Below are 72,089 nucleotides of genomic sequence, written 5' to 3'. Positions count from 1 at the left end.
CTCTCCCAGGTGAGGTCCGTAAGCCTTCCTACTCACGCTAACATGAGAGCTGCCTGTAGCTTTCCGGCAAGTCCTCTCACTCCTGTCCTAGAACAGGTACCCATATGATGGGCAGCTTGAGCCATTTTACAGGGTGTCTACCATAGTTACATAGTTACATAGTTATTAAGGTTGAAGGAAGACTTTAAGTCCATCTAGTTCAACCCATAGCCTAACCTAACATGCCCTAGCAAAAAAGACCCATGTGGTAAGAGTAAGCTCCACCTTGGGGAAAAAAATTCCTTCCCGACTCCACATACGGCAATCAGACTAGATCCCTGGATCAACGCCTTATCAAGGAATCTAGTGTATATACCCTGTAACATTATACTTTTCCAGAAAGGTATCCAGTCCCCTCTTAAATTTAAGTAATGAATCACTCATTACAACATCATACGGCAGAGAGTTCCATAGTCTCACTGCTCTTACAGTAAAGTACCCGCGTCTGTTATTATGCTTAAACCTTCTTTCCTTCAGACGTAGAGGATGCCCCCTTGTCCCTGTCTCAGGTCTATGATTAAAAAGATCATCAGAAAGGTCTTTGTACTGTCCCCTCATATATTTATACATTAAAATAAGATCACCCCTTAGTCTTCGTTTTTCCAAACTAAATAGCCCCAAGTGTAATAACCTATCTTGGTATTGCAGACCCCCCAGTCCTCTAATAACCTTGGTCGCTCTTCTCTGCACCCGCTCCAGTTCAGCTATGTCTTTCTTATACACCGGAGACCAGAACTGTGCACAGTATTCTAAGTGTGGTCGCACTAGTGACTTGTATAGAGGTAAAATTATGTTCTCCTCATGTGCATCTATGCCTCTTTTAATGCATCCCATTATTTTATTTGCCTTTGTAGCAGCTGCCTGACACTGGCCACTGAATATGAGTTTGTCATCCACCCATCCACCCAGGTCTTTTTCATTGATGATTTTGCCCAGAGTTTTAGAATTAAGCACATAGTTATTCATCTTATTTCTTCTACCCAAGTGCATGACCTTACATTTATCCCCATTAAAGCTCATTTGCCATTTATCAGCCCAAGCTTCTAGTTTACATAAATCATCCTGTAATATAAAATTGTCCTCCCCTGTATTGATTACCCTGCAGAGTTTAGTGTCATCTGCAAATATTGAAATTCTACTCTGAATGCCCCCTACAAGGTCATTAATAAATATGTAAAAAAGAAGAGGGCCCAGTACTGACCCCTGTGGTACCCCACTGCTAACCGCGACCCAGTCCGAGTGTGCTCCATTAATAACCACCCTTTGTTTCCAATCCCTGAGCCAGCTCTCAATCCACTTACATATATTTTCCCCTATCCCCATTATTCTCATTTTATGTAACAACCTTTTGTGTGGCACCGTATCAAAAGCTTTAGAAAAGTCCATATACACTACATCTACTGGGCTTCCTTGGTCCAGTCCGGAACTTACCTCTTCATAGAAGCTGATCAGATTAGTCTGACAGGATCGGTCCCTAGTAAACCCGTGCTGATACTGGGTCATGAGGTTATTCCTCCTCAGATACTCCAGTATAGCATCCCTTAGAATGCCCTCCAGGATTTTACCCACAGTAGAGGTGAAGCTTACTGGCCTATAATTTCCGAGTTCAGTTTTTGTCCCCTTTTTGAATATTGGCACCGCATTTGCTATACGCCAGTCCTGTGGTACAGACCCTGTTACTATGGAGTCTTTAAAGATTAAAAATAATGGTCTATCAATGACTGTACTTAATTCCTGCAGTACTCGGGGGGTGGATCCCATCCGGGCCCAGAGATTTGTCCATTTTAGTGATTTTTAGACGCCGCCGTACTTTCTGCTGGGTTAAGCAGGTGACACTTAATGGGGAATTTTTGTTATCACTGATCATATTGTCGCCAATGGATTTTCTTTTGTAAATACTGATGAAAAAAAGTCATTTAGCATATTGGCTTTTTCCTCATCCTCATCCACCATTTCCCCCAGACTATTTTTAAGGCGGCCAACACTGTCATTTTTTAGTTTCTTACTATTTATGTAGTTAAAGAATATTTTGGGATTATTTTTACTCTCTCTGGCAATGAGTCTCTCTGTCTCAATCTTTGCTGCCTTGATTTGCTTTTTACAGAATTTATTTAATTTTCTGTATTTATTTAATGCCTCCTCACTACCTACTTCCTTTAATTCTCTAAATGCTTTCTTTTTGTCACTTATTGCGCCCCTTACAGCTCTATTTAGCCATATTGGTTTCCTCCTATTTCTAGTATGTTTATTCCCATACGGTATATACTGTGCACAGGTCCTATCCAGGATGCTAATAAACGTCTCCCATTTTCTTTGTGTATTTTTATGTCTCAGGATATCGTCCCAATTAATTGCACCAAGATCCTCTCTCATCCTTTGGAAATTTGCCCTCCTGAAGTTTAGTGTCCTTGTCACCCCTCTACTACACATCTTATTAAAGGAGACTTGAAAACTTATTATTTTGTGATCACTATTCCCCCAGTGACCCCCAACCCTTATATTTGCTATGCGGTCTGGCCTGTTGGTTAATATTAGGTCTAGCAGTGCCCCCCTTCTTGTTGGGTCCTGAACCAGTTGTGAAAGGTAATTGTCTCTCATAGTTGTCAAAAACTGATTACCTTTGCTGGAACTGCAGGTTTCTGTTCCCCAATCTATTTCAGGGTAGTTGAAGTCCCCCATAATAAGGACTTCTCCTTGAGTTGCAGCTTCATCTATTTGCTTTACGAGGATATTCTCCATTGCTTCCATTATTTTGGGAGATTTATAACAAACCCCTATCAGTAATTTATTATTTTTTCCCCCTCCCTTTATCTCCACCCACAGGGACTCTACATTTTCATTAGATTCACCTATATTATCACGCAGGATGGGTTTTAAGGTCGATTTTACATACAGACACACCCCACCCCCTCGCTTATCTGTACGGTCATTTCTGAACAGGCTATAGCCCTGCAAGTTAACAGCCCAGTCATGGCTCTCATCCAGCCACGTCTCAGATATCCCCACCATGTCATAATTATGCTCCAACAACATTAGTTCTAATTCATCCATTTTGTTGGCGAGGCTTCTGGCATTAGTATACATGCACTTGATGTTCCTCTCTGTACCTCTATTCTTTCCTAAATTAGTAACTGTTCTACCCCGCTTTCTGAATGTCACCCAGCTACCTACTTCACTGTCCTGCAGCTCCATCCTACCATCCCCCTCCTCATCTATCCCATTGAGCATCTGCTCAGTGAGCAGAAGACTTCTCTCCATATTGTCTATGGATCTCAGTGTTGCCAGCTGCACATTTAGATCCAGAATCTGGGATTCCAAATGCTCAACGTGCTCACATCTCGCACAGCAGTATGCACCCTCGACCGGCTGATCAAGGACTGCATACATGTGGCAAGATGTGCACTGGATGGCATTAACAATAGTGGAGCAAGCACATTTCCTAATAGAGATTGCACCACACAGAACGTTAAATAAAAAATAAATACAAAGTATTAATAAAAAACAGACAGCAATTCCTCCCTTGGAAACTCCCTGATTCCAAAGTCACTGAATCACAAGTCACACTTACCGCCGTTCACACTTACATTCAGGTCACACTCAGCTCGCTCACACTCGCTAAGCTGAAGATTTATAGATTTTTTTTCTTCTCTATTTCCCCTCAACAGCAATCCTCCTTGCTGTTCAAATGCACTTCCAAAAAGGACCTGAGCCCCAAAAAGCTGCCCCTTATAAACCCTTAATTTTGAGCCCCCACCCTAAGTTAACCCCTTGTGAATATAGCTGCTCCCAATTCAGCAACTCACACCAATTCACACAGGTATTTGTTAAAGGCTTTCCAAATACCTCTTCACTGAATCACAAGTCACACTTACCGCCGTTCACACTTACGCTCAGGTCACACTCAGCTCGCTCACACTCGCTATGCTGAAGATTTATAGATTTTTTTTCTCTATTTCCCCTCAACAGCAAACCACCTTGCTGTTCAATGCACTTCCAAAAAACATGACCCGGGCTCTTCAGATGCTGGTTCACCTCCAGGTGTGGTGTGGGCAAATCACATACAGTTCTAAGCCCTCCAGTTCTGCTAAGTGTCCTACTAAAGACTCGGGTTCACGGTGCCCGGTTTCTGTGCTTCGGCAGAGGGTGCCCGGTCACAGTTCCTCTCTGAACTCTTTTTCACTCCTGTGCTTCTTCCCTCAATTGCTCCATTACTGTTATGATCACCTGGTGGTTAGGAGCACTAGGAATGACCTGATGAGCAAACTAGTAATACAGGACAAGCTCTGGGAAGTGGGAGCTCTGCTGACCGCAACCCCTAATCCTATCACAACAACTAGAAATAGCCGTGGAGCGTACCTGACTCTGCCTAGACGCCTCTTCACAGCCTAAGCGCTAACTACCCCTAAAGATAGAAAATAAGGCCTAACTTCCCTCAGAGAAATTCCCCCAAAGAGAAAGGCAGCCCCCCACATATATTGACTGTGAGTTAAGATGGAAGTCACAAACACAGGAATGAAATAGGTTTCAGCAAAGGAGGCCAGACTTAACTAAACAGACTTGAGGATAGAAAAGGTATCTTTGCGGTCAGCATAAAAAACTACCAAAAAACCACGCAGAGTGTGCAAAAGAGACCCCACACCGACTCATGGCGTGGAGGTGCCACTCTGCATCCCAGAGCTTCCAGCTAGAAAGGCAGAATCATGATAGCAAGCTGGACAAGAAAACAGTGGTAAACAAATAAGCTAACAGGGACTTAGCTTTTGCTGGAGTAGACAGGTCATCTGAAAGATCCAAGAGAGAACTGAACCAGTACTAGAACATTGACAGCTGGCATCAAGTAACGATCTAAGTGGAGTTAAATAGAGCAGCCAGCCTAGGACTAAATGAGATCAGCTGAGGAAGGAACCTCAGAACCAGCAGCTCCACTCACAGCCACCAGAGGGAGTCCATGGACAGAACTCGCCGAAGTACCATTCATAGCCACCGGAAGGAGTTCGAGAACAGAATTCACAACACATTACATACAACCCCTCGGGTTTTCGTCCTTCCTGGAGCCGCAGCTCAGTCTTGGCTGCACGGCTCCGTAGTCTGCTCTCTGCTCCAGACTTCCTTTCTCCTCAGTGTCTCTCTCCAACTGAACTCCTTGGTCTCCCTGGACCAACTAACTAACTCCTCCTCCAGGCCAGAACACTTAAAGCTTAGGGAATCTCCCCTGAATCCGGGTCCTGAGCTCCCCCTTATGGCCTGGATTCAGAATATGTTGTGTGTAGGTGCTTAACTGGTAAAGAGAATCCTCCTTGCCTCCAAGCATATCGCCCTCCCCGAAAGGAAGGCAACATCATTGTAACAACCGGTTACCTGGGGTGTTACACGGGCATGGCAGGTGGTGCAAATTGCCCGTTTGGGGTTATTGGCAGAGTATTTATAAAACAACCAGACTCGGGAAGACCTAACAGTTGTACTTCCAACTTCTGTACTGTTGATGTTACGAGTAACAGTTGCCCACCTTCTGTCTGCGGCCACCACATTGCTTCTTCCTGCCTGTTGGGGTGCTACGCCTCCCTCCCCCTGTGTGCTGCTGTCTTCACTCTGCATGTCCTCCTGCCAGGTTGGTTCAGTCACTATGTCATCCACCACCTCGTCTTCCACATCCGCACCCTGCTCCTCCTCCTGACTTTCTGGCAATTGTTTCTCATCACCTTCCACCTCTTGTGACACATTTCCACCGTTGCCTTTGTGTGACTGTGGCTGTTCAAATATTTGGACATCACTACATGCTATCTCCTCTTACCCCACTTCAAGTGGACTGGGAGAGAGGCCAGAAGCTCTAAATGGAAAATGTGAACTCTTCGACGTGTCCAAGTGTGAGATCAGTTGTCTCAGAGCACTTGGCATTGTGGGAGAAAGGAGGATCAAATTCTGGGGTCCATTTTCTCCTGTTACCCTTGTAAAAATAAATAATTTGGGTAAAAACCAACAACTTTATGAAATAAAAATAAAATGTTAATTTTTTTCCTTCTACATTTCTTTAATTCCTGTAAAGCACCTGCAGAGTTAATAAACTTCTTGAACGTGATTTTGAGCACTTTGAGTGGTGCAGTTATATTGAATGTTGTCACTTTGGGGTATTTTCTATCATCTAGGCCCCTCAAAGTCATTTCAAATATGATGTGGTCAAAGAAAAATTGCTTTTCTACATTTTGTTGGAAATATGAGATATCGCTGATCAACCCCTTCTAACTTCCTAACAAAAAAATATGTTTCATAAATGATGCAGATGTAAAATAGACATGTGGGAAATGTTAGTTATTAACTATTTTGTGTGACATATCTCTATGGCTTAAGGGAATAAGATTGTAAAACTTGAAAATTGCGAAAAGCTTAGAAACAAATAAAACCTTATACTTTCACAAAAAATGTATGCTAAACCTAAACAAAATATAGGGGATGGCCATGGCAGGGAGATAGAAAAAATAACAATATCAAGGACAGCAGATGTTCTCACACCACTGGCAGTGCTGTTAGAAACCTTCAGTATTACCAAACACTAGTCACATTTGGCCTCTTTTGCAAATTCTGGCAGTCAGATCAGCGAGGAGAACGTGAAGGATGTGATGGCGTATGTGTGCTATTGCTCATCTTAAGCACAGCAGGATAATGTAGCCTCTGACAGCGACATCATCAGCTGGAGTCAGCGTTTCTGCCGGGTTTACCTCCTCAGCCATCACATCATTTAATGTTGTGCAGAGCAAAATGTCCAATCTGTTAATGACACCTGTTTCTATTCTGCCCCAAAGTCCAAACGCCAACAGCTCCCTGGAGGTTAAGGAACATATTACACCAAAAACATCTTCTTCTAGTTGAGATTTTGGAAGACATGACCAGTCAGCCTTTATTGTCATAAAATGATATGGAGGAGATGGGCATGACAATTTTAATGCCAATCTGTGGTGAAGTGGTAGGGACACTGTCAGTGGTAGTCACACATGGACTCAGGGAGCACCTCCTAGTAGGAACGAGTTGGGAGGGGGGACGCTGGCCATTTCACACACACATATCCATCCTCTCCTCTTGATCATCTTCCTCGTAACCAGTCTGCTCCACGCACTCCCTCCTCTATCACCAGTGCATTGTCAGTTCTCATTTTATGTGTCCAAGAAACATGCGCTCAATCGTTCAGTTACATGGAAATGGTACTCCCATATGTCCAAGTTCACTACAGTTGGTGCCAGGCCTCCTTTTGAGAAAGAATTGTGTGAACTCAGGCTCTATGGAAGATACATAGCCGCCATTATTTATTGTACCAAAAAGCCTTCCCCACCAGGTTTGAGCACAAACAATTTTTTAACCCAAATTTATTGTATTTCGTGGAGATAATTTTTTGATACTGCAAACTCACATTTAAAAATTTTTTGGGGGGTGAAATTAAATGTTATGTGCAAAAAGAAAAAAAAAAAGAAAAAAAAAGAGCATGAACCGCACATCCCAAAATCATACGTTGATCTAAAGCCGCTAGGCAAAAATTTAAATACTGAACATGAGGTTTTCAGTTTAACATTCTGATCAGACTGTATGAAGCCCACTGCCCCTTCACGGCAAACCTCGTAGTGGGTCCTAACGCCCTAACGGAGCGGAGCCGTGCGGCGACCACCGCAGCGGCCATGCACCAGCAGGGCGGACGGCCTGTTGCCCCACAGCACCCATGCTGCGAGACTGAGTCCCCAAGACTCCAGACCGCGCCGCCCCACCAGCACAAAGCCACAGCAACAATGGCCGCCACACAGCACCAGCACCAAAATGCTGGTGCATGGCCGCTGCGGCGGTGGTCGCCGCACGGCTCCGCTCCGTTAGGGCATTAGGACCCACTACGAGGTTTGCCGTGAAGGGGCAGTGGGCTTCATACAGTCTGATCAGAATGTTAAACTGAAAACCTCATGTTCAGTATTTAAATTTTTGCCTAGCGGCTTTAGATCAACATATGATTTTGGGATGTGCGGTTCATGCTCTCTTTTTTTTCTTTTTGCACATAGCATGTACTTGTCTCTTTTTTTGGACCAGCACTCCTCCCATTTAGCTCAGGTGATTTTAATTAGCAGGAGACTGCAAAGTAAGGGGTCTAGCCAGAGGCGTAGCTAGGGTTTCAACTTAGGGGGTGCGAAACATCTGAGTGGGCCCCTAACCAGTTAACCCTGATTACAGTTACGGTTGCACACTGTAATTGTGAATATAGTGAAACCTCAGAATATGACCGCTCTGTTATTGAAAATAAATCTATATACAAACACGAACATTGATTTTACCGCCATATTGTGATGATATGCAACTTTGATGGTTGCAATACTCTGAGTGCCCCTATAACAATATAATGCTTAAGCGCCCACTTTACATTTAATAATGTCCCCTGAGTTCCCTCATGTACTGCTCCATTATACACACTATGGTGAGCTCAAAGCTTCCATATACATAGTATAAGTCCCCCACAGCTCCCCTATACACAGTATGATGGGCCCGCACCTCTCTTATACACAGTATGATGGGTCCGCAGCTCCCTTATACACAGTGTGATGGGTCCGCAGCTCCCTTATACACAGTGTGATGGGTCCGCAGCTCCCTTATACACAGTGTGATGGGCCCGCAGCTCCCGTATACACAGTATGATGGGCCCGCAGCTCCCTTATACACAGTATGATGGGCCCGCAGCTCCCTTATACACAGTATGATGGGTCCGCAGCTCCCTTATACACAGTGTGATGGGCCCGCAGCTCCCGTATACACAGTATGATGGGCCCGCAGCTCCCGTATACACAGTATGATGGACCCGCAGCTCCCTTATACACAGTATGAGCCCGCAGCTCCCTTATACACAGTATGATGGACCCGCAGCTCCCCTATACACAGTATGATGGGCCCGCACCTCTCTTATACACAGTATGATGGGTCCGCAGCTCCCTTATACACAGTATGATGGGCCCGCAGCTCCCTTCTACACAGTATGGTGAGCTCAAAGCTTCCATATACATAGTATAAGTCCCCCACAGCTCCCCTATACACAGTATGATGGGTCCGCAGCTCCCTTATACACAGTATGATGGGCCCACAGCTCCCTTATACACAGTATGATGGGCCCGCAGCTCCCTTATACACAGTATGATGGGCCCGCAGCTCCCTTATACACAGTATGATGGGCCCGCAGCTCCCTTCTACACAGTATGATGGGCCCGCAGCTCCCTTATACACAGTATGATTGGCCCACAGCTCCCTTATACACAGTATGATGAGCCCGCAGCTCCCTTATACACAGTATGATGGGCCCGCAGCTCCCTTATACACAGTATGATGGGCCCACAGCTCCCTTATACACAGTATGATGGGCCCGCAGCTCCTGTATACACAGTATGATGGGCCCGCAGCTCCCTTATACACAGTATGATGGACCCGCAGCTCCCTTATACACAGTATGATTGGCCCACAGCTCCCTTATACACAGTATGATGAGCCCGCAGCTCCCTTATACACAGTATGATGGGCCCGCAGCTCCCTTATACACAGTATGATGGGCCCGCAGCTCCCTTATACACAGTATTATGGGCCAGCAGCTCCCTTATACACAGTATGATGGACCCGCAGCTCCCTTATACACAGTATGATGGGCCCGCAGCTCCCTTATACACAGTATGATGGGCCCGCAGCTCCCTTATACACAGTATGATGAGCCCGCAGCTCCCTTATACACAGTATGATGGGCCCGCAGCTCCCTTATACACAGTATGATGGGCCCGCAGCTCCCTTATACACAGTATGATGGGCCCGCAGCTCCCTTATACACAGTATGATGGGCCCGCAGCTCCCTTATACACAGTACGATGAGCCCGCAGCTCCCTTATACACAGTACGATGGGCCCGCAGCTCCCTTATACACAGTATGATGAGCCCGCAGCTCCCTTATACACAGTATGATGGGCCCGCAGCTCCCTTATACACAGTATGATGGACCCGCAGCTCCCTTATACACAGTATGATGAGCCCGCAGCTCCCTTATACACAGTATGATGAGCCCGCAGCTCCCTTATACACAGTATGATGGGCCCGCAGCTCCCTTATACACAGTATGATGGGCCCGCAGCTCCCTGTCATGATTTGGCAGTCTGCAGTCACATAAAGTGACTGCAGACATTTATTCCAAGCCTTTATCAACTTTATAGTAATAAATTGCTTATTATTAAATTATTAAAGCACCACTCTAGCAGGGTTTTTTTTTCCACCGCTGGAGTGGTGTTTTAAGTGCAAGTCCCCGTCCCCGGTCATTTACTCATCCTCCGGCGTAGTCACTATTTTGGGGCACTGCTGCAGTCCCACGGCTCAAACTTGTGAGCGCAGCTTCTGACAGGCCAGAAGTTAGCAGCTATGTCACAAGCGCTCAATGTAAGACTATGAGGCTATGTGCACATGCTGCGGATTCGTGTGCGGATTTTTTCGCACCGTTTTTGCAAAATCCACAGGTAAAACGTGCTGCGTTTTACCTGTGGATTTACCGGGGATTTCCTGCGTTTTTTGTGAGGATTTTGCCTGCGTTTTTACACCTGCGGATTCCTATACAGGAGCAGGTGTAAAATGCTGTGGAATCCGCACAAAGAATTGACATGCTGCGGAAAATACAATGCAGCGTTTCCGCGCGGTATTTTCCGCACCATGGGCACTGCGGATTTGGTTTTCCATAGGTTCACATGGTGCTGTACACCGCATGGAAAACTGCTGCAGATCCGCAGCGGCCAATCCGCACCGTGTGCACATAGCCTGAGAGTGAGGAAGAGGCCAGAACGAGGCTCCCACAGACTCACACTGATTAGTGACCTCTGCGCTGCTCCATGAAACACTGGAGCCGCGGACAGGTCACAAACTGCAGGAGACGGAGCCGAGTGGAGACAAAAACAGATGAAAAAGCCAGAAGGTGAGTATCAGACGGGGCAGGGGACGGGGATTGTCAGCACCGCTCCAGCAGTGAAATAAAAAAAATAATGCTGGAGTGGTGCTGTAAATGTGATGCAGCTCTTGGTTACTGTATGCGGCTCCTTATACTAATACTCATAAAAGACCCAGGTGGTACATATCAATAGCCCCCTACCCCCCATCTCCAGCCTCCCCAGACAGCAAATATTACGTGATGGAGTACATATATCATAACAAAACATTATAATATTCAGCCCCCAGTGCCCTGCCCCTCCTCCCCCACTTCAGCCCCAATACCCCCCATCATCTCACATCCACCCCTCAGTGCCCTGTCCCCCCTCACCCACCTTCAGCCCCCACAACACCCCCATGGTCTCACATTTACCCCCCAGTGCCCTGTCTCCCCTCCCCCACAATACCCCCATGGTCTCACATTCACCCCCTCAGTACCCTGTCACCCCTCACCCACTTTCAGCCACCATAACACCCCCATGGTCTCACATTCACATCTCAGTGACATACCTGAATTTAATAAACCTAAAATCTTCCATCCCCAGAACTTACTGATAAAGTTTGCAGGCAGGACCAGGAAGTGTCTAGGTGAAATTCATGCAAGATGTGGGCACTAGGACCCAGCGTGCCTGAGCCAATCCCAGCGTGCACAGAGTGAAGAAAAACTGCAGTCGGGGAAAAGCTTCATGATCTCAGGTCAGACGGGCGAAACCATTCACTGCAGGGGGGAGACTGTGCAGCCGGCCACTGTGCTAATAGCCAGCGTGCAGAGTCTCGGTCAGATAAGAGCAGACATTACAGTATACTGCTCTGCTCCTATGCGGTGTTCTGCCTCGTCATTGAAGTGGCCCTGGCTCCCGGTGGGCCCCTTCATGTGACAGGGCCCGGGGCGATGGCCCCCTCTGCCCCCCCAGTAGCTACGCTACTGGGTCTAGCCCATTTTGGCTCTCACTGAAGAGCTGGAGGAAGGTGAGTTTAAATGCTCCCTTCATTTTGGTGCTGGTGCTGTGTGGCGGCCATTGTTGCTGTGGCTTTGTGCTGGTGGGGCGGCGCGGTCTGGAGTCTTGGGGACTCAGTCTCGCAGCATGGGTGCTGTGGGGCAACAGGCCGTCCGCCCTGCTGGTGCATGACCGCTGCGGCGGTGGTCGCCGCACGGCTCCGCTCCGTTAGGGCATTAGGACCCACTACGAGGTTTGCCGTGAAGGGGCAGTGGGCTTCATACAGTCTGATCAGAATGTTAAACTGAAAACCTCATGTTCAGTATTTAAATTTTTGCCTAGCGGCTTTAGATCAACATATGATTTTGGGATGTGCGGTTCATGCTCTCTTTTTTTTCTTTTTGCACATAGAAATTAAATGTTATGATGACTGTGTCCGAGTTGAATTTTCTCGCCACTTGGCGCAACCTGACACTGTTGGACTTGGAGTTCTCCTCTAATCTCTTTCAAAGTTGTTCTGGGTTTTGTGGTTCCCCTTTGTATTATCCATCTCTTCAATTTGTGACCTATTTCCTCGTGTGGCTGCCTCCAGGGAAGACGGCTACAGCCCCATAGACCTTACACTTCTGGATATGTGCAACAGTAACAACAGGAACATACGGCTGTAGGAAACGTCTTATTCTTATAGCCTTTATCTGGAACATGTTTGTATATACTATTCTTCCTAATCACCTGAGACCACTCTCTTCTTAGCTTTCTTTGCCCCATGTTCTGTGTGGTAAACGCCATGACAACAAACAGCACAGTGACTACTTTGTACCCTGTAAATAGGCGACTGACTGATTACAAGTCTGCAGACACTTGCGATAACTACAGGATGCTCTGTAGTTTCACTTCTCCACATGGTAAAATTAATTTTAATCTTTTCTAGGGTAACCCATCATTTTATTCCAGGGCATTTTTAATAGTTTTGTTTTCTAAAGAGGCCTTTCATCAGTTTTTTTCATGTTGAATTAGACAAAGCATGTAATATGGGATGCAGAGCATATTTCTTTATAATTTTTATTTCGTCTCTCTATTGTTTAGATACGAGCAATCAAATATCTAACACCTAATGAGTTAACTTTAGTTAAATCCAAGTGAGTGTTATCAGACAGTTTTCACTAGCCGCAGTTACTTCTTCTCCCTGTGTAACGCTGACCAATCATATGCAGTTAGTAACATAGAACTGCAGGACGCGTGATGATGCCTGCATATGATTGGTCAGCGTCATACTGGGAAAAGACGTACACTCCCCCACTGAAAACTATCTGAAAAAAAAACATTTGGTTAAACTAAAGTTAACTCATTAGTTGCCAAATATTTGATTGCTAATATCTTTACAACAGAGGCAAAAAAACCCAGTTTTTTTTCAACTCTGCAGCCACTATTACACGGAGAGTCCAGTTCAACATGAAAAATTTTGTGAACAGCCCTCTTTAAAATGTTCCTGTAGGACCAGAATTCTGCCACAAAGTCTGATTATAATTATTATTATTTACTAAAATTAAATAGAAAATTACTGTTGTCAGTTTCAAATGATTTCAGTGACCATTGGGAGTTTTTCTTACTTTAAAAAAGGTGCCAACGATTTTGTCCTCGTCTATTTGCTACATTGTTTCATTTTTTTGGAACTTATAATATTTTTATTACACACATATTTGGGTACATTATTTTTTTTTCAGGAAGGGGTTGCTGGAGATATTAACATGACAAAAAAAACAGCATTAACAACAAAAGGCGGGTTTTTTAGTTGTTTATTGTGCGATTTAAATAACACGTGCAGCTATACTATAAACATTTTTGTATTCTTGAAATATAAAATTACCTATGATAAATATATATTTTTATTTTATTTTTTATTTACAGTGAATTTTTAAATTCTTTAATTCTTTATTTCCCTCTAGGGCAGCACCCAGTGTGATCACTTGATCACTTCTAAAATGCTTTGATGTACCATGTACGAGAAAGTATTATTGTCAGTCACTAATAAACTGACAGGCAATATTTGGGTTCAGTTTTGCACATCTGTGAAACATTCGACCCAAAAGATTTGACCCAAATCCGGGTTTCCTGACCTGAGCTAATTGAGTCATAGATCTATATAAAACAGTTCACTCAGATTGAGGGGTGAGACGAGGTCTTCAGATGCAAGAACAGTTCATGTTTCATGGATGCGTGAAAACGGCCTTACTCTTTGCCTTTCTTAGACTGATAGCCAGCCATGGCAAGACTTGGCAAGTGAAATCACCACAAAAATCTCTTGATGTTAAGCAGTGATGATTTTCTATATTTTAGCCAAGCATTTGCCCCATCTCTAACAAACATTAAAGGTGTTTCTCTTCCATGTGTCTTCTCTGATGTCTAATGAGATTGCATTTGTAGGTAAAACGATTTCCACATTCTGAGCAAGAAAATGGCTTCACCCCTGTGTGAGTTCTCTGATGTAAGACTAAACCTTTTCTATAAGTGAAAGATTTCTTACATTGTAGACATGAGAATGGCTTCTCCCCTGTGTGAGTTCTTAGATGCTTTACAAGACTTGATTTGTGCCTAAAATATTTATCACATTCTGTACATGTATATGGTTTCTCCCCTGTGTGAATTTTTACATGTTCCAAAAGACTTGATTTCTGAGTAAAAATTTTCTCACATTCTGAGCACGGGAATGGCCTCTCCGGTGTTTCATTTATCAGATGTTCCACTAAACCGGAGTTATGTCTAAAATCTTTGCCGCGTTCAGGACATAAATATGGCTTCTCCCCAGTGTGAAGTCTTTGATGTAGGGTAAGAGATGTTTTCTGGCTAAAACATTTTCCACATACTGAACATGAAAATGGCTTCTCCCCTGTGTGAGTTCTTACATGATCAACCAAATATGATTTCTGGGTGAAACTTTTTTCACATTCTGAGCATGAAAATGGCTTCTCCCCTGTGTGCGTTCTTAAATGATCAACTAATTTTGATTTACGAGTAAATAGTTTTCCACACTGTAAGCAAGAAAACTGCTTCACCCCTGCATGAGTTCTCTAATGCATACTAAGACTTGCCTTCTGCGTAAAACGTTTCCCACATTCCAAGAATGAAAATGGCTTCTCTCCTGTGTGAACTCTCTCATGTATAGCAAGAAGAGATTGATAGGCAAAACATTTCCCACATTCTGAACATGAGAATGTCTTTATATCTTTGTAAATGCACTTGTGCTTGGAAAGATGAGACTTCTTTTTAAAATGTTGTCCACATTCAGAACATGCAAAAGATTTATCCAGTCCATGTTCAGTTCCTTTTTTTTCAATCGGTGATTCCTTATCTTCCACTTCATCGCGGAGAGGTAAAAGGACATTTATTTGTGAATCTTTCCTACTGTCTTCATCTGAAAATAGAAAACAATTCCATAAATTATTTCACACTCTACTAATTTCTATATAAAACATCCAGAAAGGGAACAAAGCATGTATCAGTGATCAACAAATCAAGATGGCTTTTCTTTTTTTTAGTTACACACAAAAGTATCAAATAAACCAGTAGTCAATGAAATCTAATCAAATTTGTATCTATACATACCTAAACAAATGTCCTCAAATCAATTGTATTTACCTCTAAGAAGTTGTCCACTACTTGGACAACTTCTTCTCATACTCCACGCTTGGCCCCCTTAAAATAATAATGCTTATACTCACCTCCTGTGATGGCGCCGCTCCAATGGTACCAGCACTCGCTCTCCCATGCTGTTTCTGTGACATGTGACGCCGGCGTTCAATCGGTGCTGGCGTCACTGTCCCCGCCTCCTGTCGAATCTAGCAGGAAAAGGAAGTTCGAGATCAGCTGCAGCCCAGACTTCCTCTTCATGTTCGAATTTGTCCGAAGGCGGGTTCAGTAATGCCAGAGCTGATTGGGCACCAGCATCACGTTACAACACCGCACGAGAGCCCAGGGGAGAATGAGTGCTGACACTTCGGGAATATTGCTGACACAATAGGCGAGTACATGCGTTAGTTTATGGTGGCCAAACATTTTGATCAAGAAGTGGGTTGTCCTGGTAGTGCATAACCCCTTTATTTACTAACAAAAACATCTGCCAAGATGTGGAGCCCGAGCAAAAGTCTATGATGTAATTACCCTTAAGAGCCGCATGGATTTAGGCCATCTTCATGAGAAAATGAGCGGCATGCTCATTTTATGTGCCACAGTATCCAACGCCCATGATAAATCCAGATACACAACATTGACAGTTTTACCCCAGGCTAATCTGGGACATACCTCCTCCCTGAAAAGAAATCTGAAACTTTTGACACATTAGCTATTGTAAAACGATGACTCCCTGCATTCTCTGGCTGTCACACAGCTGTCCAGGCAAGTTGGGAGTTGTAGTTTGAAAGCAGCTGCAGTGCAGGAAGTTGCTGATCATAGAAGCTAACCAGATTAGTTTTGGTCACTGTTGAGCCTAAGCGGACACTGGGTGAGAAGGTTATCATCAGGGACTATCAAGGAGAACGTCTTGCACACCACACATTTCCCCAATGATGTATGGAAAGTTGCAGGGCCTGTAGTTTTTTCGTCTCACTTTTTGTCTCCATATTTATTATGGGTCAGTCTTGTTGAACAGATCTTGGTATAATATAATGCCTAAATATTACAGAATCTGTTTGTCACGGGGTCCTTCTCCGATACCACACAATCAACAGAGCGAGGGAAGTGTGAACAATCCCAAGACCTTTATTATAGGTAAAACTAAAAGATCCATAAACAATCCACCACACTGAGGATACAATATTCCAGAACACGAATGCAGTTCAGTTACAGGATAAAATGTCCAAGGAGATGAGAGTCCAATAATCCAGCAGAGGATAAAAAATCCATGAGCTTCCCTTTCTCTATTTACATGCTGTGTTCACACCATCCTCACCACATGAGAACTGACTTCCCAGCTCCTGTCCTCCCCAGCCCCCTCCTTATGTCCAGGGGTAGTCAAACAGGTTGGGGTGGTTTTCAGGCCTCCCAGACCTGACAAAGGTGCCTCGGGGATTAAGGCACTACAGGGGGTCATCAAGAGGCATAGATACAGTCAGGCTGCAGACAGTCAGTGAGCTAATCCAATTATCAGCCTTTTGGAAGGTAATTGCTAGACAATATGGGGAATACACGGAATGATACAGGGCAACAAGAGAACACTGTGAAACTCAGTAAAATATAAATATACACAAAATGATACCCCCATAACATATCACACCATCACACTGTTATTCTAATTAAAGGCTCTATTCACCTCCTAAACCAATATTTATTGCTATAATACATCTATACGGAATGAATAAAGCAATTTTGAAAACAGGCTTCATTAAAAAAAAATATTTTGTATCTACTGCTTCCATGCTGTATTTTTTTTAGTTGCATTAGTGAAAAATGTAGCTGTAAAGATTTATGCATGCATTCATTCCTGCAAAATGTGTGAAACGTGTCACCATGGAGGTGGAACACTAACCAGGATGATTCAATGACCCAGCTTAGGAGACATGAGGTTTCCTATAAAGAGGCAGTCTTGTGCATTAACTGATTTTAAGGGCGAGTTACCAACCCAGCTCTTGTCTGCGCAGATCTAAACTGAAGACCAGTGGTGACGGGAACGATCGGAAGAGACACGATAGACTCGTTATCCTAGGCGACACGACGCCTGCAGCATGTGTAATAAGAGAATAGACAATGAGAGGCTACTCTGTGCATGCGTGGAGCCCGTCCTGCCATGTGACGGGAAATGATATGTGTAGGAATGAATGACTTAATGTGCTACTGTAACAGATGAGAGAAAAAACAAAGTGCGATTAATATGAATGACCAGCTCCTTGGTCAAGCTGTATATGACTATGGGTCAAAGAAGAGTGCTTGAGAAGGAGAGGATGTATATAAAATGGGTACGGAAAGTATTCAGACCCCTTTAAATTTCTCACTCTTTGTTTCATTGTAGCCATTTGGTATATTATAAAAAGTTCTTTTTTTTCTCATTAATGTACACTCTGCACCCCATCTTGACTGAAAAAAACAGAAATGTAGAAATTTCTGCAAATTTATTAAAAAGAAAAATCAAAATATCACATGGTTATAAGAATAAGTATTCATACCCTTTGCTCAGTATTGAGGAGAAGCACCTTTTGAGATAGTACAGCCATGAGTCTTCTTGGGAATGATGCAACAAGCTTTTCACACCTGGATTTGAGGATCTTCTCCAGTTCTGTCAGGTTAGATGGTGAACGTTGGTGGACGCCATTTTTAGGTCTCTCCAGAGATGCTCAGTTGAGTTTAGGTCAGGGCTCTAGCTGGGCCGGTCAAGAATAATCACAGAGTTGTTCTGAAGCCGCTCTTTTGTTATTTTAGCTGTGTGCTTAGGGTCATTGTCTTGTTGGAAGGTGAACCTTCGACCAAGTCTGAGGTCCAGAGCACTTCTGGAAGAGGTTTTCATCCAGGATATCTCTGTACTTGGCCGCATTCATGTTTCCTTCAATGACAACCAGTCGTCCTGTCCCTGTACCTGAAAAACACCCCCATAGCATGATGCTGCCACCACCATGCTTCACTGTTGGGATTGTATTGGGCAGGTGATGAGCAGTGCCTGGTTTTCTCCACACATACCGCTTAGAATTATTACCAAAAAGGTCTATCTCTGTCTCGTCAGTCCAGAGAATCTTATTTCTCGCAGTCTGGAAGTCCTTCATGTGTTTTTTTAGCAAACTTTATGCGGCTTTCATATGTCTTGTACTAAGGAGAGGCTTCCGTCAGGGCACTCTGCCGTAAAGGCCTGACTGGTGGACAGCTGCAGTGATAGTTGACTTTGTGGAACTTTCTCCCATCTCCCTACTCCATCTCTGGAGCTCAGCCACAGTGATCTTGGGGTTCTTCTTTACCTTTCTCACCAAGACTCTTCTCCCATGATTGCTCAGTTTGGCTGGATGGCCAGGTCTAGGAAGACTTCTGGTGTTCCCAAACTTCTTCCATTTAAGGATTATGGAGGCCATTGTGCTCTTAGGAACCTTGAGTACTGAAGAATTTCTGTCGCAACCTTGGCCAGATCTGTGCCTTGCCACAATTCTGTCTCTGAGCTCCTTACATTTACGGTAAGAGATACAGGGTTTTTTTTTGTGATTATCCCTCTTAGAATGGGGTAATTTTTAAGATTAGTTCAATGTTTGCAAACAAATTGAACATGAAGAGGAAGTCGGAGATCAGCTGCAGCCCGGACTTCCTCTGATGTTCGATTTGTCCAAAGATGGGAGCAGTGACACCTGTGCTGATTGGGCGCCGGCGTCATGTGTCACCACACCGCACGAGAGTCCCGCAGAGAGCGAGTGCAGACACCATGGGAACGGAGCCGGCATTGGAGGGGAGTATAAGTGTTATTTTATGGGGGCCAACATTTTGATCAAGGGGTTGTCCAAGTAGTGGACAACCCTTTTAATGATTGTATGTGAACCGCCCTATCATGAGGCTGATCATTCTTATCGGGAGTCGCACTTTGGTTTTTCCACTCATCTGTTACCTCAGTATGCTGAATGTGTGTGTGTGTGTGTGTGTGTGTGTGTGTGTGACAGTGGCATGTAAAAGTTCGGGCACCATTGTAAACGGTTAAGCGAGTTGAAGATGAAATGATTTCTAAAAGGCCTAAAGTTATACAAGGCACATTTACTTGGTATTTTAGGCAAAAAATATATATTGTCATTTTTTTCCATTTTAAAAATTACAAAAAAAGAAATGGGCCTAGGCAAAAGTTTGGGCACCCTTGGAGATTTGTGTGCTCAGATAACTTTGAACAAAGTTTTAGACCTTAATTAGCCTGTTAGGGTTTCCCAGCTTTATAAAAACCCAGTCTTCTCTAAGGGTAAGTTCCCACAGGGCATTTTTTTGCTGCTTTTTTATGCTAATTTTCAGCTGCTTTTTACAGTACCAGCAAAGTCTATAAGATTTCAGAAATCTCATGCACACACATTGTTTTTTTGTGCTATCAGTATTTTGTGCTTTGCTGCGTTTTTTGGACATAGAGCATGTCACTTCTTTCAGCGTTTTTGCTGCGTTCTTTCAGCGTTTTTCACCCATTGACTTGAATGGGTGTTGAAAAAATGCAGCAAAAATGCAGGTATCATTATTTTCTGCGCTTTTGCTGCTGAAAATTCAAGGACATTAGCATGAACAAAGAGAAAAAAACGCAACAAAAAAAGCATCTTTAGAAAGATTGACCAGTCTCTGGAGTTGTGGTACATTGTTCTTCTGTTCAGAGACACCTGCACAAATATGGCCTTCATGTAAGGGTCATCAGAAGAGAACCTCTAAGACCCCTTTCACACATCAATTTTTTGCTGTCAGTCACAATCCGTTGGCTCGACGGATCCGTCGCAGATTATGAAAAACTGATGCGACTGATGCTTCGTTTTTTCGACGGATCTGACTAGTGGATCTGGCGAAAAAACAGATACGTCGCATCAGTTTTTTTATCCGTTTCTTCAGTGTTTTCATCCGTTTTAAGATGGATCCGTTTGTTAAAAACGCCCAATGGGAGGTTCCCAAACGTTATTGGCTACTGAAAACCTACATATAGTGTTTCTACACCCCATCTTTGACAGGTTGTAGAGCAAGTGGCAAAAATGGATGGTGTGATTGTGAACATTGTGAAGGTCTATGTGGATTTTACTTTTGAGGCGAATCGTTTGGAAGTGACTGTTCTTGAAAAGGAGGGAGAAAGACAGCGCATCATGCGTCTGCGCCGTTTTTGGATTCACCCAATCACTGCACTGACAATGACACATGGGGTGTATTCTATGTTATAAATGGAGTTGAGAGGAAACCCCGAGAAGTTTTTTAACCATGTTTGGATAAAAGCAGAAAACTTTGGGGGCTGGCTAACTGGATCCTAAGTAAATCGGAGCATGCTCAGTTAAAAAAAAAACGGAATCCGTCATTTGACGGATCCGGCGCCCATAGGCTTCCATTCGAGCAAACGACAGATGGCGATGGATCCATCGCTGTCCGATTTTTCGACGTACACAAAAAATGTTACTTTGTTGTCTCCGGCCGCCGGACAAACAATTTTCGACGGATCTGGCGAACGACGGATGAAACATGAGGCCATCTATTACAATCTGTCGCTAATACAAGTCGAGGAGAAAAAAAAACAGATCTGGTGGCATCAGTTGCCGGATTCGTTTTTTTTCAAAATTCGATGGATTGCGACTGATAGCAAAAAACTGATGTGTGAAAGGGGCCTAATGCGTACTCACCATGAAATTCAGCGGCAGAAGTATGCAAAAGAACATCTAGAGAACACCTGGTGCATTTTTGGGAACAAGTCCTGTGGAGAAAAAACGGCACCTATCCAGGGTTGAAGTGACTTTGGGGGTCCTATACATTGGAAACCCCCCAAAAGTGATACTACCATTTTAAAAACAGCACCCCTCCCCGACATATTGAATACTTCTGTCAGGTAGTTTATTATCCCTTCAGGTGCTTTTCAGGAATTAATGCAAAGTGGCATAAGAGGAGTGAAAATGTGCATTTTTACCACCAAAATGTCAGTAACTTCTGAACAGGCCGCTGTAGCTGGCAGACTCTAAGGCCGCGAACTGCCAAGGCAAGTATCAGGACCACACAACCATGATCTCAGGGTGCCGATGGGGTGAAATAGGAAGCCCTCACACTCTGTTAACCATTTATATGATGTAGTCACTAAAGACAGCAGCATCTAAGGGGTTAAACAGATATGAACGGTGCCAACACTGATCGTGGCTAATGCAGCAAGTTGTCACCTATAGTGTCCAGCCGACAGCTGCTGGATTGTCACCTGTATGAGGATGATAGTCTCTTAAATCTCAGGTCTGTAAAAAGACGTATTGGCGGTCATTAAGGGGTTATGCATAGGGATGGAACATTCATGCTTTGGGGTTGTGCTACAGCCAATTGCATGGGGAAAATTTTTTGGTTAAAGGGAAGAATGGATTTAATGAGATTTCAACAAATTCTTGATGCAAACATAACACCATCTGTAAAAAAGCTGAAGGTGAGAAGAGGATGGCTGCTACAAATGGATAATGATCCTACACACATCACAAGCCACAATAGACGAGCTCAAAAGGCGCAAGATGAAGGTTTTACAATGGCCCTCACAGTCCCCTGATCTAAGCATCATTGAAAATCTGTGGCGAGATCTCAAAATAGCAGAAGATGTAAGACGCCACCAGGAATCTCACAGAACTGGAGGAATTCTCCAAGGAAGAATGGAGGAAAATCCCTCAAACAAGAAGTGAAAGACTCTTGTCTGGCTGTAAAAATTGTTTACAGGCTGTGATACTTGCAAAAGGGGGCGCTACTAGGTACTAACCATGCAGGGTGCCAAAACTTTTCCATCAGTCCATTTTCCTTTTTGTAATTTTTTAAATGTTAAAAAAAAACAAAAAAAAGTTAACAATAGCAATAATTCTGACCAGGGGTGCCTAAACTTTTACATTCCACTGTATATACTGATTATAGAATAGATGTGTATTTGTGGAATTCACGTTTATAATTCCCGGCAGTGCAGACGAGAGTTCATAGATGTAAACATGTCAGCAATCACCCAAAGAACGAGAAAAATGATGCTCAATCATCGGGAACAAAAATCATTGTCGGCAGCACATCGCCTATTGTTAGCAGTTGGGCTGCTGATAACATGATATGTATGGAGACAAAAGGATCTTAGTAATTGTTCTGTCCTCATCAGTCTCTATGAAGGTGGCACACCTAGGTACAGGGGTGGGCTCCTCTGCTGACTTGCAGACAGTGGTAGTTGGCGCAAAGTATTAACTGGTGTAAATGGAGGACAGGGCCCCTGAATATTTTTACTAGCAACAATCATGTCAACAAATTGGTATTGGCAGTGCCATTGAAGGATTTAACAGCACAGACTACACATTGGTGGAGCAGTGAGAGGTAATTTTGCGAGTGGTGGAGCACTGTTTGAGCTGGGGGGGAACATTCTGTCGTGGGCGGCGGTACTGGCCCAGGGCCCCTCATGTTACGACGGTGTCTGACGTTGGGTGTGCACCACCACCGCCAGAGACACGTCATTGTACTATGAGGGACTCTGTGCCAGTGCCGTCGCCCAAGAGTGGGCACACCCACCTGTCCAGGCAAACGGCACTTGCACGGGTGCTTGCGCAAAGTGGTGACCACGGCCCCGTGGGGGGAGTCAGCCTATTTAGGGAGGTGTTAAAATGGCCTATGGTGGACATACAGCAGCTGCAAATGGAGGAATTGGATCAGTCACTAAGAGGAGTCCAAAAGCAAAACCTTTTTACAGGAAAGCTACGTGTCAGCAGGAGAAGGTGGGGCAAAATAATTAGAAATCCATGATTGGTTCATTTTAATGAAGGTTAGATCATCCACATTTTGGGTAGCCAGACGAGTCCTTTTTTCGGTCAGTATTGAACCAGCAGCACTGAATACTCTTTCTGATAGCACACTAGCTGCTGGGCAAGCGAGCTCCTGTAATGCATATTCTGCCAATTCAGGCCAGGTGTCTATTTTAGATGCCCAGTAATCAAAGGGGAATGACCTGTGAGGGAGAACATCGATAATGGAGGCAAAATAGTTCGTAACCATACTGGGGGGTGGGGTTAGAACAGTTAGTAATTTAAGAAAGAATAGAGGTACAGAGAGGAACATCAAGTGCATGTATACTAATGCCAGAAGCCTCGCCAACAAAATGGACGAATTAGAATTAATGTTGTTGGAGCATAATGATGACATGGTGGGGATATCTGAGACGTGGCTGGATGAGAGCCATGACTGGGCTGTTAACTTGCAGGGCTATAGCCTTTTCAGAAATGACCGTACAGATAAGCGAGGGGGTGGGGTGTGTCTATATGTAAAATCGACCTTAAAACCCATCCTGCGTGATATTATAGGTGAATCTAATGAAAATGTAGAGTCCCTGTGGGTGGAGATAAGGGGAGGGGGAAAAAATAATAAATTACTGATAGGGGTTTGTTATAAATGTCCCAAAATAATGGAAGCAATGGAGAATATCCTCGTAAAGCAAATAGATGAAGCTGCGACTCAAGGAGAAGTCATTATTATGGGGGACTTCAACTACCCTGAAATAGATTGGGGAACAGAAACCTGCAGTTCCAGCAAAGGTAATCGGTTTTTGACAACTATGAGAGACAATTACCTTTCACAACTGGTTCAGGACCCAACAAGAAGGGGGGCACTGCTAGACCTAATATTAACCAACAGGCCAGACCGCATATCAAATATAAGGGTTGGGGGTCACTGGGGGAATAGTGATCACAAAATAATAAGTTTTCATGTATCCTTTAATAAGATGGGTAGTAGAGGGGTGACAAGGACACTAAACTTCAGGAGGGCAAATTTCCAACGGATGAGAGAGGATCTTGGTGCAATTAACTGGGACGATATCCTGAGACACAAAAATACACAAAGAAAATGGGAGACGTTTATTAGCATCCTGGATAGGACCTGTGCACAGTATATACCGTATGGGAATAAACATACTAGAAATAGGAGGAAACCAATATGGCTAAATAGAGCTGTAAGGGGCGCAATAAGGGACAAAAAGAAAGCATTTAGAGAATTAAAGGAAGTAGGTATTGAGGAGGCATTAAATAAATACAGAAAAATTAAATAAATTCTGTAAAAAGCAAATCAAGGCAGCAAAGATTGAGACAGAGAGACTCATTGCCAGAGAGAGCAAAAATAATCCCAAAATATTCTTTAACTACATAAATAGTAAGAAACTAAAAAATGATAGTGTTGGCCCCCTTAAAAATAGTCTAGGGGAAATGGTGGATGAGGATGAGGAAAAAGCCAATATGCTAAATGACTTTTTTTCATCAGTATTTACAAAAGAAAATCCAATGGCGACAATATGATCAGTGATAACAAAAATTCCCCATTAAGTGTCACCTGCTTAACCCAGCAGGCAGTACGGCAGCGTCTAAAAATCACTAAAATGGACAAATCTCCGGGCCCGGATGGGATACACCCCCGAGTACTGCAGGAATTACAAGTACAGTCATTGATAGACCATTATTTTTAATCTTTAAAGACTCCATAATAACAGGGTCTGTACCACAGGACTGGCGTATAGCAAATGTGGTGCCAATATTCAAAAAAGGGGCAAAAACTGAACTCGGAAATTATAGGCCAGTAAGCTTCACCTCTACTGTGGGTAAAATCCTGGAGGGCATTCTAAGGGATGCTATACTGGAGTATCTGAAGAGGAATAACCTCATGACCCAGTATCAGCACGGGTTTACTAGGGACCGATCCTGTCAAGACTAATCTGATCAGCTTCTATGAAGAGGTAAGTTCCGGACTGGACCAAGGGAGCCCAGTAGATGTAGTGTATATGGACTTTTCTAAAGCTTTTGATACGGTGCCACACAAAAGGTTGTTACATAAAATGAGAATAATGGGGATAGGGGAAAATATGTGTAAGTGGATTGAGAGCTGGCTCAGGGATTGGAAACAAAGGGTGGTTATTAATGGAGCACACTCGGACTGGGTCGCGGTTAGCAGTGGGGTACCACAGGGGTCAGTACTGGGCCCTCTTCTTTTTAACATATTTATTAATGACCTTGTAGGGGGCATTCAGAGTAGAATTTCAATATTTGCAGATGACACTAAACTCTGCAGGGTAATCAATACAGGGGAGGACAATTTTATATTACAGGATGATTTATGTAAACTAGAAGCTTGGGCTGATAAATGGCAAATGAGCTTTAATGGGGATAAATGTAAGGTCATGCACTTGGGTAGAAGTAATAAGATGTATAACTATGTGCTTAATTCTAAAACTCTGGGCAAAATCATCAATGAAAAAGACCTGGGTGGATGGGTGGATGACAAACTCATATTCAGTGGCCAGTGTCAGGCAGCTGCTACAAAGGCAAATAAAATAATGGGATGCATTAAAAGAGGAATAGATGCACATGAGGAGAACATAATTTTACCTCTATACAAGTCACTAGTGCGACCACACTTAGAATACTGTGCACAGTTCTGGTCTCCGGTGTACAAGAAAGACATAGCTGAACTGGAGCGGGTGCAGAGAAGAGCGACCAAGGTTATTAGAGGACTGGGGGGTCTGCAATACCAAGACAGGTTATTACACTTGGGGCTATTTAGTTTGGAAAAACGAAGACTAAGGGGTGATCTTATTTTAATGTATAAATATATGAGGGGACAGTACAAAGACCTTTCTGATGATCTTTTTAATCATAGACCTGAGACAGGGACAAGGGGGCATCCTCTACGTCTGGAGGAAAGAAGGTTTAAGCATAATAACAGACGCGGGTACTTTACTGTAAGAGCAGTGAGACTATGGAACTCTCTGCCGTATGATGTTGTAATGAGTGATTCATTACTTAAATTTAAGAGGGGACTGGATGCCTTTCTGGAAAAGTATAATGTTACAGGGTATATACACTAGATTCCTTGATAAAGCGTTGATTCAGGGAACTAGTCTGATTGCCGTATGTGGAGTCGGGAAGGAATTTTTTTCCCCAAGGTGGAGCTTACTCTTTGCCACATGTGTCTTTTTTGTTAGGGCATGTTAGGTTAGGCTATGGGTTGAACTAGATAGACTTAAAGTCTTCCTTCAACCTTAATAACTATGTAACTATGTAACTATGATAGACACCCTGTAAAATGGCTCAAGCTGCCCATCATATGGGTACCTGTTCTAGGACAGGAGTGAGAGGACTTGCCGGCAAGCTACAGGCAGCTCTCATGTTAGCGTGAGTAGGAAGGCTTACGGACCTCACCTGGGAGAGGGATCACCTTTGCCTCCATGCCGGCCGGACCACATCACCACCCGTGCATGGTATCCTGGACTGTGGACTGCTTCTACCAGTAAACCAGGTAAAGACTTAACAACTCTGTGTCCTCCACTTATTTGCCAGCATACACGATCCTTGCTATACACCTTGGGAGTCCTGGGGACCCGCTTCACCTGTGGGAAGCATCACGATCTGGCTGCAACAACATCACCCCAGAGGACCCCTGTAAGCAGCGTTGGTCCCACTGACCGAGAACCACAGGTGGCGACACGAATAGACTTTACTAATTTCCCTTAAATGAGCGCCCAGGGCCACAGACCGGGTTGCAGCCACCGTGACATCCCCAAGAGCGACCGGACCGGTACTGAGTATCCCCATTGCCCTGGTGGGCGACTCACCCGCATCAGCAGGGGTAGCAAAACTACCAGTCTGACCACCACCAGCATGATCAGGCACATGGCAGCAAAGCACATGACTTAGTGGCCCGTATCCCAGGTTCCAGGAACACTGTCTGCAGGTGACACCACTGCTTCTTCCACTGTTGTGCGTGCAAGCCAATCCCCTGTCCATGGTGCATGTGAAAATGCCTCCTGCCCTGCACCTTTAATTGCACACACTCAATTAGCACCATCATCAAGCACGCCCTCATCCTTGTCCCAGCGCAGCGTTCAGTTGTCCATACCCCAGTCCTTGAAACACAAGTGCAAATACGCTGCCAATGCTTCACAAGCCACACTACTAAATTCACACATTTTTCGTCTGCTTGCGCTCGAAATGTTGCCTTTTAGGCTTGTGGAGACGGAACCTTATGGTGGCGGCTGTCCCAAGGTACTCGTTCTCCAGCTGCCACTATTTTTCCAGGGGTGCCGTCCCCGCTTTACACAACCACATGTCCCACATTAGCTGTGTCCTCAACAATGCTGTTACTGGGAAAGTACACCTAACCACGGACACATGGAGAAGTGCCTCTGGGCATGGACGGTACATCTTGCTGACGGCAGACTGGGTTAACATACTGGAAGCCAGGACCCACTCAGACCTTGGGATGAAACACATCCCCACGACACCGAGGATTGTGGGCTCTACGTCAATCAGGGTTGCCCTCACAGTGTACAGCTCCTGCACCTCCTCTTCAGATCTGTGGCTGACACCGCTGAACCTCCAGCCAGGCATGGTCGTGTATGACAATGGCTGTAATCTGATGGCAACTCTGAGGTGAGGCGAGCTAACATACGTACCATGCCTGGCCCATAATAATAATAATTTTTATTTATATAGCGCCAACATATTCCGCAGCGCTTTACAACTTATAGAGGGGATTTGTACAGACAATAGACATTACAGCATAACAGAAATCACAGTTCAAAACAGATACCAGGAGGAATGAGGGCCCTGCTCACAAGCTTACAAACTATGTGGAAAAGGGGAGACACGAGAGGTGGATGGTAACAATTGCTTTAGTTATTTGGACCGGCCATAGTGTAAGGCTCGGGTGTTCATGTAAAGCTGCATGAACCAGTTCACTGCCTAAGTATGTAGCAGTACAGACACAGAGTGCTATTAACTGCATAAAGTGTATGAGAACATGATGCGAGGAACCTGATTATGTTTTTTTTTTTGTTTTTTTTTGAATGGGCCACACAGGGATGGTTAGGTTAATGCATTGAGGCGGTAGGCCAGTCTGAACAAATGAGTGTGGCCCATGTGCTTAACCTCCCTTTTCAATGGCTTCTCAAAAGCTACCCGGAGCTTCCGTATCTCCTTGTCAAGGTACACAGGCTGTGTGCCCATTTCATAAAGTCAGCTACAGATTCCGCCACACTTGCTCTGCTTCAGCAGCGTTTGCAGCTTCCAGCTCACCGACTGTTGTGTGATGTCCCCATGCATTGGAACTCTACACTGCAGATGTTGGAAAGATTTGTTAGCTGAAGAGGGCAGTTGTTGACTATCAGAATCAACAAGGTCATTGGTATTCAGACTCCACACATAAGACCTCGGGAGTGGACATGGATGTTAGACATATGTACTATCCTCCAAAACTTTGATCAACCAAGATGGTGAGCGGCGATGACACCATAATTAGCATCACCATCCCACTTCTCTGTATTCTGAAATGCTCTCTGCTCACTATCAAAGAGGATGCATGGCAGACGGAGATTGATGAGATTGAGCAAGGAACCATACGTGGTGAATACACACAGCCCACCCACATCTCTTCCCAATGTGGATTGGGTGACAATGAGGAAGAGGAGGAGAAAGAACAGGAGCTATTTTCATGCACTATAGACGGTACTACAAACACAACTGTCATACCATCTGTTCAGCGTGGATGGCCTGAGGACAGGGAGGACTACAGCATGGTCAGTAGTCCTCTTGGTGAGGACACGGAAGTCTTGCCTGTTAGCAGTCTGGCACGCATGGCTGAGTTTATGTTACGCTGCCTTTTCCGTGACCCTCGCATTCTCAAAAGTTTGGGTGACAGTCATTACTGGTTGGTGACACTTCTAGACCCACACTACAAGGAGAACTTTCTATCTCTTATTGCAGAGTCAGACAGGTGTACTAAAATGGTGCAGGACCAGAGGGCCCTTGTTGCAGAATTATTAAAAAAATTCCCATCTGAAAACGCTGGCGACAGAGGTCAGTTCGTTGGACAACCAAGGAGTACAGACAAGAGAATCAGAACTCCAATCCAGCAAAGGCAGGGGAAGACTGTAAAAGTTCTGGTAGAGTTTTCTCAGAGCCCCCATCGCACAGGTCCTGAGGCGCGGGGTACTCTCACAAGGAGTGCAAAGTTTTGGAAGATGCGGAGGGAGTACCTTGATGACTATACAAACATCCTCCTCGATTCCTCCGTGCCTTACAATTATTGCGTAACCAAGCTGGACACGTGGCATGAACTGTACGCCTTGGACGTCCTGGCCTGCCCTACGGCTAACATTTTGTCGGAGCGGGTATTTAGTGCCGCTGGGGGAATTATAACTGATAAGCGCATCCGCCTGTCAACTGAAAATGCTGACAGGCTGACTCTTATAAAAATGAACAAGGGCTGGATTGGGCCAGACTTCTGTAAACCACTGAATGTTCAGTGAAAGAACTCTACTCCAGTGTCTTTTTTTGTTAACTCTATTACCATGCACCTCTTTACACCCACACATGGGTATACGCTTCGTGATTTCGCCTTTTTTTCTGTTGTCGTCCTCCTCCTTTTACTCATCCTCATCATCCACCACCACTACATCACCATGGTGTCCGTGGTCCGTGATGGAACTGCCATTTTATTGTGTCAAAGGGTGTTTTTTATGCCCGTAAAAAAATGTTTACATATTATGTTGATGTGTATCCCTCAGGGGCAAATGTTTGTCAGCCCATACACTTAGTGTATGGGCATTACAAGTATAGAAGACCCGCTCCTTTAAACTGGGAAAATAATTTTTAGGAGGACATCCTCCACATCTCTTCAGACACTACCAGTAGATCACCAGACTGAACGTGTTCCGTGATGCAACAGCCAAGTTATTGTGTTAAAGAGTATTTATGATGCCCGTAAAAAATATATTTACACAGTATGTTGATGTGTACCCCCAGGGGCACATTTTTTTTTAAGAAGCCCTCCTCCACGTCTCTTCCAAGGGGGATTAGGGTGCATGCAAATTTGGAGCAGGCCTTGCATTCACTGCATAGCCAAACAGTATGAGAGACTCAGTTCCTAATAATGGGAACTGTAGGGGTTCGTTACTCTGCTTCAACAATGTGGAGCGCCCCCAGACGCAGGGCCGCGGGGTACACGGTACCGGGCCTCTCTGTCTCGGTCTTGGGGTTGTCACGGTGGCCTGACCCGGTCCGTGACCCTGCTAAGGGGCGTCCAATTAAAGGTGGTGGTGTGTGATGCGATGAATAACGAAGACACAGGGTTGCAGTCTCTTTACCTCTTTACTGAAGGCTTCGGGATCCGCAATCCAGAGCACTGCTAACAGGGCTGGCTGAGACCGGCCGGTCCGAAGGCACATCCAGAGTTCCCTTTGCAGGTGGAAATCAGTGCCTAGCTACTAGCGCCTGGGTGTTGTAGTACTTCCCTGCTGAGCACCACGGGATAGTCCTCACAATTGTCGTGTCTGTTTCTGATGTCCTTTCTCTCTCCGTCCCCCAGATGATATGGATAGGATGCACCCGTATGACGGGGTAGGCCTGGAGTTATTTTATAGGGACCCTAGAGACGCCCCTCTCCCACAATTGCCTCCGTTGTCTTCATTAGGTGATTTAGGTGAGACAGACAACCTATAATTAACTGCCCTGCCGTTGGTTTGAAGTAATGCGTAGAGCCTAATACTTCCTCGGTGTTCCGGGCACCGACTACGCGCCTCAGTAGGATGTTGCCACGACCTTAGGGCACGACTCCTACTGGTTCTCTCGCCTTTGTGCTGTGATCTCGTTTCTCACTTCTCCACAATATACTTAGCTTCGTGTCCTTTCTTAAGATGCCGCCACAAGGTAGTGCAGGCGTGGCTCCGTAACAATCTGTCCTATTCGCTAGGCCACTGTCAGGATCCCACCCCTGACAGGGACCCCCCTGAATCTTCCCAAGCAACGCTCTTCTCTCACTAGATGTTACCTGGGCAAAACCCAGTCAGCTTCTCCCTAACTTCCTATCCAGCCCCCAGTTTTACCAGAGTGTGAGGAGTGGCCTAATACATAGAACCCTTTGCTCCCCCTGGTGGCCGGAGTGTGAAGTGTAATGTGTAACTGTGATACCTGGTCAGGTGAACTCCTTTAGTGCAATCATCGTACCATCACTCCCCTTAGTGGCAGAGCAACGTTACTGCAACGACCAGGTCTCTGGGGCGCTGCAAATGCAATTCTCCATTTTTGGTTCTTCATCCTCAACACTGACATTCTCCAATACAGGTTCTTCAGGCTTAATATCGCAATTCACTGCATAGTCAAACAGTATGGGAGTACCAACTTCCTAATAATGGGAACTTTGGTGTCATGTGGCCATCCACTGCGTCGGTTCAAAGGGTTATTGTGGTGCATGTAACTTTGGGGCAGGGCAGGCCTTGCATTGAATGCATAAGCTAACATTATGGGAGTAGCAAATTAAGAAAAATTGGAACTTTGGTTTCATGTGGCCTTCTAGGACGTCTGTTCAATGGGTTATTGGGGTGCATCTAAATTTGGGTCATGCCTTGCATTCAATGCGTAGGCAATAACAGTACAGGAGACACACTGTTTAATAATGGGAACAACAAAGCCCAGCCAGCTGATGGCTCTCTAAGAATAGGGAGGACAAACTGCTGTCCCTTTAAAGGGAACCTGTCACCCCGTTTTTTCGGTATGAGATAAAAATACTGTTAAATAGGGCCTGAGCTGAGCATTACAATAGTGTGTTTTGTGGACCCCGATTCCCCACCTATGCTGCCGAAATACGTTACCGAAGTAGTTGTTTTCGCCTGTCAATCAGGCTGGTCAGGTCAAAAGGGTGTGGTGTCCTCCCCCAGATCTTGCGTAGTTTTCCGTTGGTGGCGTAGTGGTGTGCGCATGTCCAAGGTCCAGAATCCTCTGCCAGGGGATTTAAAAGAGCGCGCTATTCGTTATTCATTGGTGATCGGTGGGCGCGGCCATCTTCCTTTGGCCGCGCGTGCGCAGAAGCAGCGCTGTGCTGGCCGCGACGCTCTGCTGGCCGCGGCTTCAGGAAAATGGCCGCGGGATGCCGCGCGTGCGCAGATGGATATCGCGGCGGCCATTTTCCTGAAGCCGCGGCCAGCAGAGCGTCGCGGCCAGCACAGCGCCGCTTCTGCGCACGCGCGGCCAAAGGAAGATGGTCGCGCCCACCGATCACCAATGAATAACGAACAGCGCGCTCTTTTAAATCCCCTGGCAGAGGATTCTGGACCTTGGACATGCGCACACCACTACGCCACCAACGGAAAACTACGCAAGATCTGGGGGAGGACACCACACCCTTTTGACCTGACCAGCCTGATTGACAGGCGAAAACGACTACTTCGGTAACGTATTTCGGCAGCATAGGTGGGGAATCGGGGTACACAAACTACACTATTGTAATGCTCAGCTCAGGCCCTATTTAACAGTATTTTTATCTCATACCGAAAAAACGGGGTGACAGGTTCCCTTTAAGAAGATTAAAGTCCGCCTGATGGCCCTCCTCCTTTAACAGTCCCTCCTTCATAAATGAAACAGGATGTGTCTGATGATGTGTCACACACCACATGGCCAGCTAAGGTTGTTCAATGTTACAATGACATTTCCCAGTGAATGCATTTGTCTTGGCTGAAAACAATGCTAAAGATGAAAAACGCATCAAAAACGCTGCGTGTGAACATAGCTCAAGTGGTGGAGGAACATTTTTGTTTTGGGTTATTTATTTTGCCTTAGGCTACTTTCACACTAGCGTTTTTCTGCAGATGTCAAAATGCGTCGTTTTGTGTAAAAAACGGATGCGTCAAAAATAGTGAAAAACGGATGCAATGCATACAGCATTTCGACGGATCCGTCGCAAATCTGCTAAACGGTTCCCTCGAAATACTGTATGCGTTGCATCCGTTTTTACAACGGATCTGTTTTTAAAATGGGAGTCTTCCAAATTTGATTGGCTACTGGAAAATAGGGAAAACTATATACTGACTGTTTTTACAACCCATCTTTGAAAGGGTTTAGTTTAGTGGCAGAGATGGAAGGTGTACTTGGTAGGATTGTGAGTGTGGTAACTGGTGTGATATTTGAGACAAATCGCCTGGATATTATAGTGCGGGAGAAGGAGGCGGCAGCAGAAAGACGGAGGATGCTTCTGCAGCAACGGAGACGGAGACTATGGATACATCCGATAAATGAACTGCGGATGACCAGGGGTGTCCAGTCCACTCTCTACCTGGAGTTGTGGCAGAACCCAGACAAATTTTTCAATTATGTACGGATGAGGATGGAGCATTTTGATTATTTGCTGGAAAAACTTGGGGATGTCATCCAAAGGCAGGACACACGGAGGAGGCTTGCCATTACACCGGCGGAGCGACTGATGGTTACACTGCGGTAAGCCTCTGTTTTTTATGTCATAGCTCATATTTAATGTCATATAACATACTCCCGGTACTTACCTACACGCAACCTCCGATCCTCACAAGATCTCCTTCTCTACTCCCCTCTTCCCACAATCGTATACAAGATTTCTCTCGCGTATCACCCCTACTCTGGAACCCTCTACCACAACACATCAGACTCTCGCCTACCATCGAAACCTTCAAAAGGAACCTGAAGACCCACCTCTTCCGACAAGCCTACAACCTGCAGTAACCACCGATCGACCAACCGCTGCATGACCAGCTCCATCCTCACATACTGTATCCTCACCCATCCCTTGTAGATTGTGAGCCCTCGCAGGCAGGGTCCTCTCTCCTCCTGTACCAGTTATGACTTGTATTGTTTAAGATTATTGCACTTGTTTTATTATGTATACCCCTCCTCACATGTAAAGCGCCATGGAATAAATGGCGCTATAACAATAAATAATAATACTGCAGAAATTACTGCGCTGAAACATTGCGTTGCATTTTCTGCAGCATGTTATTTTTTTATTGTTTGTGGCCATTACTGTTTTACACCTGTTTCATGCAGTTTTTATTGTGCGTCCCGTCAGAACAAAAATTTCCACAGTACCATTTATTGAAACTTTACCATGAAACAAAAAAAATTAAAATGTTGTTGGTCTGTGCAATTTTTTCTAACATTTTTTTTTTTTTTCACAGCTTCCTTGCTACGGGTGAATCCCTAACTTCACTCCACTATCAATTCCGGCTTGGCATTTCTACAATTTCCGGAATAGTGAAAGAGACCTGTCGGGCTATCTGGGATACTTTACAGCAGGAGTATATCCCCCAACCAACAATGGACATCTGGCTGACAAGTGCAGAACTGTTTTGAGGAACTGTGCCATTTCCCAAGTTGTGTTGGTGCTGTCGATGGGAAACACATCAGGATTGCTAAACCGGCAGGAACAGGCTCTGAGTACTACAACTACAAGAAATACTTTTCCATTGTACTCATGGCTATAGCAGACGCCAACTGCAAATTCCTGGCTGTGGACATAGGAGCCTATGGCCGGTCTTCAACACAGGAGCATATCCGTTTCCACGCGCTGCCTTCGTTATACCGCCATGCTACAGCAATCTGGTAAATTTCATTACTGCTATGTTTCCCCTTTTTTTTCCTTTTCATTTCAGGGACTCTATTATGGCTAGTCCCTTGCTGGTCATCGCCTGTTAGAGGCTACGTTTTTTTCTAATTTTTTCTATTTACGTTGCGCCTATATTTAGTATATTTTTACCATTTTTTCATTGCCTAATTTTATTTTTTATATATTTTCTATTTTTTACCTCCATGAACCCGCAAATGAGGGCTGTATGACCTATAGTGACTTTGGCCTCGCTACATAGGGACTCCATCTTATTTTTGAGTTCATATGGTATGCATCACTAATATGTTTGTGGCTATACATGGGATCCCCCATTTTTTCCTAAGCGTTCCTTTTTTTTCGTTTTTCTTTTCATTAAGGAATCCTGAGCCAAATGTTATTCCAGGTATATACAGATGTATTGTGCCCCCTATAATTTCCTATGTATAGTTATATATACTCACGATTTCTGACACTCTGTGTAAGGTTTGCACATGGTTATACTGTTGTATATTTCTTTTTCCTCTGATGTACAAATATATGCACTCATTTTCGTGTTTTTACACTAATGCTATAGACTTGGAGCGTTTTTTTTCAAGGATACTGATTTTAGGAGGTAATAGTCTCCACGGACATTCTACCGATATGGCTGTTCATTCTGATTATATTTTGTGTGCCTCTTCCAGTGCCATGTTTTGTATTGTCTATTGGCTATGATTCTGTACCTTAACGAGGCGTTTGTATGTATGTATATTTGTTTCTTATCGTTTGTTTTTTTCAATTCCAGTCTGAAGAAGGTCTAAGTTTCAGACCGAAACATTATAAAGTTTGGGATTGCATCACAATAAAACTTATTTGCATCTATATTTGAGTGCCGGATATATATTTTTTTCTGATTTATATAAGGGAGTGGTACCCCTTTCCGTGCACCTAATTTTTACAGAGTGACGTGTATACATTTTTCATATGGCCGGTCCAACGACTCACAAGTATTCAAAAACTCTCCGATGGGCCGTTGCTTGTATGCAGATACATATGATTTCCCGCCAGCCAGACCACTCCCGGGAACAAGTGGACCACCCATGCCATATGTATGTGTAGGTGATGAGGCTTTTCAGTTATCGCCGCACCTACTTAAACCATATGGTAGCCAAGACTTAAACAGAACAAAACCGGTATTTAATTACCGCCTTACTCGAGCCAGAAGAGTGGTCAGTGTGCTTTTGGAATATTGACGGCAAAGTGGAGAGTTCTGCTGACTGCAATAAGACTGCAAACCCAAACAGTAGACGAGGTTGTTACGGCCTGTGTGGTGCTCCATAACTTTGTACTGTCCAAGGAGCCTGTTTCCGTTGATGATGAAGAATTGGAGACAACCTTGTGGGATTACCGCAGCAGCTCTGTTCGCTCCACAGGTTCTGTTACCAGGATGAGGGACCATTTTGTGGAGTATTTTGTGTCACCTGTTGGGCGGGTTCCATGGCAAGACAACATTGTGTGACATCTTTATTTCATGGATTTATGTTTCTGTACAAATTGTGTTTCCCAAAAAAAAAAACAGTTTCCAAAAGTGTGGTTTTCTTGGTAATAAACCCAATATGTTATACCTTTAAACGTGTGGTGTTTATATTTTTTTTACCTTTTTTTTAGTTACCATATTACCTAAATGAAGGCACATACACAAAAAGAGTAGAGTTTAAATCAAAATGAATTTTATTTGAATTATATATATTTTTTTAAAATAATCAGTTCTTTCCAACTTTTTTTTTTGTAAAATTCTAAACATTAAAAACAACACATTAGTTTTACAGGTCTTCAAAGTGTGGGGTGGAGATACTAGCGGAGGAGGGGCTGGAAGGTTGGACCACGTCGATAGGTGGGGAAAGCCTACTGGGTTGGGGTGCAGTGGAAGGGGGGGTAAAAGCAGGAAGCTGACCAGAAGGGGGTGGTGTTGGGGTAGGGGGAATACTTAATGGGGAAGGAAAGATGGGCAAGGAAGAAAACAGTGGGGAAGACATTTGGTTTGTTGGCCGGGATGGGAATTGGGACTGGGTTGGGTATTGGGACTGGCTTGGGTATTGGGACTGGCTTGAGTTTTGGGACTGGGTTTGGTAATGGGGGGCCTGGTGTGGAAATTGTGAATGGGATGGGGCCTGGTGTGGAAATTGGGAATGGGATGGGGCCTGGTGTGGAAATGGGTCCTGGGGTGGAAATGTTGTAGTGGCTGTGTGGGGAGGTGTGGGGGTAGTTTGGGGTTCGGACAGGGCCTTAAGTAGAGCATCATGGCAGCTATTCATTACCCGCATCTGCTGCTCAAAAGAAAGCTTTTCCATGCTCCTGAGCATGGATTGAAAAAAAAGGTTGGCTGGAGACTGACTTACATCTGAATGCAGCCTATCCAAGCGACTGCTGGTTTCACGGCTGGTTTCACTGATGCGTGCTTGCACCATGCTGAAACCAGCAGTCACTTGCTCTCCCAAAATTTTGAAAGAGCTTTGGAAGGCTGCATTCAGATGTAAGAACTCAGGAGCATAGCTCCTTTCCTGACCCCTCTGTCGCTGCCGCAACAAACCTAATGGTGGTCTAGAGGTGGCAGGATCAGAGAGGTGGGGTAAAGGGAACGCTAACTGTTGAGCATCAGATTCAAGTAAGGAAGGCTGCAATGATGCTCCAGTGCTTGGGGCGGCGGAAGTGGAGGGGACAGAGGGGTCAGATGAGGGGTCAGAGGTGTGGGGCCTACCGACGTGGCCCTCGGTGGCGGACTCGTGAGAGATCGCTCCAGAGGGCGCCGAGGTAGATGCAGGCGCCCGATGGCTGCAGACGGTGCTGTGAAAGAAAAATCAAAAACAATTAATATATTGATAGTAAAAAGCCCTGACTGAAACCAAACAAAGTTAGACAGGTAACATGGTTATTAGTGGGCTGTAGAATACTTACACTCTACTCAGCATGGTTTCCCTGAGGAAGGACAGGGCCGGCCATACTTGTATTTAGTCCTTCTCCTTCCTGCTGAGCCACTCGGGGCCTGCATCTCCAGGTTAAACTCCCTCTTGAAGCGATCCCTCAGTGACCGCCACTGCTTCCTAACCTTTCCACCTGTGAAGACAAGAATGAAAAGAAAAAAAAAATTGTTCATTACAATACATTACATTCAGCTCAAAACATCACTGAAAAGTGAATACTTACTTTCTGTACTCTGCTGCTGTGGATGAAGGTCCTCCTTCCTCGGCAATACATTCTGGCATACTTCCTCCCAGAGCCGACGGGTCTCATGGGTATCAGCATGCCTGCGGTCAGCCATGTTCCACAGCGGCTCCCGCTCGCAAACCTCCTCAATGAGGCGGTCCACATCAATACTGTCATCCATATCTGCATCGGGAGCACGCTGTGTGGACTGTGAAAATAAAGAAAAAAAAAAAATTGGTACACTGAAACAAAAAACTACTAAGAGAATAAAATATTACAACTCACCAGTGGCTGACCGCGGCGACGATTACGACGACTCTGGGAGCGGCTGGGAGAACCTTCACGGTGTTGAGAATGTGCAGCAGCAACAGCAGGAGACTGAAAAAAAAGGAAAATAATTATCTGTAATGTAGGCATATGTTTTATGTGTTCAGTTATGTATGAAGATCTGTTTTGTGTTTGGTGCAGTGTGATGTGTGAAACAACTGTTTCGCCACAACTTACACTCGGTCCCTCCGCTACTTGCATCTCTCCACCTGTCTCGTCCCCTTCTGACAGCTCCTCATCTAATTCAGCTTCCTGTTTAAACATAATTAATGCATGTAGTGATTATCAAAAATGAAAAGTATAAAAACAAAACCATTTTAATTTTTTTGTTAACTTACCGATACACGCTGTTGCTCTGGAGTAGGGCTGTCAGAAGAGGACATTGTGGCTGTGGTCCCTGATGGCTCTGTAAGTAAAAAGACACTTGCAATCTGCTATACACATTGAATTGGCAGATTTAGGGTCTTCAAAACTTACTTAAACAATTCCAGATGTGTGCACGTCTGGGTGGGTCTGGGTGGCTGTGGTCTCTGGGTGGTCCCTGTGGGGTCAGTGGCTGTGGTCCCTGGTGGCTCTGTAAGTTAAAAGACACTTGCAATCTGCTATACACATTGAATTGGCAGATTTAGGGTCTTCAAAACTTACTTAAACAATTCCAGATGTGTGCACGTCTGGGTGGGTCTGGGTGGCTGTGGTCTCTGGGTGGTCCCTGTGGGGTCGGTGGCTGTGGTCCCTGGTGGCTCTGTAAGTTAAAAGACACTTGCAATCTGCTATACACATTGAATTGGCAGATTTAGGGTCTTCAAAACTTACTTAAACAATTCCAGATGTGTGCACGTCTGGGTGGGTCTGGGTGGTCACTGTGGGATAGCTTTGGTACCTGGTGGATCTGTAGGTATAATGAATTTATAGTTAGACCACCCCCCGAACTAGGTAATGTTTAACGATAACCACCCTGCTAAAATGATGTGAGCAATGTTCATGCAGGCGAACACCCAAACCCAAAAACAAACACACCCGGTGCACCTAACCATTTCCACGCACAAAAAATAAATAAATTGAAATGTGAACCCACCATGTTAAAAGATATTTGCCACATATTTTATTTTCAGATATCCCTTGAAAAATTCCCCTCCCCCCAAAAAAACCTTTAAAGTATTACCTTTATTAAAAAATAAACCCTCAACTGTTATGATCTGGTGACCTTGGAGCCGCATGAGACTTTCTCTGGAGTAGGTGGTACCTGTACTGACCGCAAACCCTAAACTGACACTGCAACTAGAAGTAGCCGTGGGGTGTACCTAACACATCCTAGACACCTCGACACAGCCGGAGGACTAAATACCCCTAAAGATGGAAATGGGAATTCTATCTTGCCTCAGAGCAGAACCCCAAAGGATAGGCAGCCCCCCACAAATATTGACTGTGAATATAAGAGTAAAGACACACACAGGCAGAAAACAGGATTTAGCAAAAGAGGCCACTCTAGCTAAATAGAAAAGGATAGGACAGAATACTAAGCGGTCAGTATTAAAATCCTACAAATATCCACAGCAGATAATAACAAAATACCACATCTAACTAAAGACATGGAATGTATATCTGCATCTCCTGAGAATCCAACATGACTGAAAAATCCAAACACAGTCTAAGCCGGGCAAATAAACACAATGAACTGCACTGAATAATAAAGCACACAGCATGTGTGCTGCAGAGACAAAAACAGAAACTTATCTTAGCTGAATTGGCAGCAGAGCAGGAGGAACCAGACAGAGATGTAACACCTCCAAGAACAATGGACAACTGGCAAGGGCTAATGGATCCTGCACACCTAAATAGCCCAGTCAGAGCTGCAATCAGCAGAAACACCTGCCCAGGATTGCAACCCAGAGGCAACTGCACTACCACCAACAACCACCGGAGGGAACCCAAGAGCAGAATTCACAACACTCAACCAACTCTGTATTGCATACCATTTGTACATGCAACATTTTTTAATTTTCCTTTCTGAAATGATACTACGGACATTTGTTATTAAACATTTTATTAATTTCTTTTTTATTTCCTTTTTTTTTTTTTTAAACATAATAAAGGAGCTAAAATGCTCTTTATTTTAAAAACAAGTACATCAACTGGGAATGGTTTCAACAGTTTAAAAAAAAAAACATTTTAAAGAGAAACAAAAAACACACGCAATACACACGCTCACACATTGAAACCACATGCTGCACAGACCACTATACTTGGTAAATACATCAGAAAAAGGGAATTAACCAAAAGGCATGGGGGCATGCACATGCAATCACCAAGACGCACACAAACATGCCTGAAAGCACACAGGTGCATGCACACGCACAAAAGCACACAGGCGCAGGCATAACACAGGCATAACATTGGCGCAGGCATAAGGTGCAGGCAGGTAAAGGCATACATACAAAAGCACACAGCCATACGCAAATACACAGATGCACCCACACAAAAGCACACAGGCTTTATGCAAACACACACAGATGTACAAAAGCACACAGGCGGACCCAAACACAAGACGCATACAGACACGCACACATACACACGTAAAAAAGGCACAAATCACACCATCTGGGATGCTGGCAGGCCTCCGGCTGGAGCTGGATGTCTTCACAGTGGCAGGCCTCAGGGTGGATCTGAACACTGGCTGTTGCAGGACGATGGCAGGCCTCTGGCTATATTCAGGTTTTTAGCTCTTGCTGTAGTCAGTACATCATACAGACACAAATGCACACGCACACAGACGCACACAAAAATGGCAATACTCACACTGGCTCTATGGTGGCTGGAGTTTGGGTGTGGCAGGAGTCTTGCTGGCAGGCTGGGGTCTTTTGTGGCAGGCTGGGGTCTAGCTGGCAGGCTGGGGTCTTGCTGGCAGGCTGGGGTCTTTTGTGGCAGGCTGGGGTCTTTTGTGGCAGGCTGGGGTCTAGCTGGCAGGCTGGGGTCTTGCTGGCAGGCTGGGGTCTTTTGTGGCAGGCTGGGGTCATGCTGGCAGGCTGGGGTCTTGCTGGCATATGTGGGGTTGAAGGCCCAGGCCAGGTTTATATAGATTTGGGGGTGTCTGGCCAATTGGCAAGAAAATCCTGCTTCTGAGCATGCTCAGTGTAAAAAAACGTATTGCAGCGCTGCATTGCGTCGTAAGACGTATCTTGACGGATCCTGCGTCCATAGGCTTCCACTGTAGCCAACGACGCATGCCGCAGGGTGCGTCGCGACACGTTTTTTAGGCGGAGACAAAAAACGTTACAATCAACGTTTTTTCGAATTTTCGACGCATATGTCGTACGACGTATGACAATCTGTCGCAATGCGTCGCCAATACAAGTCTATGGGAAAAAAACGCATCCTGCGAGACATTTTGCAGGATGTTTTTTTTCCACAAAACGACGCATTTCGACGTCTGCAGAAAAACGCTAGTGTGAAAGTAGCCTTATATACAAGTCATTACCCTGGAAAGGATGTACCTCAACATATTTCCCAGGAAAATCCATTTTGGTTTCATTTCTGTATGTTTTAATGTGCGCCTGTAAAAATGGCGTAAGACTCTGACAACATTGTTCACAGCAGTGACCTGGGGGTCAGAAATGCTTCTAGGAGTCTTCCCCACTATGTTCCCGTGTCATTTGAGAACTGTTCCCATAGATTTCCGATGTTTTGATACCCTAAAAAGACCTCCGGGGGTTAAGGCAAAAAAGCTCAGGTTTCCTATAGACTTACATTGGGCTCGTTGCTCAGGTTGAGCACCCAAGCATTCCAATCTGCTCGACCCGAGCAACAAGCACCCGAGCATTTTAGTGCTCGCTCATCACTAGTCCTAGTATTTCTGGTACCTGAGAAAATGGTACTAGAGATGTCAGTGACATATACAATTATTACAGCGTGTGTGCATCTTACTGTACATGCATTTAATTATTAAAGATTACCGTATATACTCGAGTATAAGCCGACCCGAGTATAAGCTGACCCCCCCTAATTTTGCCACAAAAAACCTGGAAAAACTTAATGACTCGAGTATAAATGCAGCAGCAACTGGTAAATTTCAAAAATAAAAATAGCTACCAATAAAAGTAAAATTAATTGAGATATTATTATTATTATTGTTTATTTATATAGCACCATTAATTCCATGGTGCTGTACATGAGAAGGGGTTACATCAAAATACAAATATCACTTACAGTAAACAAAACTAACAATGACTGACTGGTACAGAGGGAAGAGGACCCTGCCCTTGCGGGCTTACAATCTACAGGATTATGGGGAAGGAGACAGTAGGTCGAGGGTTGCAGTAGCTCCAGTGGTGTTGAGGTGGCCGTGTAGTCTTTACAGGCTGTAAGCTTCTTTGAAGAGATGGGTTTTCAGGTTTCTTTTGAAGGATCCAAAAGTAGTGGATAACCGGATGTGTTGGGGCACTGAATTCCAGAGGATGGGTGATATTCGGGAGAAGTCTTGGATGCGATTGGGTGAGGAGCGAATAAGCGTGGAGGAGAGGAGGAGGTCTTGGGAGGACCGGAGATTACGTGAGGGAAGATATTGAGAGATTAGTGTGGAAATATACGGAGGAGAAAGGTTATGGATGGCTTTGTAGGTCAGTGTTAGTAATTTAAACTGGATACGCTGAGAAATTGGGAGCCAGTGAAGGGATTTGCAAAGAGGGGAAGCAGGAGTGTAGCGAGGAGAGAGATTAATTAGTCGGGCAGCAGAGTTAAGGATGGACTGGAGGGGTGCGAGAGTGTTAGAAGGTAGGCCACAGAGGAGTATGTTGCAGTAGTCGAGGCGGGAGATGATTAGGGCATGCACGAGCATTTTGGTAGAGTGTGGGTTGAGGAAAGGACGGATTCTGGAAATATTTTTGAGCTGGAGGCGACAGGAGGTGGCGAGAGCTTGGATGTGCGGTTTGAAGGACAGGGCAGAGTCAAGGGTTACTCCGAGGCAGCGGATTTTGGGGACAGGGGAAAGTGTGATTTCATTTATTTTGATAGATAGATCAGGTAGGCAAGATATGCGAGAGTGAGGAAAGATAATTAGTTCAGATTTGTCCACATTGAGCTTGAGGAAGCGAGAGGAGAAGAAGGAGGATATGGCTGATAATATCAACCGATATCAATAGGTTAAGTGTTTTTGAACATCCATATTGAATCAGGAGCCCCATATAATGCTCCATACAGTTCATGATGAGCCCTATATAATGCTCCATACAAAATACACCCCATATAATGCTCCATACAGTTCATGATGGGCCCCATAAGATGCTCCATATTAAAATATGCTCCATACAATGCTGCACAAAGGTTAATAATGGCCCCATAAGATGCTCCATAGAGATATTTGCCCCATATAATGCTGCACAAACATTGATTATGGCCCCATAAGATGCTCCATAGAGATATTTGCCCCATATAATGCTGCACAAACATTGATTATGGCCCCATAAGATGCTCCATAGAGATATTTGCCCCATATAATGCTGCACAAACATTGATTATGTCCCCATAAGATGCTCCATAAAGATATTTGCCCCATATAATGCTGCACAAACATTGATTATGGCCCCATAAGATGCTCCATAGAGATATTTGCCCCATATAATGCTGCACAAACATTGATAATGGCCCCATAAGATGCTCCATAAAGATATTTGCCCCATATAATGCTGCACAAACATTGATTATGGCCCCATAAGATGCTCCTTAGAGATATTTGCCTCATATAATGCTGCACAAACATTGATTATGGCCCCATAAGATGCTCCATAGAGATATTTGCCTCATATAATGCTGCACAAACATTGATTATGGCCCCATAAGATGCTCCATAGAGATATTTGCCCCCATATAATGCTGCACAAACTTTGAATATGGCCCCATAAGATGCTCCATAGAGATATTTGCCCCATATAATGCTGCACAAACATTGATAATGGCCCCATAAGATGCTCCATAGAGATATTTGCCCCCATATAATGCTGCACAAACATTGATAATGGCCCCATAAGATGCTCCATAGAGATATTTGCCCCCATATAATGCTGCACAAACTTTGAATATGGCCCCATAAGATGCTCCATAGAGATATTTGCCCCATATAATGCTGCACAAACATTGATTATGGCCCCATAAGATGCTCCATAGAGATATTTGCCCCCATATAATGCTGCACAAACTTTGAATATGGCCCCATAAGATGCTCCATAGAGATATTTGCCCCATATAATGCTGCACAAACATTGATTATGGCCCCATAAGATGCTCCATAGAGATATTTGCCCCCATATAATGCTGCACAAACATTGATTATGGCCCCATAAGATGCTCCATAGAGATATTTGCCCCATATAATGCTGCACAAACATTGATAATGGCCCCATAAGATGCTCCATAGAGATATTTGCCCCCATATAATGCTGCACAAACTTTGAATATGGCCCCATAAGATGCTCCATAGAGATATTTGCCCCATATAATGCTGCACAAACATTGATAATGGCCCCATAAGATGCTCCATAGAGATATTTGCCCCCATATAATGCTGCACAAACTTTGAATATGGCCCCATAAGATGCTCCAGAGATATTTGCCCCATATAATGCTGCACAAACGTTGATTATGGCCCCATTAACCCCTTCACCCCGAAGCCTGTTTTCACCTAAGTGACAGGGCCAATTTTTACAATTCTGACCACTGTCACTTTATGAGGTCATAACTCTGAAACGCTTCAACGGATCCTGGTGATTCTGAGATAGTTTTCTCGTGACATATTGTACTTCATGATAGTGGTAAAACTTCTTCGATATGACTTGCATTTATTTGTGAAAAAAAACAAAATTTGTCAAAAATTATGAAAATTTAGCAATTTTCAAACTTTTAGTTTTTATGCCCTTAAATTAGAGAGTTATATCACATAATATAGGTAATAAACAACATTTCCCACATGTCTGCTTTACATCAGCACAATTTTGGAAACATAATTTTTTTTGTTAGGGAGTTATAAGGGTTAAAAGTTGACCAGCGATTTCTCATTTTTGCAACAAAATTTGCAAAACCATTTTGTAATGACTACTGCAGGCTCAATGAGGTGTCCAGTGTTGACGCGTACCCAATGTCCCGCATGGACGAACTCACATGGGATGTTATATACCTGGTCATGAGAATCAGGCAGTGTCTCTTAGGAGAGCAGGAACTCCAACTGTGCGGGTCAACTGCAGGGGAATCCTGCAGGGAAAGGACTCATATGGGCTGTGTTTTCTTGGTTTTACCTTTATGCCAGCAAGGCTCGGTTCATTTTGCTGAACCCGCCAAGGTTAATGCTATCCACAATAAACCAGCAGGTGATCATCTACCAGAACATTTCCTCTGTCTACCTGGGAAAGCAGCAGAGTGTGTCAACCCCTCACAACATGTACAGAAAGCTGCACACACACTGTACTAATTGTATATGTCACTGACATCTATATATCTATCTATTCTATGTGTATAACCCATATATCTGTATCTATGTGTGTAATCCATCTCTTCTAGACTGTCGGGTCCCGGTGTCATTTTAGAGTACGTGGCTGCTGAATTACCGACTTTTCTTCTATCTATATAATATATATACATATATATGTGTGTGTCATTGACATCTATATATCTACAGTCATGGCCAAAAGTATTCACACCCCTGCAATTCTGTCAGATTATACTCAGTTTCTTCCTGAAAATGATTGCAAACACAAATTCTTTGGTATTATCTTTATTTAATTTGTCTTAAATTAAAAAACACAAAAGAGAATGAAGCAAAAAGCAAAACATTGATCATTTCACACAAAACTCCAAAAATGGGCCAGACAAAAGTATTGGCACCCTCAGCCTAATACTTGGTTGCACAACCTTTAGCCAAAATAACTGGGACCAACCGCTTCCAGTAACCATCAATGAGTTTCTTACAATGCTCTGCTGGAATTTTAGACCATTCTTCTTTGGCAAACTGCTCCAGGTCCCTGATATTTGAAGGGTGCCTTCTCCAAACTGCCATTTTTAGATCTCTCCACAGGTGTTCTATGGGATTCAGGTCTGGATTCATTGCTGGCCACCTTAGAAGTCTCCAATGCTTTCTCTCAAACCATTTTCTAGTGCTTTTTGAAGTGTGTTTTGGGTCATTGTCCTGCTGGAAGACCCATGACCTCTGAGGGAGACCCAGCTTTCTCACACTGGGCCCTACATTATGCTCCAAAATTTATTGGTAGTCTTCAGACTTCATAATGCCATGCACACGGTCAAGCAGTCCAGTGCCAGAGGCAGCAAAGCAACCCCAAAACATCAGGGAACCTCCACCATGTTTGACTGTAGGGACCGTATTCTTTTCTTTAAATGTCTCTTTTTTCTCCTGTAAACTCTATGTTGATGCCTTTGCCCAAAAAGCTCTACTTTTTTCTCATCTGACCAGAGAACATTCTTCCAAAATGTTTTAGGCTTTTTCAGGTAAGTTTTGGCAAACTCCAGCCTGGCTTTTTTATGTCTCGGGGTAAGAAGTGGGGTCTTCCTGGGTCTCCTACCATACAGTCCCTTTTCATTCAGACGCCGACGTATAGTACGGGTTGATACTGTTGTACCCTCGGACTGCAGGGCAGCTTGAACTTGTTTGGATGTTGGTCGAGGTTCTTTATCCAACATCCGCACAATCTTGTGTTGAAATCTCTTGTAAATTTTTCTTTTCCATCCACATCTAGGGAGGTTAGCCACAGTGCCATGGGCTTTAAACTTCTTGATGACACTGCGCACGGTAGACACAGGAACATTCAGGTCTTTGGAGATGGACTTGTAGCCTTGAGATTGCTCATGCTTCCTCACAATTTGGTTTCTCAAGTCCTCAGACAGTTCTTTGGTCTTCTTTCTTTTCTCCATGCTCAATGTGGTGCACACAAGGACACGGGACAGAGGTTGAGACAACTTTAATCCATGTCAACTGTCTGCAAGTGTGATTTAGTTATTGCCAACACCTGTTAGGTGCCACATGTAAGTTACAGGTGCTGTTAATTACACTAATTAGAGAAGCATCACATGATTTTTCCAACAGTGCCAATACTTTTGTCCACCCCCTTTTTTATGTTTGGTGTGGAATTATATCTAATTTGGCTTTAGGACAATTCTTTTTGTGTTTTTTCATTTAAGACAAATTAAACGAAGATAATAATAACAAATAATTTGTGTTTGCAATCATTTTCAGGAAGAAACTGAGTATTATCTGACAAAATTGCAGGGATGTCAATACTTTTGGCCATGACTGTATGTGCTCTATGTGTATACTGTATGTCTATTCTATTCTAACCTGTCACTCTGTGATTTTACTGTATGCGGCACATGAATTACCGGCTTTTTATCTATCTATCTATAATCTATCATCAATCTATTATCTATCATCAATCTATTATCTATGTACCTATCTCACTATCAATTATCTGGTATTTATTATCTATCTACTGTATATTCTATCTATCTATTAGCTATCATCTATAATAATAATCTTTATTTTTATATAGCGCTAACATATTCCGCAGCGCTTTACAGGTTGCACACACATTATCGTCACTGTCCCCGTTGGGGCTCACAATCTATATTCCCTATCACTATGTCTTTAGAATGTGGGAGGAAACTGGAGTACCCGGAGGAAACCCACGCAAACACGGAGAGACCATACGAACCCTTTGCAGATGTTGTCCTTAGTGGGGTTTGAACCCAGGACTCCAGCGCTGCAAGGCTGCTATGCTATCCACTGCGCCACCGTGCGTCTATCATCTGTTATTTATCTATTATCTATCATCTATTTATTATCTATTATCTATCTATCTTCTATCTATTAGCTATCATCTATTATCTATCATCTATCTGTTATTTATCTATTATCTATCTATCATCTATTTATTATCTATCTATCTATTAGCTATCATCTATTATCTATCATCTATCTGTTATTTATCTATTATCTATCTATCATCTATTTATTATCTATCTATCTATTAGCTATCATCTATTATCTATCATCTATCTGTTATTTATCTATTATCTATCATCTATTTATTATCTATTTATCATCTACTTTAAAATACTTTAGTGACAATACAATTATTTTCCCGCACTTTTACTGAATTTTACATGTAAAAGAAAAATGCTCGTGTTCCCGATCACGAATCCGCATGTGCCACATTTGTGCCGAATTTGTTTGTCGATCGTTTTACAAACATATTAGCACATGTCCTGTCATCACTTCTATCATGGAAATGCCCCTTTGACTAACGTTATCATCCATCCAATAGACTGTATGAGGACATGAGGTCCTGGTGATGGTCGGCCTGGAATCACATGATGACAATTCCCAGAACACTGCCCCCTATCAGTGGAAATGTGAGAAAATCCAATAATGACACCAAATGCTTGAAGGCTTTATCCTGAGCACTAGATTATATAGTTCAATGTATCTTTCTACACAGAATGAGAAGATAAAAGAAACTGTCAAAAAAGATGAAATATGTTATAATGTCATATGATGAGAACTGGAAATAGGAAAAGCTCAGCCAAACCTCTGTAACCACCGGCTGTAATCTAACACCTGGAAATTGCCAGGATTTTATTTCATTCATCCCTATTTGTGCCTCCATCATTATCAGCTGCTTTATAAGGGGCAGATAGTGAGAGAAAAAGTATTGGTTATTCCGCTGCATTGTGACATCATCACTTACCTTATATGGAAGCGGGCAGTGATGTCACACAGGTGAGTGATGATGTCACAATAGAGCGGAACCTATCTAACCCTCCGTTCCATCTCACTGGCTCAGACTTGGTATTTGTGTCTCCTGACAACACTTACCTAGTTTTTCTCCTTGTGAGATTAGCGATTTACTTGCGATTTAGTTGTGGAATAGCTAATTACATCTCTATTAGTGGATTTTTTTAAATCTGAATTAGAGGAATACTTCTGGATTTTCCTGAAGATTACTGACTGAGGACTTCTCCATCTGGAGGTAAATCTATTTTGTGTTGTTATTTATGAAACTAGAAGCTTTCATCTCATTATTTATTCATGTATTTATGAAATTTGTATGAAAAAAAGTTTTTGCCTTTGTTGCCATTTTTCGTGATTTGGGGCTGGGTGATGGATTATTTTTTGCACCCTGAGCTGTCGTTTTTACTGATAACATGATGGAGAACATACAATTTTTTGATCGCCTCTTATTGAACTTTATTGCAATGTTGCAGTGGCCAAAAAATGTAAATTTTGCATTTAGATATAAATTTTTGTTACGCCGTTACAGGAGATTCACAATGACAGGTGTGGGGGTCTTCTGCAGACCCCCGGCTCTTATAGCAGCCAATTGGTGCCTCTCGATCACGTAACACGGGCGCTGATGGGGGCGTTGTATTGTGACATCATTATTTACTACCTTATATGGAAGTGGGCAGTGATGTCACACAGGTGAGTGATGATGTCACAATAGAGCGGAACCTGTAAACACTCCGACCCATCTCACGGCCTCAGACTTGGTATTTTGTCTGTCTCCTGACAACACTTACCTAGATCTTCTGCTTGGATTAGCGATTTACTTGCGGATTTCTTCTGAATTAGTGGATTCATTCTGGATTAGAGGATTATTTCTGGATCTTCCTGGAGATCACTGACTGAGGGCTTCTCCATCTGGAGGTAAATCTATTGAGGCTGTTAGGAATCTAGAAGTTTTTCTCCTGATTCCTTTCCTTGTATTCTGGTGGATGGGAAGCGGCCATTGCCCCTGGAGATGAGTAACTCGTCCGGCACAAATCACGGCACAATACAACAGAAAAAACGTTCATGAATTTTTATTTATTTACAAATCATGAAACAAATCCAGTCCTCAGTGACCGGATATAAGAGTAGGAATCGCCGAGAGAAAACCAGGGAGCAAATATCAGTGTCCAGCAATTTACAGGGGGACGAGGGGAGATATCCTTTATTAATAAATAGTAGTAATAATAATGGCAGCCAGCGCTCTACCTGTATGGGGCAGGGCAGGCTGCACCAGGGATTATAACATGTAATGTGGCTCCAATGTTTTCTCCTCCCCTTCAGATCTCCCTCCTGACTCTGTCTGGTCCAGGACCACAGAGGGGACGTCAGCTCCTGGCTGTCTGGTCCAGGACCACAGAGGGGACATCAGTCACCACCTACATAAGCTGAGAAGAGAACATCAGCGTGTACAGGACCCCGCAGAGCCGGACATCTGTAGAGTGAGTATAATGGCGGAGGAGCCGCCTCTGGGGTCCATCTTCTTACACTAATTAGATAAGTGGAGGAGGCCGGACCACGGCTGTTGGCACCGACCACTGAGGCCAGAATTGCACCTGACAACCTGCCGCATTTACCCACTATCATTCGGCTACTTGTTGGCTGATTGTCGGGTGTCTGATGCCATTAAGGCAGTTCTTACTGCTGGAAAATACTGACCAAATACTGAGCATGTGAACGTGGCCTAAAGCTGAAAATTATTTGGTTTAGATCTGAAATAAAACTTGTGTCAGAGTATAATGTAGCCCCACCCTCATAAAATATAATGTAGCCCCCCTCATAAAATATAATGCAGCCCCCTTCATAGAGTATAATGCATCCCCTCCCATAGAGTATAATGTAGCCCCCTTATATAATATAATGCAGCCCCCTCGTAGAATATAATGCAGCCCTCAAATAGAATAATGCAGCCCCCTCATAGAGTAAAATGCAGCCCCTTCATAGGGTATAATGCAAACTCCCATAGAATATAATGTAGCCCCCTCATATCATATAATGCAGCCCCTCCATAGAATGTAATGTAGCCTTTCCATAGAATATAATAAAGCCCCACAGTACTACAGTCTTATGGCCACCAGTACTAACTGATATATATATATATATATATATATATATATATATATATATATATAACCCACAATCCTCACCTCTCCTCCTCATTCCCCCGCGGTTCCAGACTCTGCTCCAGTCTCAGCAGCTGCACTGCCATCTGCCCGGCACACAGTATGAGGTGACGTCATCGCGCACCGGCTGTGTCAGAGGCAGAGGGCAATGATGGAGCAGGGAGTATCATCTGACGCCCTCTCCTCTATTATTGCATCTATGATGCCGATATAGTTGAATGCGGCACACGCTGGGGGCAGTAGCGGTGGAGTAGCAGGTGACAGGAGGAAGGAACCGACTGCTGCGGCTAAAGCCTGTGCCCGCTGCTAAAGAGAAATGGATATTCACTGCTCCCCACGCCCATGGCCAGTCCGACCCGGGCTCTACACACAGAACTGAGAAATAAAATGGTAAAAACTCATCTGTTCCTTATACTACAGGTGGAATAATTCTCTACTGCTGGAAGGTTCTCAAAGTTTTACTTGTTGAGCGTTGAAAACTCCAAGTATAAAGTTTGTTTGGATTTGAAATCTCATTTCCATCGGGAATTCACCAGATATTACTGTAAGTATTCTGAGGTTATAACAAACATTTCCTGCCTAAAAATAAAAGAATAAAACCTGACCGATCTATTGCTCATTTTAGGGTTGATAAACGACTACAGAGCTGAAGTCTTGACAAGAAGATCCCTGTCGATTACTAAGATCCCAGCTGAATTCTGTAGCACTACTAGTGACATCACATTTCTTGGATTTATTGATTAACTTAGAGAAGTAACCCCGGAGATGAACAACCTGTCTCCACAGCTCTTAACCATCCTGCAGAGCAAAGGGAAGAAAGGCTACCTGAGTGACGATATCATCATCATGGCCCAGGACCTGCTGCAGAGTCAGTTTGTGGGTTTTGATGGCCTGCAGCCCCCCTGCGCTCTTATGGTACCAGGGTACGGCGTACTGCAGAATGCTGTACAAATCCACTATGATCAGGAGAGGGAGCACTGGCTGACAACCTGCTATAAAAATGGCCAAATCTTTGTGGCCGACAGCTCGAAGTCCAGGAATCTGTCTCCATCCATCAGTCAGCAGATTATCAACATGTACAGTGCAGTGGTCAACAATCCCCTTGAAAATCTGAGGTTTATCAATGTGGCTCAGCAGAAGAACAGCTACGACTGTGGCTTATACGCTATAGCATTTGCCTACGAACTTATGGCAGATGGCGGTGAACCCACAGCTGAGTTCCAGCATCAGAAGATGAGGACTCATCTAATATCCTGCCTGCAGAACGGCAGGATCAGCGGATTTCCCAAAAAGGCCCAGAAGTGACTCCATGTCTATAAACGGCATGTAGAGTCTATGATCCAGCACCGCCCTAGGGAAGGGCACGTCATGCATGGTTCCCTAGAGGTTTCCTCCACTGGGGGTTTTTCCTCTCCTGAGCATTGACGGACGACTCTCTGTGAGTCCAGGACCCATCATCATCATCATCATCATGGTGGGAATGTCTACATGTGATATCTTGTATGAAGCCAATAAAGAATTCAATTAATATCTAGCAGCTATGTATTTGTGTCGTATGTCTGAGCCGTGTATCACAGCCATGTATCTGAGCCGTGGGTCTCAGCGGTGTATCTGAGTCTATTATGTATAATCACAGAATATTTAGTATAGGAGGTGAGGAACACCGGGGGGTATATACAGGGGTGCAGTATTATAGTGTTATATTACTTTCATGTATTTGACCTAAGCTTGTGCCCAGCTGTAATTCGCAGGTTTCTTGCTCTCTATATGCAGTATACGCCTTATAAATTAATTTATATACTGATCTGTATGAATATTACACAGCTATGATTTTCTTCCAACTATAGACATTGATGGCAGATCCATTAAATTTGTCATTATCCCCTTACCGACATCGGGCGTAATAGTACGTCCACGTCAGAATCCCTCCTGTTGATGTGGGCTCCGGCGCAGGGCCCACATCTTTTCTGGCACATGTCAGCTGTTTTGAACAGCTGACATATGTCTCTAACAGCCGTGAGTAGAATCGCAATCCACCCACAGCTGTTAACTAGTTAAATGCTGCAGTCAAGCTCTGACAAAAGTATTTAACATGGGTTTCTGGCAAGTGCACCGGAAATCCCTTCCATCGGTGCCCGTGTCATATGACTGTGGGTTGTCGATGGATTGGCATGACAAGCAGAGGTCTCCAGTAGACCTCCATGGTTGTCACTACCAGATTGTTATGAGTGCCGCCCGGTGGTCGGCGCTCATACCAAGTGGGAACTCTGCTACATACAGGCGATCTGATCACAATATCACGAAAAATGGAGACGCTACAGGTATCAAAAATAGCGCAATTTTTATTTTTTTTAACAAACTTTGAAATTGTTTTCACCATTTAGGCTACTTTCACACTTGTGTCGGTACAGGTCTGTCGCTATGCGTTGGGCCGACGTACTGATGCACGTTGTGAAATTTGTGCACGACGTGGGCAGCGGATGCAGTTTTTCAACGCATCCGCTGCCCATTCTGAAGTCCGGGGAGGAGGGGGCGGAGTTTCGGCCGCACAAGAGCGGTAGATAATGGCAGACGCGACGGACAAAAAAACATGCACTTGAACGTTTTTTTGTGCCGACGGTCCGCCAAAACATGACAGATCCGTTGCACGACGGATGCGACGTGTGGCCGTCCATCCGTCGCTAATACAAGTCTATGGGAAAAAAACGCATCCTGCGAGCACATTTGCAGGATCGTTTTTTTTCCCAAAACGACGGATTGCGACGGATGCCAAATGACGCAAGTGTGAAAGAGGCCTTAGATAAAAAAGAACCTAGACATGTTTGGTGTCTATGAACTAGTAATAACCTGGAGAATCATAACAGCGGGTCACTTTTTAGCATTTAGTGAACATGGTAAAAAAATAACAACTGTGGAATTGCACTTTTTTTGCAATTTCACCACACTTTGATTTTTTCCCCGTTTTCCAATACATGATATGTTAAAGCCAATGGTGTTGTTCAAACGTATAACTTGTCCTGCAAGAAACAAGCCCTCACATGACCATATTGACCGAAAAATCTAAAAGTTATGGGTCTGGCAAGAAGGGGAGCAATATACGAAAACGGAAAAACTGAAATACCCCTGGTCGTTACAGGGCTAAGCCACCGGCCAGGTTAAACACACGGACCAAGGGCAACAGCACATCAACGATGACCAGGACAACGGGTTATGCAGGATGTCAATAAACCATGCAGAGTAGAACACACCGGGAGCCACAGAACCAAGGCTGTAGCATACACTGGAGAGCAGGCGATGAGTTAAACGGTAGAACCAGAATGTAGATTTTAGAACAGTTTCTAGATAGCAGTTTGTAGTGCTTACAGCAGATGATGGATTATTATTATTTATTACTAGCTGAAGAGCCCAGAGTTGCCCGGGCATAGTAAATTAACTGTGGTTAGATAAAACAAATCATAAAGATTATATATATATATATATATATATATATATATATATATATATAAAGCTGAGTGTATAGCCCCACCCATGCCACATAGCCACACTCACTCTAATATCCCACATCATCCCGTCAACCAGAGCCACCGGACTACTACCCCTAATATCCCACATCATTCCATCAGCCAGAGCCACCGGACTACTACCCAGAATATCCCACATCATCCCTTCAGCCAGAGCTACCGGACTACTACCCCTAATATCCCTCATCATCCCTTCAGAGTCACCGGACTACTACCCCTAATATCCCACATCATTCCATCAGCCAGAGCCACCGGACTACTACCCAGAATATCCCACATCATCCCTTCAGCCAGAGCTACCGGACTACTACCCCTAATATCCCTCATCATCCCTTCAGAGTCACCGGACTACTACCCCTAATATCCCTCATCATCCCTTCAGAGTTACCGGACTACTACCACTAATATTCCACATCATCCCGTCAGAGTCAACATTGTCAGGTTGGCGCTGTTAAAATGATACCTGGGTTGGAGAAAGCCGCCTTGAAGTTATGAGTTAATGAGATGCTTCATGCCAGAAAAAGAAGTTCCTGATTTATTTTTTTTTATTTTTGTAACATTTCTGATATTTTTTATAAATAAACGCAGAAAATATTAACATCAATTTACCATTATTATAAAGTACAATAAGTCATGAAAAAACAGTCTCAAAATCAATGAGATATGTTGAAGTGTTCCAGAGTCATTACCACATACGGTGACACTGGTCAGATTTAAAAAACTTTTGCTCGGTCACTTAGGGGTTAAATCTTCCACTGGTTTAATAAAGGTACTACATAAACCAGTGCTGCGCTAGCAAAACAAACACGGCCTTCCTGGGCTAACAGGAAAACAAAAACATAATGCATGGCACAGTCCGTGTTGCAGCGGGGAATCACCCACTCAGGAACAAACAACAAAAAGTTCAGCTTTCCTTATCATGAAAACCCAGCTCTGGAGCTTGCACCTCCGGACACATCTAATACTGAACGAGCCAGAAGTCTGAGTATTTATCCTCTTTACTCTACAGCTGTTCATTCAACCTAGCCCTAAACATGGTCGATTAACCCCTCTCAGTACTTAGTATGCTGGAGCGTTTTCCTAGGCTCGTATCACTGAAGTCAACAACCGCAGTGACACATACTGTATCTCTCCTCGCGCACTTTGCCAGTGACTTTGTCACAGTTCCCAGTGGATGGTGCAGAGTGAAAATTGTAAATATCTCAGCCTAGTGGCCATTTTGTGCTTCTAGAGACTCACACCCCATCAGTTAGGCCAGGTTCACATTACGTTTTTGACGTCTGTTAGACGGACTACGTTACATTGCAGCATAAAGCGGTGTAACGTAGTCCGTTAACGCCGCCATTTAGTCCAATGTCGGACGCACAATGGGTGTGCGCTAGCGGTGTGCGGTCATTGAGTGACGGACCCTAGGACGCGGGTTGCAGCATTTTCGGGTCCGTCACTGCTAGCGCGACAACATATCGGCACTTGCGTTAACAGCAGACAGTTAACGCATGTGTTGAACGGGCTGCTGTTAACGCAATGTGAACCTAGCCTTAGTAAAGTGCTTCCTGCTACAGTAATACAAACATGGAAGGTAGCTGTGGTTTTGGCACACTGGGTTACAGAAGGATGGGGGCATTTGGATTCACTAGCGCATTTTTTTTGGGGGGGAGCCATGCCACATTTCCAGAGTCTTATGATACAATCCGCTCTTTACTTTTGAAAGATGAAGCACCTGAGTGAGGGATTGTTTTTTTGTGGAATGAGTTGATACTATTTTGGGGTGTAAAACATGTTTTGATCTCTTTAGAATCACATTTATCCTGTGCTCTATGCTGAGCCCTTATGTCGGGGTTTTCATTCCAAGTCCCCAAAAAACGTGATCTAAACTAAACTCCCGATGCAACCATTCACTATAATGAGGGAAGAGTGAATCACTTGGACTCCCGTTTGTCTTCTGTTCCAGTGATTTCCCTTCCTATTAGTCATGTACACTATGGTTGCTCACACTTTTGTCCGTCGTGTTGATGAACGCCAATTAAACAGAGAGTAGACAAAGTCACTCCACTGTTGCCTTGTTATAATGAATCTGAGTTGCATTTTTGGGGGCTTTAGGCAGAAACTTTAAGGTAAGTGCTCAGAATGTGAACCGAGCCTTATTCTGATATTTGGGAAAAAACTATTTACCTCCATTCACCGTGTGGTATAAGTGACTGATGACGGCTTCACTCTTCAGGTCAGCGCCATTACAGCGATGACAGATTTATGTAAGGGCACCAAAAAATGAAAAAGGAAAAAAAACACTTCCGCACTGCTGTTATAAGTTAGACCCTTGAGTCTCCCTATGTTATTGCCAATTGCCGCTTTAGCCTGAAATATGGAACAAATTTACCGGGGTGCTGCTGTGTAATAGTCCATAAATGATATCCAAAACAGAAAAAAGATGAAGCGCACTCACCGGTAGTAAATCCAAGTCTTTATTCCAAGTCTTTATTCGGACATAACTTAATGTGCTGCAGGGAGGGTGGTGAACACTCGGACGACAGCTGTTTCGTGCTTAATGCACTTCAACAGGTCCTATTGACCTGTTGACGCACATTAAGTTATGTCCGAATAAAGACTTGGAATAAAGACTTGGATTTACTACCGGTGAGTGCGCTTCATCTTTTTTCTTTTTTGGATAAGATTTATGTAAGGTTTTATTTTATGTATTGCTACTTTTGCATACTAAACAAAATTTTATTACAAAAAAATATTTTTTTTGTTGCCCTATTCTAAGAGCTGTAGCTTTTTTTTTTGCCTGACATAATTGAATAAGGGCTTAGTTTTTGTTTTTGCAGGACTAGATGAAGTTTTTATTAGTGTTGATCGAATATACTCGGTACTCGAGATTTCCCGAGCACACTCGGGTGTCCTCCGAGTATTTTTTAGTGCTCGGAGAATTAGTTTTTAGCGCCGCAGCTGAATGATTTACATCTGTTAGCCAGCATAAATCTCGAGTACCGAGTATATTCGCTCATCACTAGTTTTTATCCATAAAATTTTGGGGGACGTAATATTATATTTACATTTTTAATTTTTTGGACTCAAAACAAAGTCCAGATCTTTTTTATGGCGGTCATTGTGCCGTAACTGTGGTAAGACAGCTTTATTATTCAGGTCAGTACGATTACACCGATATCACACATATAGTTTTTTTTCTCCTTTGTTACTTTTGCACGCGAAAAACAATATTTTACAAACTATAATCTCCATATTCTGAGAACTGTAACTTTTTATTTTATTGCTTAAAGAGCCACAGGAAGCCTGCGTTTTACAGATTTTCTTTTAACATACAAAAGCTTCTTATTTCTTTTTTCTTGTGTCGGTGTGAAGGAGAAAATGGCTAATGAAATCAATTATTAAACCTTATATAAGTCAGTTCAGATATGGTGTAGCAAGATGGAGTCTATTTCCTGATCAGCAGCACACTGGAAGGAATTTTTGGAATGTGAAGAAGTCACTGGACATTGGACACTGGACTGAATACCATATATGGAAGTGAAGTTGGAAATGAAGTTGGAATGAACCAATCAGAGTGACACTATTCAGAAGTGACACTATTCAGAAGTTGTGCAACCCCCCATTTCATGTTTCTAGTATCTTCCTTTGTGTCTCTCTACATCGGTATAGTAAAAAAGTTACATTTTTGGAGAGTTTTTATTTTTTTTATGAGGTTTGTTAGATAATCTAACAGTGTAAGAATTTTTCTAATTTTGATAATTAGGTGTAGTGATACCAATTGTTTTTATGTCTTTCTGTTTATGTTTTTACATAACAGTGGTGTTATTTGAGGTGAAAGTGTTTAATATTTTCTTTTACTTTCTTGCATTTTTTAAAAAAATGTTATTAAAACTTGTTTTTACATTACTACATAGCACCACTTCACGACTTGAATATTTTTCACATTAAATGTCTAATACTTTGCAGTACTTCTGAATTGCAGTGCTTGAGACCTGTCCGTTTTACAATGACACAGCCTGTTTCACACTGCCACCTTACCCAGAGGCCATTACTCCACCTTGGGTTGCCATTACAACCACTGGGATCCACAATTTTGGGAACCTGATAGGGTTAAAAAGAAAAGGCCTCTTTCTTTGTTAACCATCTAGATATCACGGTGGTGATTGCAACAGAATCTGGTGAACTAAACGGACACGATTGGTGCTAAAACCGATGGTGACTGGTGCAGCAGGGGGTCAACGATAATATACAGCTCATGCCCGCTGCATTTTCGGCCCTTTCGGGACACTAGTTTCTAGCATAAAATCAGCGCTGAGGATTAAGGCCCCTTAATGATGGCCACGGAGAGGTTACGATGGTTTCTCCAATTTGTGAGTTCCCTTATGTCTATCAAGATTAAACTTTTTGGCGAAACATTTCCCAGATTCTGAGCACAAAAATGGCTTCTCCCCTGTGTGACTTCTTAGATGTCCCAAAATGTGTGATCTATTACTAATGCATGTAGAAAAGCCGCGGAGACACCATCACGTGTTTCTCAACGCAAGCAATGAATAGCCAGGTCTTTCACCGGGAAGGAACAACCACGGGATGGGCAGCATCCAATAAAGGAAAACTACCTATGCCAAAACATGGTATCCATCCACAGACAGCTGTTTCGGGGTATTTGCCCCACATCAGTGTGGAGTAGGAAACTGGATATTAGGAGCAGTGCCTAGTGAAAAGGCTATGAACATAAGGATGAATGACCTCGGGGAGATCAAAACATCCAACACCGCGGAGACACCATCACGTGTTTCTCAATGCAAGCAATGAATAGCCAGGTCTTTCACCGGGAAGTAACAACCATGGGAAGGGCAGCATCCAATAAAGGAAAACCACCTAGGCACTGCTCCTAATAGCCAGTTTCCTACTCCACACTGATGAGGGGCAAATACCCCGAAACAGCTGTCTGTGGATGGATACCATGTTTTGGCATAGGTGGTTTTCCTTTATTGGATGCTGCCCTTCCCGTGGTTGTTCCTTCCTGGTGAAAGACCTGGCTATTCATTGCTTGCGTTGAGAAACACGTGATGGTGTCTCCGCGGCTTTTCTACATGCATTTGCATATTTCCCTTTAGGGATGGGGGCAGTGTTCTGGATCACTGCGTTGAGAAACACGTGATGGTGTCTCCGCGGTGTTGGATGTTTTGATCTCCCCGAGGTCATTCATCCTTATGTTTATATGATTTATTACTAAAACATTTCCCACATTCAGGACATGAAAACGGTTTCTCCCCCGAGTGACTTCTGAGATGGACTAAAATATGTGACTTGTGAATAAAACGTTTCCCACACTCTGTACATAAAAACGGCTTCTCTCCGATGTGGATTTTTAGATGAGTCACAAGATAAGATTTCCGGCTAAAACATTTCCCACATTCCGAGCATGAAAATGGCTTCTCCCCTGTGTGTACTCTTAGATGGTCTATGGCGTGGGATTTCTCACTAAAACACCTCCCACATTCAGGACATGAATACGACATCTCTCCCCTGTGTGAGTTTTTTTATGTTTCTTAAGTTGAAATTCCTTGGCGAAACATTTCCCACATTCTGAACAGGGGAATGGCCACACATCTGTCATTATTCGTAAGATTAGATTTATTTCTAAAATGTTTCCATCTCTCTCCAGTTCTTTGTTTGCCCATCAGCGATTGATCAGATGAAGGCAATGTCAGAGAACATACCTTTGCAATGAAGATCTGCCGGTGCATCAGTCGTTATTGATGGGACTTGTATGATATTGCCATCTTCTACTTCATAACATGAGGATAGGTGGGGATATCCCTGGAAGCCTCTTATCCCGTCTTCAACTGGAAAAAGAAACAAAACCTTGTAAATTTTACTAAATAAAACAATAAAGTTACGGCAATAGCTACAAGCGACTTCGGCTTCAACACTTGACTTGTAGCCAAAGATAGTTATGCATCACGGCACAATACAAACAAAATGGGGTTGAACTGTGCCCCGTAGGGTACCGCGAGCGCCATAAGCAAATTATGAAAAATCAGACCCAGGTGGATTTTTTACTGACTTGCTTATCATGGTCATTGTACCCAGAGGTCCAACGGGACCCTGATTATTGTAGCATATACACATCACAATCTTTGGTTGCGTAACTTATGTCACAGCCAAGGCCGCTGTGTAGCCCTAGCTTTACTGAGATGATAAAGTAAAATGGACGTGGAAGAAAATAACACACGGAAAGGTCCCATGATATAAACCCTTTTTCATGCCACACCCGGTTTTACAGATCACACCCCTCTACAAGGCCCTTCACCTAAATATTTTTGGAAAAGAGAAGGAACGTTAATAAAAATGGTTGCAAAGAAGTCATTTTTGTGACCCTCCAATGAGTGAAATAAGATTTATACGCCGATCTTACCGGTCACTGACACTGACGTGGGTTTTACAAATCCCTTTGTCGGTTCACCAGAACTTTCCTGCAAGAATCCCACATTAAAGACATAAGAAAAATAAAACAGAACCTGACATTTTAAGATCTATCATGACTGGGATACAACTGGCCCCCGGGTAATTGGTATTGATAGAATCATTACAGATCTACATGGTGGCAATATTAGCTGCAGACTCGCTCAAAAAGACACTAGGGGGATTTGGACTCTCCGTACACTGCAACCTCTGGGTCTCAATGAGACTTTAAGTTATTCACCATTTCTCTGATCATCAAATGTAAAAAAATAGTTTTTTATTGATATGATGTATGCATATTTTAGGTTTTATAATATATCACATATTGATTTATTTTATTTATTTTTTAGCATATTGGGCTGTTGTATTCTTCACTCTGGGACCAACTTCAGTTGAAAGAATAATAAGAAGATTCTGAATATCAATGGATGGATCTGTTGAATGGATTTCAATGAAATAAGAAAACTGAGAGCACTCACCATCCTAAAAATCAGGTAGGACCTGTGGAAGCGCAGTAGCGCGAAACGGCCGTCGTCTGTCACTATTCACATTCTCCCCTGCTGAAGAGTCTTCCGTTTCAATAAAGGACTGATTTTTAGGACGGTGAGTGCTCTCAGTTTTCTTATTTCATTGGAAATTTTTTGCATACTTTTTTCAGATTGAGCACCCGATCCTCTTGGGGCGTTTACGGCATGTGGCTGGTTTGAGTGTGAGGTGCAGTGAACCTTTGCTGCAGTGGTGCGGATTCTTTGCTCTTTTTTATTGTGTTGAATGGATTTATTTTGATGGATTTTACTTTGATGGACACTTTTTGATATACTTTGACACATATGAAATAAGAAGTATTTGTATAATTCCTGGATGTAATTGTGATTACTGGTAATTTATAATAATTTATTATTATTTATTTTTTCATTTATTTATTATTTTTATATATATATATATTTTTTTATTTATTTACTTTTCTTCATTTCAGTATTATTTTTTGTATTATCTATTATTTATTTACTATTTATTATTTAATATATCTATTCATATATTATTAATTACCATAATTCATAATTATCATTACTATTTTTCATTCATTATTTATATATTTTTATTTTTCGTAATTTTTTATTTTCCATTTTTACATATTTGTTTATTATTTATTTATTATTATTTATCTTATTTTTGTCCAATTGTTTATTTATTCTTATAACAGGTTCATATAAATTGCTCTATTCATTGATCTGGCGCCATCCGAGTTATATTCCAATTCTATGCAGGTGGTGGCGCACATTGATTCTCAGTTTATTCTATGCGTCTTTTATGTGTGTTATACCCAAGTTTCATGCGGGTGCTGGTGCGCTTGCGCGGCTTTCCCTGCCGCTGTTTGCATTCACTCTGGCGTCTATCTCCTTGGCGACGCACTCTCGGCCGTTCACATGATTCATGTGGGCGGGGTTACGGGCCTTGTTGTGTGTTGTCAGGGTGACGCCGGGTGCATGTGATTGGTGGTTCTCTTACATCGCTCTGCGTGCATTACTTAGTATTGATTGGCCCACTGCTGTATAAATCTGCATGCCTCCCTGTTACTTTGTATACGCCCCCGGAAAAGGCAAGTGCTGAAACACGCGGTGACCAGGAGCACGATCGGTATGAGGAGCCCTTCATTTATTTGTACATTCACCTGCTATCGAAATGCGTATTTATTCTCTTGGCACTGCAGCACTTTACATTACTTCTTGCATGGTAATGTTCTAGATTACTGCCTTTGTAAAGCGATTCTTATCTGGGATATACTCAGTATAATCTTTAGTATTAGCACCAGTGCACTTTTTTATTGGGACACACCCATTACGACCTTTAGTATTAGCACCATTGCACTTTTTTATTGGGACACACCCATTACGACCTTTAGTATTAGCACTGTTGCACTTTTTTATTGGGGCACACCCATTACGACCTTTAGTATTAGCACCATTGCACTTTTATATTGGGACACACCCATTACGACCTTTAGTATTAGCACTGTTGCACTTTTTTATTGGGACACATCCATTACGACCTTTAGTATTAGCACCATTGCACTTTTTTATTGGGACACACCCATTACGACCTTTAGTATTAGCACTGTTGCACTTTTTTATTGGGACACACCCATTACGACCTTTAGTATTAGCACCGTTGTACTTCTTTATTGGGACACACCCATTACGACCTTTAGTATTAGCACTGTTGCACTTTTTTGACAACATTCATCAATTATTATTATTTACGTAGTGTGGTTTGGTTTGTTACTTATTCAGGTTTATACACTAGACATTATTAAAATATAAATATAATTTATAGTGTATGATATTTTGTTTTTTTTCACATTGTTTTCTGCGTATTATCCACATTCTTTATACACATCTTTTAGTATGGTATATTGGTATATTTATTATTAATTGTTGTGCTTGCTTTGCAATATTATTCTATGTGCTCCTATTATCAGCTGTATAATAATATTAATAATTTTTTAATATTTGGTATTATTTTCAATGAAGTAAAAAAAAAATTTAAATATTGTCTTTTATTGCAGTCTTTCTTTTGGGGGATTTTATTGGTCACTACAACGGCAGTTTGCAATTTTCATTCGGCAACATCCACTGCTGCTTCTTTCTGGAAAACATCCATAAAGTCAAAATCATCACTATATCTGTAGATAAATTCCCAATGGGTTATAATTTTCAAAATGGGGTCTCTTGAGGAGGGATTCTGCTTTTCTATCACTTAGTGGTTCTGTATATGGAGTCCGCAAACTATTGTAGGAAAATCTGAGTTCCAGCAGGCAAATAGCGCTCCGTCCCTCCCGAGTCTATCCGTATGGCTAAGTAGTATTGTGCAGCCACATATGGGGTATCACCATGTTCAGTAGAAATTGTGGGACAAATTTTGGGGCCATTTTTACCCATTTCCCAGTGTGAAAATGTAAAACTTGGGGCAAACACACAATCTTGGTGGTAAAGATGTAAATGATTTTTTCTTCATTAAACAATGGTATATAAGTCTGTGACACACCTGTGGTGTCAATGTCATCACTGGACCCCTAGATGAATTCATGGAGAGGTCTGCTGTGTTGGCACCACAGGGGCTCTGCCAATGTAACATGTCACCCTCAAACAAGTGCAGCAAAATCTGCACTATAATATAGCGTTTCTTCCCTTCTGAGCTGTGAACTGTGCCTCAAAAGTAGTTTTTGAGGACATATGGGATATCGGTAAACTCAGGAGAAGTTGCACAACAAATTTCGTGGTCCATTTTCTCCTGTTACCCTTGAGAAAATTCAAAATTTGGAGGTCAAAAAGATTTTTGTGGGAAAAATGTGATTTTTTTTCATTTTCTCGGCTTAACATTATAAACTTCTGTGAAGCACCTGGGGGTTCAAGGTGTTCAATATACATCTACATAAGTTCCCAAAGGGGTCTAGTTTCCAAAATGATGTCACTTCTGGGAGGTTTCCACTGTTTACGCACATCAGGTGCTCTCCAAACGCGACATGGTGTCTAATTATTCCAGACAATTTTACACTCAAAAAGTCACATGGCTCCTTCCCTTCCAAGCCCTGCCGTGCACCAAAACAGTTGTTTTCCTCTACATATTGGGTAAAAAAGATTTATCTGGGAAAAATGTGATTTTTTTATTTTTTTATTTTCACGGCTCTACGTTACAAACTTCTGTGAAGCACCTGTGGGTTCAAGGTTCTCAATACACATCTAGATAAGTTCCCTAAGGGGTCTAGTTTCCAAAATAGTGTCACTTGTTGGTGATTTCCACTGTTTAACCCCTTTCTGCCAGCTGACGGAATAGTACGTCAGCTGGCAGAACCCCCGCTTTGAGGTGGGCTTCGGTGGGGAGCCCACCTCAAAGCCACGACATGTCAGCTGTTTTGTACAGCTGACATGTGCGTGCAATGAGCACGAGCGGAATCGCGATCCGCCCGCGCTCATTAACTAGTTAAATGCCGCTGTCAAATGCTGACAGCGGCATTTCACTAGCGCTCCCGGCCGCGCGGCTGGAAATAGTCGCAGCGCTGACCCCCGTCACATAATCGGAGGTCATCGCTGCATTGCTATAACAACGAGAAGTCTCCTTGAGACCTCTATGGTTGTTGATGGCGGATTGCTTTGAGTGCCACCCTGTGGTCGGCGTTCAAAGCAACCCTGCATTTCTGCTACATAGAGGTGATCTGTGCTTCACCTCTATGTAGCAGAGGCGATCGTGTAGTGCATGCTTCTAGGCTCCTATGGAGGCTATTGAAGCATGCCAAAATTTTAAAAAAAAGTGTTTAAAAATATAAAAAAAATAAAAAATATATAAAAGTTCAAATCACCCCCATTTCGCCTCAATCAAAATAAAATTAAAAAAAAAATCAAACATACACATATCTGGTATTGCCACGTTTAAAATCGCCCGGTCTATCAATAAAAACATAGGATTAACCTGATCGCTAAATGGCGTAGCGAGTAAAAAAATCAAAACGCCAAAATTAAATTATTTTGGTTATTGCAACATTGAATTAAAATGCAATAACGGGCGATCAAAAGAACGCATCTGCACCAAAATGGTATTACTAAAAACGCCAGTTCGGCACGCAAAAAATAAGCCCTCACCCGACCCCAGGTCACAAAAATTGGAAACGCTACGAGTATCGGAAAATGGCACAATTTTTTTTAACCACTTAGATAAAAGAGAACCTAGATATGTTTGGTGTCTATGAACTCGTAATGACCTGGAGAATCATAATGGCACATTAGTTTTAGCATTTGGTGAACCTAGCAAAAAAGCCAAACAAAAAACAAGTGTGAGATTGCACTTTTTTTGCAATTTCATCGCACTTGGAATTTTTTTCCAGTTTTCTGTTACACGGCATGGAACCAATGGTATCGTTCAAAAAATAAAAATAAGCCCTCACATGGCCATATTGACAGAAAAATAAAAAAGTTATGGCTCTGGGAAGGAGGGGAGCGAAAAACGAAGAATGAAAAAAGCTCCAGGGGTGAAGGGGTTAAGCATATTAGTGGCTCTCCAAACGTGACATGGTGTCTGCAAATTATGCCAGCAAATTTTACATTCAAAAAGTGAAACGGCGCTCCTTCCCTTCCAAGCTCTGCCGTGCGCCCAAACAGTAGATTTCCCCCACATATGGGTATCGGCATGCTCAGGACAAATTGCACAACAAATTACATGGTCCATTTTCTCCTGTTTAACTTGCGAAAGTAAAAAAATTAGGTCTAACGGAAAATTTTTGTGAAATAAAATTAAATGTTTATATTTTCCTTCCACAATCCAAAAATTCCCGTGAAGCACCTGAAGGGTTAATAAACTTCTTGAATGTGGTTTTGACTGCCGTGATGGGTGTAGTGGTTAGAATGGTGTCACTTTTTGGTATTTTCTGTCACATAGGCCCCTCAAAGTCACTTCAAATGTGAGGTGGTCCCTAAAAATAATGGATTTGCAAATATTGTTGTAAAAATGAAAAATCGCTGGTCAACTGTTAACCCTTTTAACTTCCTAACAAAACAATGTTTCAAAAATTGTGCTGATGTAAAGTAGGCATGTGGAAAATGTTATTTATTAACTATTTTGTGCATTATGACTGATTTAGGCTGGGATCACACATACGCGAGATAAGTCCGAGTCTCGCAGTTGAAAATCCAGCTCTGGCGCTGGCACTCCGGAGCGGAGCATGCAGCCGCACAGCAAAACATGGAGCTGCACGCTCCGCTACGGAGTGCCTGCGCCAGAGCTGGGTTTTCACCTGCGAGAGTCGGACATATCTCGCGTATGTGTAATCCCGGCCTTAACCCCTTTCTACCATTGGACGTACTATTCCACCCATGTGGGGTGGACCCTACTTCCCAAGGACGGAATAGTACGTCCAGAGCGATCGGCCGCGTTCCCGGGGGGAGCACGGCCGAGTGTCAGCTGACTATAGCAGCTGACATCCGGCACTATGTGCCAGGAGCGGTCACGGACTGCCCCCGGCACATTAACCCCCGGCACACTGCGATCAAACATGATCGCAGTGTTCCGGCGGTATAGGGAAGCATCGCGCAGGGAGGGGGCTCCCTACGTGCTTCCCTGAGACCCTCGGAGCAACGCGATGCGATCACGTTGCTGCAAGGGTCTCTTACCTCCTCCTCCCTGCAGGCCCGGATCCAAAATGGCCGCGGGGCTGCATCCGGGTCCTGAAGGGAGGTGGCTTCACAGCGCCTCCTCAGAGCAGGCGCCGGGAAGCCTCCCTGCTGTGCATGTCAGATCGCTGATCTGACACAGTGCACAGCAAAGTGTCAGATCAGCGATCTGACACTTTACAGTGATGTCCCCCCCTGGGGCAAAGTAAAAAAAAAAAAAATTAAAAAAAAAAATTACACGTGAAAAAAATAATAATTCCTAAATAAATAATAATAAAAAAAATATTGTTCCAATAAATACATTCCTTTATCTAAATAAAAAAAACAAACAATAAAAGTACACATATTTCGTACTGCCCATAACGACCCCACCTATAAAACTGTCCCACTAGTTAACCCGCTTTATTATCATACCGCCGAACAAGTGGAATAGCACGCGATCAAAAAGACGGATATAAATAACCATGGTATCGCTGAAAACGTCATCTTGTCCTGCAAAAAATGAGCCGCCATACAGCATCATCAGTGAAAAAATAAAAAAGTTATAGTCCAAAGAATGAAGCGATGCAAAAATAATTATTTTTTCTATAAAATAGTTTTTATCGTATAAAAGCGCCAAAACATAAAAAAATGATATAAATGAGGTATCGCTGTAATCGTACTGACCTGAAGAAAGCTGCTTTATCCATTTTACCAAACGCGGAACGGTATAAACGCCCCCCCCCCCCAAAAAAAAATAAAAATAAATTCATGAATAGCTGTTTTTTGGTAAATCTGCCTCACAAAAATTGGAATAAAAAGCGATCAAAAAATGTCACATGCCCAAAAATGTTACCAATAAAAACATCAACTCGTCCCACAAAAAACAAGACCTCACATGACTCTGTGGACCAAAATATGGAAAAATTATAGCTCTCAAAATGTGGTAACGCAAAAAATATTTTTTTCAATAAAAAGCGTCTTTTAGTGTGCGACGGCTGTCAATCATAAAAATCAGCTAAAAAAAAACCGCTATAAAAGTAAATCAAACCCCCCTTCATCACCCCCTTAGTTAGGGAAAAATGAAAAAAATGTATTTATTTTCCCATTAGGGTTAGGGCTAGAGTTAGGGTTGGGGCTAAAGTTAGGGTTAGGATTACGTTTACGGTTGGGATTAGAGTTAGGGGTGTGTCAGGGTTAGGGGTGTGGTTAGGGTTACCGTTGGGATTAGGGGTGTGTTTGGATTAGGGTTTCAGGTAGAATTGGGGAGTTTCCACTGTTTAGGCACATCAGGGGCTCTCCAAATGCGACATGGCGTCCGATCTCAATTCCAGCCAATTCTGCGTTGAAAAAGTATAACAGTGCTCCTTCCCTTCCGAGCTCTCTCGTGTGCCCAAACAGGGGTTTACCCCAACATATGGGGTATCAGTGTACTCAGGACACATTGGACAACTTTTGGGGTCCAATTTCTTCTCTTACCCCTGGGTAAGTAACAAAAATTGGGGGCGAAAAGATCATTTTTGTAAAAAAACATGATTTTTTTATTTTTACGGCTCTGCATTGTAAACTTCTGTGAATCACTTAATGGGTCAAAGTGCTCACCACACATCTAGATAAGTTCCTTAGGGGGTCTACTTTCCAAAATGGTGTCACTTGTGGGGGGTGTCAATGTTTAGGCACATCAGGGGCTCTCCAAACGCAACATGGCGTCCCATCTCAATTCCAGTCAATTTTGCATTAAAAAGTCAAATGGTGCCCCTTCGCTTCCGAGCTCTGCCATGCTCCCAAACAGTGGTTTACCCCCACATATGGGTTATCGGCGTACTCAGGACAAATTGTACAACAACTTTTGGGGTCCATTTTCTCCTGTTACCCTTGGTAAAATAAAACAAATTGGAGCTGAAATTAATTTTTTGTGAAAAAAAGTTCAATGTTCATTTTTATTTAAACATTCCAAAAATTCCTGTGAAACACCTGAAGGGTTAATAATCTTCTTGAATGTAGTTTTGAGCACCTTGAGGGGTGCAGATTTTAGAATGGTGTCACACTTGGTTATTTTCTATCACATAGACCCCTAAAAATGACTTCAAATGAAATGTGGTCCGTAAAAAAAAATGGTGTTGTAAAAATGAGAAATTGCTGGTCAACTTTTAACCCTTATAACTCCCTAACAAAAAAAAAATTTTTGGTTCCAAAATTGTGCTGATGTAGAAATGTGGGAAATGTTACTTAAGTATTTTGTGTGACATCTCTGTAATTTAATTGCATAAAAATTCAAAGTTGGAAAATTGCGAAATATTCGCCAAATTTCCATTTTTTTCACAAATAAACGCAGGTAATATCAAAGAAATGTTACCACTATCATGAAGTAAAATATGTCACGAGAAAACAATGTCAGAATCACTGGGATCCGTTGAAGCGTTCCAGGGTTATAACCTCATAAAGGGACAGTGGTCAGAATTGTAAAAATTGGCCCGGTCATTAACGTGCAAACCACCCTTGGGGGTAAAGGGTTTAAGGACATAAAACTTAAAAATTTGAAAACTGCTAAATTTTCTCAAATAAAGGCAAGTCATATCAGAGAAAAGTTACCACTATCATGAAGTAGAATATGTCACGAGAAAAGAATCTCAGAATCAGTGGGATCCATTTAAACGTTCCAGCGTTATGACCTAAAGTGACAGTGGTCAGAATTGTAAAAATTAGCCTGGTCAGGGAGGTAAAAGCAGGCTTTGGGGTGAAATAGTTAAAATTGGGTCCCTTTTGTTTGTTTCTGCTGTTGGCACCTTAGGGGCTTGTAAACGTCACCCACAAATGCCACTTGCAAAATTAGTCCTGCAAAATCTATAGCCTAGAATTTCTGGAGCAAGCTTGGTCGCTGAGAAATGGTGCAGCCCGTGGGCCGCAATTTTCTCAGTCCACGTGCCAGACAGGAACAGCCAGAGGGCCGGAGCTCCAGAGTGCTGCACTATGCCCAGGTCTGATGTGTACTGTGTGTTAGGGTGGGCGGAACACTAAATAAATTATAATAATAAAGTGCGTTCGCCACCCGGGGTCCACCGTGCAGATGGAGCTCAGAGGACAATGGCGGGACTAGCAGCGAGCGTAACAGACTCGCACTGAGTTAATGTCACTCAGTAGAGTAGCACGTGGCTGTGCCAATCACACACAGCAATGGAAAGATGCTCTGCAGCAGAGCTGTGATTAGACGCTAAACGTGAACCCCATTGACTTCACAGGAGCTTCCTATCTCACTGAGGCAAGGGAACTGGTAGTGGACTCAGACACAGCACGTGCACACATGGAACTCCTCTCCAGAGAAGCTGGAATTCTTAAGGCTAAATGCCAGCACTGAACTCACACAAAAAATCTCCTCTCCGGAGGTGCCGGAATTCTAAAGGCTCTAGGCCTGCCCTGTGCACATGCAAACAAGTCACACTACCGTTCCACACTCTCACAGAACATAAATGATCTTAGCACACCGAGAGGCGCGCCAAATATTTTTTTATAGATTTAATCAATCAGAGAGGACCTTGCTCACAGGACAATCCAGAGCTAGACCAGGACCTGAGCATGTGACGGCCGACCACCAATGAGGAGTCGCCTCACGGGCATGCCCAGAAGAGCGAATCTTGGACTTAGTCCCAGGAGTGCAGTCTATTATTGATTACCATAGCTGACCCTAGAGAGTCAGCAGTAACCATGCTCACAGACTGAGTCTGAGCAAGACCGAAGTCTTTGCTGAGCAGCATCCACTGCAGTTGGAACTGAATGGGAGACCACAGAGGAAGACAAGGCCTGGGATCTATCCCGTGCAGAGGAAGAATCCCAGCACCTAACACTATGTACATAGATTTGTGTTACTGAAAATGTATGTCCTTCTTGGCTAAAAATACTCTTCAAAATTATTAAGGGGAGTATTTTTACCCCTCTGTAACATATGTAATGTGACCTCTGCCAGAGTCTGTGCTATGGAGCAGTGGGGGCACCCGCAGTCAGACCCTCAGAGACTGATGGCCCTTTTATAAACATCCATTATATAGTGCTGTCCTATAGGACCTAAAACGGACCAGGCTGTATGGGTGACAGAGAATGGTAAGTGGCCACAGGAGGCCGACGTACACCGAGAAACATCGCTAGGAACTAAGAAATTGGATACATAAGTGATCTTCATGGGGTTTTTTTTACTGTATTTTTGAACTGTAAGAAGCACCCCAACTTTTTGGTGAGGAAAAAAAAAAAAAAAAAATTGATAACATTTGGATATTACAGTCCGTATTGACAATAGCCAACATAGGGAGCAGTGGATTGGGGTGACAGGGTCCATGCTGCATGAAACCGGCGGCGGTGCTGCAGACCCTGGGTGGGAGGAGAGGGCGTCCCAGCGCTGCAAGTCCTGGGCTGGAAGAAATGGTCGGGCTTCAGGAAAACGGCTGCGTGCACAGATTGGGATCTTGGCTGAGGTCCTTCAGCCTCACTCCACTTCTGCTACTGGTTTCCTGCAGCGGTGACCCTGCCTCCTGTGACCCTGCTCC

General features: G+C 43.4%; 1 protein-coding gene, 1 long non-coding RNA gene and 1 pseudogene across 5 annotated transcripts; 1 reads left to right on the top strand and 2 right to left on the bottom strand.

Annotated features, from left to right (window-relative positions):
- Positions 1-13,718: 13,718 nt before the first annotated feature.
- On the bottom strand, positions 13,719-62,850 carry LOC143817768 (uncharacterized; annotated as a pseudogene).
- On the bottom strand, positions 36,623-39,675 carry LOC143816949 (uncharacterized). Of its 3 annotated transcripts, none has more exons than XM_077297954.1 (5): positions 39,141-39,675; positions 38,973-39,069; positions 38,834-38,901; positions 37,920-38,747; positions 36,623-37,808 (listed from the first exon to the last, which is right to left on the bottom strand). In XM_077297954.1, the coding sequence occupies exons 4-5, from the start codon at positions 37,931-37,933 to the stop codon at positions 36,788-36,790; spliced, it is 1,035 nt and encodes a 344-aa protein (XP_077154069.1). In that variant the 5' UTR covers positions 37,934-38,747; positions 38,834-38,901; positions 38,973-39,069; positions 39,141-39,675; the 3' UTR covers positions 36,623-36,787. The 3 variants fall into 3 exon arrangements, with proteins under 3 accessions (XP_077154069.1, XP_077154071.1, XP_077154070.1); XM_077297956.1 differs by having other exon boundaries at positions 36,623-38,546; positions 38,673-38,747; XM_077297955.1 differs by having other exon boundaries at positions 37,920-38,901; positions 39,141-39,237; positions 39,309-39,675.
- Positions 48,952-52,400, top strand: LOC143816953 (uncharacterized). 2 transcript variants are annotated; one of them, XR_013224029.1, is made up of 4 exons: positions 48,952-49,516; positions 50,599-50,756; positions 51,858-51,981; positions 52,063-52,400. It is a non-coding gene; the product is annotated as an uncharacterized LOC143816953 (long non-coding RNA). The 2 variants fall into 2 exon arrangements; XR_013224028.1 differs by having other exon boundaries at positions 48,952-50,193.
- Positions 62,851-72,089: the final 9,239 nt, after the last annotated feature.

Source organism: Ranitomeya variabilis, chromosome 3 (assembly GCF_051348905.1).
Source record: "Ranitomeya variabilis isolate aRanVar5 chromosome 3, aRanVar5.hap1, whole genome shotgun sequence".
In the NCBI taxonomy this organism is placed as follows: domain Eukaryota; kingdom Metazoa; phylum Chordata; class Amphibia; order Anura; family Dendrobatidae; genus Ranitomeya; species Ranitomeya variabilis.
This window is presented reverse-complemented; position numbering and strand designations above follow the sequence as displayed.